This window comes from Triticum urartu, chromosome 6, assembly GCF_003073215.2.
Source record: "Triticum urartu cultivar G1812 chromosome 6, Tu2.1, whole genome shotgun sequence".
In the NCBI taxonomy this organism is placed as follows: Eukaryota; Viridiplantae; Streptophyta; class Magnoliopsida; order Poales; family Poaceae; genus Triticum; species Triticum urartu.
The window spans coordinates 572,290,208-572,362,296 of record NC_053027.1 but is presented as its reverse complement, the minus strand read 5'-3'; the positions used below and the strand labels follow the sequence as shown (position 1 = coordinate 572,362,296).

Genomic DNA, 72,089 nt, shown 5'->3' with positions numbered 1-72,089 from the left:
TGAAAACACATTTCTTGGATATAATTATATTGATTTGGTATTATGGATATTGAGAATTTTTCTCTATAAATTTGGTCTACTTTTATATGGCTTCAGTTTTTCATGTTGGCGAAAGTTTAGACGCTTCATTTCACTTGCAGCCTCTCTTTCATGTTGATGATTCTTGGTGATCAAGTCATAAAGAACAAGAGTACAACGACAGTCAAACAACTGTGGCTGGCCTACCAGGAGAACCAATTTGGAATCGGGTAAAGTTCTGCCATTACTCAAAGATTGTCATGTTATACTTGTTGGAATTATGTGTCCTGCAACTATATTCAAATTACTAGGAATTACTAATATTCGGAATACCTTGTTATGGAATTATACATGTATTTATGCATGGAATTACTTTACATGATTATCATGGAATTATCACTTGTTGGAACGTAATTAAGTTATATGCTTAAGGAAGCTGGTCGATTATCAGTGGAATACAATATGCTATATATATTGGAAAGAGTACCCGGGTACACTGATGATCGGAAGGAGCTAGATCGTATAATTAGATTACAACCCTGATGTTGATCTACATAATTAGAGGAATTTTCACTCTATTATGGCGCTTTGCTCACAAGCACGTGCTCCGGAGACACAACGGGTAGCATCCGTTAACAGACAAATTTGATCGTGGTTGGTAATTTGATCTGGAGTCTATCCTGGAAAACTAGTTGAAAAGACTAGGAATCTTATCTGTATAAGAGATGGACTCTTTGGAAAGACAGTATAAGAAGGTCCCTACCCCCTAGTCTCAGATATGCGAATTGTGAGCGGCACCACGGATAAGCGCAGAGAAATTAGGAGGTAGACCGCAAACCCTAAATTTGTAACATTGGCGTCATGAGCTCAGGTTCGTTCGCATCGTGCAATCGCCGGCGCGATCGCTAATCCGCTTGCTATTCTGTGGACGTGGTCGTCACTCGTAAATCCGTTGCGTACTCTATCGCCGGTCGACTCCGCTGGAAACCACAGTTGTGTTCCGCTGCGCATCCCCAGGTGTGGCACGTCCGCTTACCGCTGGTATTGATTTGTCGCTGGTCGTCTCCATTGGGCTGCTGTGTCTCTCCGACCAAGCTCCCGTTCCGGCCGCGTGTACTACTACTTGGCGTGGGATCTGCTATTAGTACAGATTGTTTTTTCTCTGTCAAATTGCTACGTGCACTGGAGGATCATCAGATTGCTTTCTCTGCACGGGAATCAAAGAAGTACTAGTGCTACGCTTGATCTCCCGATCCGCTGTGCACTACCTGGGCGATGCAGTGCGCTGCACGGATCTACTCAAGTGCGAACTCTTCGGAATCCCACATGCTTCATCACGGAATCTGCAGCGAAACACGCAGCTTCACATGTTAAGCTGCAAACGTGGATCGAGGGCTTGGGCCTGAACGTGGAAATCGAAAAAGAAATTGCTCGGTTGGAAGTTGTCAAACTCAAGAAGGAATTGAGCCTGCCAGTGACTGATTCACTCGAATTGGAATTACTTCGGGCAAGTCCGTATATCGACTCCCTTCACATCACAATCTCTTGGACAGGTCATGGTTGTTTCAAACTATTTGCCAAGGAACCAGTGCTGCTTTTGTAAGTAACGATTTCGTGATCAAATCGGAAGGGTGATTGCTGTCGACGGTCAGCCGCACTCGACGACGTACACCGGAATTTGGTGTTCGCTGCAATGCATACTCTTGCGATGAGGAATACACAGGCTAAATACACACCACCATGTCGGTTGTGTCTGCGCTGCTAGCTGTTCTGCTAGCTTCTTGATTACACATAAATTGATGCCGGAAAACGTTCAAGGAAGAGAAGGAATTAGACACGTTACTTTTGGTACACATGGAAGACATCTTTTTAGGACCATGGTTTTCTTTTCCAGTTTCTTCGTCGGAAGTTGACGTCAGTTGTTTTTGGAGGAAGTGGGAGACACTCCATGAAAAAGGAATTAATACTTTGACTTAACGCAAGGAATACAAATATACTCCTTGGAAGATATTTAGGAGGACTCTAGATCATAAATGTGTTAACGGACTGCACAGAGCAAATGATTATATACTGACTATTGCTATGATGGAAATATTATGCGAAAAATTATGCATACTGGAAAGGGATTTCGGAGAAGTGTTATTGTTGAGCATCACTTGTTTATGGAGGAAGATGGCATTCACTCTGAGGACAAGGAAATTTTCTCTTCATTTGTCGGTATGTCTAATGATAATATTTGCACAATACATTTGTGGGTACTTTTTCAAATAGTTGGATTATGGTGTTTTTTTATATACCTCATATATTGTTGGAATACAATGAGTTGGCATAGAACAATTCCAAAGGAAAATTGATGAACTTGGGAATTAATGCTAATTTTGATGTACTTTGGATTGGAAATTATGCCATCAACAACTCCTTTGTGGAGGAAAACTATTGCTGTTATAGGACATGTTATTTAACTTCAATGAGAAGGGATTTAATTTATTACCCCGTCTTGGAATCTATTGATTATGACATAGTATTTGGAAAAGGAAGAGTGGAAATATTGCTCAGTGTTTAAGTTAGTGCTTTTTTGGATTTTCACACAATGATACATCTTTCTTGATGTCCATTGGAAGTTGGCAAACCAAATTGTTTATGTTTGGCAAAGATAACTCCATACGGAGGAATATCAACAATGGGAACACATGCTTGGAATCTTATTATCTACATCATCAATGACTTGGTCACATATCTTGGAACTGGATCAAGAGGCTTATTGATTCTGGAATTTTAAACTTTAGTGGGAGGACTATGGTACATGTGAAGCATATATGTTTTTTTAATACACCTTGTTTATTAAGGTCGAAGGACATGAAAGGGCTTCACATCAGGTTCTTTTTATATATAGTTATGGTATTTATTCTTCACTCCCACTAGAGGTCTGAATTAATTTTATCGCATTCATTGATGACTGCACTTGATATGGTTATGTTTATACTTTTTCAAAATACAAGTCGGAAGATTTTATTGTGTTGGTCACATGTTATACTGAAGTGGAAAAATCAATTGATTAAATAATATCATATTTTAACAACCGATTGGTGGGGGAAGTACACTTCGGGAATATATCGTTTGTATGTAAAGAGCATGGAACTATTCACCATTGAAATACACCGTACACTCCACAATTGAATGGAGGAATTGAATGTCTTGTATACTCCCTTGTTTCCTTGGAAAGAAGCATTACATACTGTGACTGGAAGGAAATCTTCTACTTTGGCATGAAATTCTCAGTTATTACAAAGCGTACACCGGGAATTTTTTCATGGTTATTCTAGTGATTCAAAGGGTGTTTCCTTAGTTATCTGGAAAAGGAATACTCGTGGAAAGTAGGAACACAATCATTTTTAAGATCAAGGGTGGAATTATTGACAATCATACTATAGTATAACCTTGACCAGAAAGGAAACTACAAGTGAAACTCCCGACACTAACATGCTTAGGATAAGTGGGAGGAATTAACTTGGAATGTCATTTATTGACAATTGTTATGTGTTTTTGGAGGAAGTTGCTCTAAATTTTAGAGGAATCACTAAATTCTCTTAAGAAGGTTTGTTTATTAATGTCAACTATGGGTGGAAGAAATGCGGGAAAGAATAAACTCAATGAGGAATTATATAGTTTGGGAACTTATAATCATACCAAACAACCGCAAGCCCATTGTTTATAAGTGTTTTATTTATTTATTTGTGAGGAAATTTGTCTCATTGGAATATTATAATGTCACTCTTGTTATTCAATTCTTCACATAGAGGGAAATATACTTTGTGGAAACTCTCTCTCTTGGAATTTTGGGAAAGAGGAACTAAAGACATGGTTTGCTAATTGAGTATCTTCATGTATGGTCTTATAACAAGCTTCACATCAATGGAATAGCAGGTCATATGGTTTTCTAAATGAAGCAAGACGGTCATCTACAAATGTAAGTCTAAAGAATTTTGCATTATTATTGTATATGTTAACATTGTTTTGTCGTTTACAATGATAAAGTCACATTGATGGAAGTGAAAGCTTGGTCATCTTTTAAATTTCATATGACAGGAACATTCGAAACATCCTATGTTTTACGAGTGGGAATACATAGAAAATATTTTGAAGTGTTTCTCTATGGAAAATTGCAAATCTATTAAAATACCTTTGATAAAGGGAATCATACTCAGTGAGAAATTATATTTGAACTCCTGAGGGAAAATGGAATAATAAATGGTACTGGAATTGATATGTATCTTCATTATATTATCATACCTTAGCTACCAGAATTTTATGCTGCATTCAAGCAGTGGAAGGAAAGACGAGCAGCTAAGGGAAACTCACACATCATATAAGATTGTGGAAAAGTGCATCACAACCAATCACTTGTTCTGGAATTTATATTAAAGGTAAACACATTGAGGAAGCTATTATTGTATCTACGAGATTAGAAATAAGTCTGGGTATGCATATTCAATTATTATTTTAGTACTAATATGCTGCAGCTTCATTGACCGAAGTCAGGAATTTCTTTCAAAGCATGGTTATTGCTAGAACTTCATTTACTGCTTGGATTTGATATTTATGTGGTTTTGAAAAATTATTCAACACGGTTATCATATATTTTGACTCAATTTGGAATTAATCATATTATTATATATGTGACTGGAAATGATTGATGCGGAATTTCACTTGAGGAAACAAAATACTCAAGGTGCCTATAAAGGTGGAATTACACTCGAGGAAATAATACTCGAGGCGCCGAGGACAGCTATGCTGGAATTATTAGGCGGAAACTGAAGGTCTTTAGAGATCTTAAGTGTCACAACAAGCAAACATATTGAGGGAAGGTATATTTCTTTGGATTTTCTACCTAGTATTAATATGGTTGCTAGTCCCCTGACTAAGCTTCTTACTCAGGAGGTATTTGGTAAGCTTGTTAATACTATGGGCTTACAGATATTTGAATGATCGTTTTGGACAAGTGGGAGATGTTGGAATTATGTGTCCTGCAACTATATTCAAATTACTAGGAATTACTAATATTCGGAATACCTCGTTATGGAATTATACATGTATTTATGCATGGAATTACTTTACATGATTATCATGGAATTATCACTTGTTGGAACGTAATTAAGTTATATGCTTAAGGAAGCTGGTCGATTATCAGTGGAATACAATATGCTATATATATTGGAAAGAGTACCCGGGTACACTGATGATTGGAAGGAGCTAGATCGTATAATTAGATTACAACCTTGATGTTGATCTACATAATTAGAGGAATTTTCACTCTATTATGGCGCGTTGCTCACAAGCACGTGCTCCGGGGACACAACGGGTAGCATCCGTTAACAGACAAATTTGATCGTGGTTGGTAATTTGATCTGGAGTCTATCCCGGAAAACTAGTTGAAAAGACTAGGAATCTTATCTGTATAAGAGATGGACTCTTTGGAAAGACAGTATAAGAAGGTCCCTACCCCCTAGCCTCAGATATGCGAATTGTGAGCGGCACCACGGATAAGCGCAGAGGAATTAGGGGGTAGACCGCAAACCCTAAATTTCTAACAATACTGAGGGTGGGCTTCTTCGGGAAGCGGTCATCCGGTGAGGTCCTCATTCAGCTCACATACAAAGCATATGTTGAGGACGAAGAGGACGAGACGGTGAAGGCCAAGTATGCCACAGGGGTAACAATTCGGATGAGGAAACGTTGTACTTTGTCCAGCTCGACGATGCCAGGTGGGGCGACCTGTTGGCCGTGCTTCTCGTGAGTGAGGAGTTCTAGGGCATAGTGTCGCCGGCTGAGAATAGAAGCTTGAGGAACGGTGGGAAAGGCCGAGGAGGTGAAAGCTGGCGATAACGTCATCGCCGTTGGTGGCGCCTCCGTTGACACGGACTGTGCCCAGTAACTCCGAAGGTGAATACTTATTTTTTCTTTGTGAATCCACTGGGAGCTTACTTGTCTAGAGTTGACTTGGAAGCCCTTCTTCTTTGATATAAGTGTATATTCCGATTTTCTGGAGCCTGACATTTTTGTTGTTATTTTCAAAAAAAAATCTTAACTCATCTCTGTTTCGGAATAGCTCCACACACGACCTTTTATGCACGACATCTGGACGATGGTGGGATCTGATGCTCCTTAGGTATGGAGGGATTTAATCTAACGATTATTAGCCAGTGTCATCCATGCATCGGCAGCAGCAAAAACGAAAAGATCGAAAAAAAATCAAGTAATAGAGATTTTTCTCCTGATTTAAAAATCTTACTCATTTCGAAACAGAGATGAGTTAAGATTTTTTTGTATCAAGTAATAGAGATTTTCTCCTGATTTAAAAATCTTACTCATTTCTTTAAAAAAAAGGGTGTGTCCTTTAAGATCCCGCAACGCAAACCCATCCCAAAACGACCCAGGGGTTCTCCCCTGTCGTCATCCTCCTTCGTCGGTAGATCGCCACCTCCTTCTTCTCTCCGACTCCATTGGTGAGGGTGTGCGGGGAGTCCCTGATCTACTGGTGGGAACAATAGGTTTCCTCTTTTGGGCCTTAGGTAGGTCTCCGTTCGTCGGTGGTGAGATGATGGTGCGGCTGTCTACGTGGAATAAAATCTTCCCACCTTGCCCTTATTTCGGTGATGCTTCTTTGTATCGTGAGGAGGTGTGTTGAAGATTGTGTGTCCTCGAATCTAGTTCTTTGGGGTCCTGCATTCTCTTATGCAGGTTTGTCTCGGTTGCGCTGCCTTGTGGAGTGGAAAACAAACGTGGGTGTACGTGTTGGTCCTCTATCTCCAGTTCCGACAAATGAAGGTTGTTGAAACACGATGATGCGGAGCATCCTATGGACATCACCATGTCAAGAGTCCGTTCGGCGAGTGACACGTGCGACATCTACTTCACATACACAAAGGTGAATCATCTCCTTTACACGTGCTCACTTGACCCCTTCGAGGATGGTATACTACTTGACACTCCACTCATGTGCATGCATAGGTATTGTCGGAACACTACGGACGACGAGGAGGAGTGCAAGCGCCAAGGAACAACTACACCATCCGTAAGAGGAGCATGGAAGAGAATGAGGAAGAAGACCCAGGACGAGCGGTACTACCGCCCACACCAAGCGGTACTACCGCTAGAGGCCCCCAAGCGGCACTACCGCTAAACTTCCGCTCTACTGCCGCTCAACCCGACAAACTCCTGTGCTCGAGCGACCCGGGTCCGGTACTACCGCCCGGTCCAAGCGGCACTACCGCTTGCAAGCGGTACTACCGCCCTCCCAAGCGGTACTACCGCTCTGCCTGTGCGCAGCCGCGGGCCTTTGGCCTTGTATCCCTCTCCCACTTACCCCTTCGTGGCTAAGACTATAAATAGACCACCTCCACCTCCTTTCTAGGGTTAGCAAAGGATTAGCTCATGTTTGTGTGAGAGCTTTGCTCATCCACTTGGTTACCTTCTCCTCGGAGATCGCGCCTCCACCGGAGAAGATCCTTCCAAGCGGATTCAAGACCCCCTCTTGGGTGGCCCCATCAAGACCTCCTCTCGGAGAAGAATCGGTTACCTCTTGTATCGTCCTTTGTTGATCGTGGATCGTGTATCTCTCCTTGTGTTTTTGGATCTAGCGCATGTGTAATCGAATCCTGTTAGTTTGAGTGTTTCTCTTGTGTTTTCCCTCGTTTTCCCCTCGTGTTCTTCGTGTTCCTCGTTGGGATCCGCTCCTTTCGTGAAAGATCGGGCCGTTAGGGTTCTACCCTACATCACACAGCCTCGTTGGGGAGCGTGTGAGGTATGTGTTCTTCGACTTTGTTTAGCCGGAACCGTGGCTTTCTACAAGCCCTCTCTGTCTTTTTTTCTTTGGGCGGCGATCTGCTATGCAGATCATGTCCGCCGTCATCTTTTGGTCTACATTGATGATTTCCTGCTTGCTGCTTTTACAAATTCCTGGGTTTTAAACAAATTTGCTCCATTGAGACAGAGGTTTAGAGGCAGCAGCAAGGTTTCCCCAACCACGCGCCACCGGTGGATGCATGAAGAAGACTTCGACATCCTCAAGGATTTGATTGCAATTTTGGTTGATCGAGTCTCGATCAAACGGCAGCGAGTTTGTTGGTTGGGAGTTCTTTCGTAGCGAACATTCGTCACTTAACATTACCATAAAGTTTTTATTTAGTGGGGAAGGAAAACGATTTTTTTTGCATGACTGGTTTTCAAGCAGGGACCCAAGTGTTCCCGGCATCGTTGAGAATATGAAGTAGCGGCCACGTAAGGAACGTACGACATCCTGTCTCTCGATCAAAAAAGAAACCGTAATAATAAACCCTCAACAAAACCCTAGCCGGCACCTTCTGTGGCCTCTCCCGACGCCTCGTCATCGTCAATGGATCCTTCCGCGGCTGCAGACGTCTCCTCCTCTTCCGCCGCATCGACGGACCCTTCCGCGGCTGCCGACGCCTCCTCCTCCGCCGCCGGCATCGAAGCCGTGGCTGGGATGGCCATGAGCCTGGACGAGCGGTTCGACCTGCTGATGAGCATCGGCGAGGAGTGCATCCAGGAAGACGAGCTCTGGCAGCTGCTGCAGCACAAGCCCGTCCCGGTCTGCTACGACGGATTCGAGCCCTCCGGCCGCATGCACATTGCTCAGGTTCGTTCCACCGCATTCTCTCTTCTCCTCTCATAATTTGTACGGGTGGTGTTAACGTGCATGTACATGTCGATCATGATCGATGTCTACAGCGTTGTACCCCCATACGAGTGTAGCCCCAAATTAATGTAGCACTTATCATGATATATCACATAGCTAGCTGGCTGTTTGTGCTCATGTAGATGTATCCCTAGCTTAATTAGTTTTTTTTTTGCATAAACCAGGCCTAGCCTAATTTTGAGTTTTTGTTACCTCATGTGCTGTATTCATAGGGTATTGTGAAGACAATTAATGTTAACAAGATGGTCAGAGCGGGATGCAAGGTGAAAATCTGGATAGCAGACTGGTTTGCGCAACTAAACAACAAGATGGGCGGCGACCTGGAGAAAATCCGGACCGTCGGGCGCTACATGATCGAAATATGGAAAGCAGCCGGTATGAACCTCGACGGCGTTGAATTCTTATGGTCTTCGGAAGAAATCAATAAGCGTGCAAGTGAATACTGGCCACTTGTAATGGACATTGCCAGGAGAAATAAAGTCAAACGAATAACAAGGTACATCTCCACTTATATATATATCTTGCATATGCATATTCAAATGATTATTGACTCGAAAGCTTGAACTCTATCAAGGATAGGTGAGTTATATCTCATTTTTCCTTAATTGCTGCGCACACAGGTGTTGTACGATTATGGGCCGCGCTGACAGTGAGGACCTAACTGCTGCACAGATCTTCTATCCTTGCATGCAGTGTGCTGACATATTCTTCCTAAAGGTTAGTATATTCATATGGCGAACAACCCTGGGTAAAGTCGAAGTTAGTAGCACTTACATAATGTAAATAAGGTTACTGATATTTTCTGACTTCACCTGATATTGTAGTGTGGTATACTTTTATTCCAGATTTCTGGATTGTAACTCATTGTCTCTTGTCCGTTGCCGTGTGCAGGCAGATATATGCCAGTTGGGCATGGACCAAAGGAAGGTAAACATGTTAGCGAGGGAATACTGCGATGACATCAAAAGGAAGAACAAACCAATTATTCTGTCACATCGTATCCTGATCTGCTGTAAAATGTTTTTTTTTCTACATTGTGTTTTTTTTCTTATTATTATCGCTGATATATGTGTCTCAGTGATTATGGTATTAGAATTCCCAAATAGTGGTTCATTGCTAGGCTGTACAAAAACATTTGTTCCTTAACATAAACCACAGATATGCTCCCCGGTTTCAAACAAGGCCAGGAGAAGATGTCAAAAAGTGATCCAACATCAGCTATCTTTATGGAAGATGATGAGGTTCTCATGTCATTTTCTCTTCACTAACAATCTTTATTTGTTTCCAAAACTTATGACACCTATTTAGTCCATTCAACCTCATATGGGGTGTTTGCATTTTGAAAGATACCTATTTTTTTCATCCCTCGACTAGGAATAGTATTGTAGGGTATGGTCTTTGTCTTCCATCCAACATGGGTTTTCCAGTATTTTAAAAAGGTTCTGCCACTTTAGTCTGGTTTGCATTGTATTTATCATTTTTTTATAGTTTATGTTTGTGGTTCAATTGATCTTTTAGATGGCATATAGTCATCTTTCTATCAATCTGTTTTTAACCTTGGATTTATAGACTAACATTCATTTGTGAAGTTTTGCCCTTTTTCTAAGCTGATATTGTTCGTAACCAAATTTATTGCAGGCTCAGGTAAAATTGAAGATAAATCAAGCTTTCTGCCCTCCTCCTCCTCCTCCCAACACTGTTGACGAAAATTCCAACATTGTTGATGGAAATCCATGCCTAGAGTACATCAAATACATTGTTTTCCCTTGGTTTGACAAGTTTGAGGTGGTTCGGAAAGAAAAAAATGGCGGTAACAAGTAATATTCTTTTCTTGGACCACCAAAAGTTTTAAACTCATATTTTTTTAGAGTAGATTACCAAAGAGAACCATATAATATGATAATATATAGATGTCTATGCCACCATTAACTATGATTGTTGAATAAACACATGGTCATCCCTCTAAGTTATCTAGGTTGAAAATTATGTACTATTGGGTTTTTTTCTGCGGAGTTATAACAATGATTGCTTTTAAACAGGACATTTTTAAGCATGGATGAAGTCATTGTTGATTATACGAGTGGTGCTTTGCATCCCACCGACGTTAAAACTTCTTTGGCTAAAGCAATCAATGAAATATTGAAGGTACAGTTTTTTCACATATTTTTCCAATATTGTGGTGCACTTTTTCACTAGTCATTAACTTACGCACTCTTTAAGCATTACCAGTTTTTTTTACTGTTTTAGTTCACTGAGCACTACGTTTCTCATAATTAATTGTTTAGTCGATTGTACTGTGATTTTGTAATGCTTGAGACAGCTTTTGTTGTTATTTATTCTATCATTGCATCACTGTGTTTCTCAGTTTGTGTCATTCCTTCCTGACAAATAGTACTGATGTATTGCTTTTATTGTTTGGTGTCAATCGTGTGTCCTAGTAAAACAATTTTGAATCAAGAAACCTTTTTATTGTTTTCAGTCAAGTTCATCTTTTATATAGATATAATTTACAATTCCTCGTATTTATTCATGTATATATTTGGTTATGCTAATACGGCTTTGTATTTTTCAGCCTGTTCGTGATCACTTCAACACCAACAGTGAAGCCAAGGTTCTCCTCGACACTGTTATGGTACAATATTTGCACCCACTTCCATAGAATGGATGATTGTAAAAAAGAAACTCTGTTATCTGGCTACATACTCACTCTACACACACAAAGACTGACCAACTCATTTCGTCCTCATGCCGCTCTAAAAATGAACATTCACAACAAGTTAATTACCAGTTGTATTAAAGTGGAATTTTGCAGTGGGGGTATAGCTTAATAATATTACCTTGATTGGGCCGAATGGGATTTTGATTTCTATAGTATCAGTATCTTGAACCACGCACTTTTCATTATAACTATTTACCTTTTGAGCATGCTCTCATTGATATTGATAATGTAGGCATACAAAAACTAAATATATTTTGTTCCATTTGACTCGAGTCACAGTTTTTTTTTTGCCGCTCTTGTGATTATCATGACTACAAACTTTCAGTGTGCTAGATATATCTGTCACTGGCTGTTACCGCCAACATTGTTTGATCGTAAGGACACTAATAGGTACATTTACCCTTTTGTAGGAGTACAGGGCAAGCAGTTGATGAGCAAAGACCTTTCTGACCACTACATGGACAGCCCACCAACATTGGAAGCATGTCCATCTTTTCTTGGGAGCATTTCTTCAGCACACATTTTAGCATACTAATACTTGTCCATTGTAGTTATGCGTCTGAAAAGCAATTTCTGATTATGTTGCTCGGTGTACAGACTCTTTTTTAGCATAGTGTCAGGTTACATTCCTTGGAAGGGTTCAAACGTATGGCCTGACATTATAGCAGAACATTAAACTCAAGATCAAATGGTGTCTTAAGGTCCTTCTGGATTATCTTGAGTGACAGTTTTGGCCCTTCTACCATCGTTCCCACGTCTTCTCAGCAAACTTTTAGCTGGGTAGAAAATGATTGGCCCCCACTCCACCCCTTTAATGACTGAAACATTTGGATCTGGCGTAGTCTCTAGTGTCCTGGATTTTTTCTGGTTGAGACATTGTGCTCAGGTCATAGAAATCTCACGGTCGAGTGGTGCTTCTGTTGAGTATGCGTCTTCTCAAAAGTCAGCGCTTACATAAAGGTAAGAAAAAGGAATAGAACCTTAATTGATCTTCTGTCACAAACCTTGTCAGTGAAGCTTTTAGACACTTCATTACTCTCCCTCCTATCCAAAATAAATGTCGCAGTTTTGAACTAAGGTTAGTTCAACCTTAATAAAAATGATGACATTTATTATGGATCGGAGGGAGTACCTTTTTTTGCATCGAACAAAGGAACCAGCTGTAAGTCGTGATTGGGAAACTGGGCTCAGCCTTGATCCATACACCTCCCATCTGATAAACTGTTTCATTTTTACCATTTTAATTATATTTTGCCGGTCTTTTTTCTGTAGAATATGAGACCGATAATCGACAAGAGGAAAATTTTGTTGGGACTGCGGATGAGCTTCTACTGGAGGCTGATCCATATTCCCAAACTCTATGACAAAAATTGTATCGTAAATGCGTATGTAACGAGTTTCCATTCAGTGTGACAAACTATGAAAATTGGTTGCAACACGTGAGACACGATAGTTTTGGTTTAGAGCGCATAAACAAACGGCTTATGAAAGAAACACATTAAAAATACCAAGGGGCGAACCAATGTTCAGCCGAGTGGGGGCCATGCACCTACTCAATTTCTATAAAACCATTTTAAAACTAGAGACGATACACAAATCTTCAGAATTTATATACCATAAAAATATATCAGTCGGATTCCCCAGTAAAAGATGGTTCTCGGTACGTCCCGCAAAAAAACATCATTGCAAACATCAAGACAGCCTATTTTTTACATTGTCTGAATCCCGGTCTAGATTGGCAATACTATGTAAAATATTATCTTTTATAGAGAATAGAAAATAGTTTCTCGAATGCTCCTCAAAGCACCTACTCGTCACAAAATAGTCTTTTTTTAAGGAGGTCAAAAATGGTCCAATCATCCTTTTGTTGCCGGCTTGTTGCCGTGGAGTTTTTATTTGTGGCTATAGCGATTTTTTTTTTGAAGACTGGACTTGGGCTTGATTATCCTAGTACTGATATCAAAGGGGGTGTAGCTCAAATGGTAGAGCATTTAATAAGCTATTAAAAGGCAGGGGGATCGATACCTCCCATCTCCATTATTATTTATTTTCATTTCTATCTTGGCGTGCGGTTTTTTCTCCTTGCAGAAAATGAGACGTGCAAAAAAAGGACTTTGTTGCTACGCTGTATGGGCTTCTGCCTGGATCTTTAACTGGGCTGAAAAAGGTGGAGCCTGATCTGTCACTGGGCTAGAAGGTGGAGGCTGATTTTATTTCCTATAGTTACATGTATTCTCGTTATGATGGTAGACGTTGTAATTGTTATGAGTATGAACAGAGTTGCATGTATTCTCAAAAAAAATACAATAAATTTCTGCCTGGATCTTTAACTGGGCTGTATGGGCTTCTGCCTGGATCTTTAACTGGGCTGAAAAAGGTGGAGCCTGATCTGTCACTGGGCTAGAAGGTGGAGGCTGATTTTATTTCCTATAGTTACATGTATTCTCGTTATGATGGTAGACGTTGTAATTGTTATGAGTATGAACAGAGTTGCATGTATTCTCAAAAAAAATACAATAAATTTCTGCCTGGATCTTTAACTGGGCTGTATGGGCTTCTGCCTGGATCTTTAACTGGGCTGAAAAAGGTGGAGCCTGATCTGTCACTGGGCTAGAAGGTGGAGGCTGATTTTATTTCCTATAGTTACATGTATTCTCGTTATGATGGTAGACGTTGTAATTGTTATGAGTATGAACAGAGTTGCATGTATTCTCAAAAAAAATACAATAAATTTCTGCCTGGATCTTTAACTGGGCTGTATGGGCTTCTGCCTGGATCTTTAACTGGGCTGAAAAAGGTGGAGCCTGATCTGTCACTGGGCTAGAAGGTGGAGGCTGATTTTATTTCCTATAGTTACATGTATTCTCGTTATGATGGTAGACGTTGTAATTGTTATGAGTATGAACAGAGTTGCATGTATTCTCAAAAAAAATACAATAAATTTCGTTTATGATTTGTGATAAACGTGCTGGCAATTGACTGGTGTGAGGTTGGGACCCAGTTGTCTGCCAACACCAAAGGCCAATGTCCCCGGCTTGGACTTTTATTTATTAGTCATGTTTAGTTAAGAAAAATATTTTTGGATTAGTCTTATTTGCATATAATGGTAGCTCAAACGGTACAGCTCTTTGTTTATAAATAAGTTTGGATTGTCAAGAGGGGATTAGTCTCAAATTTATTTATTTTTACGTCTTTTTATCTTGGCAATAGAGTTTTTTCTGCCAAAAATAACTAAAGGGTAGGACTTTGTTGAGACACTGCATGGACTTCTCGCTGGAACTTTAACTGGACTGAAAGGTGGGGTCTGATGCTTATTTTGGAACATTCTGTAACTTGGCTGGAAGGTTGAGGCGATGCTGGGGACTCGAGAGAAATGTTTTTTACATGCGAGTCATTTCTAGCCACGTGCCATCGGATGTCCAAATTTTAAAATTGTAAAAGCAAAGCAAATTAAGTTGTTTTTTTTTACAAACGTGAAGCAAATTTACTAGTCAACTTCTAAAGGTTAGTAAAATAGTTTTAGAAAAATATTGTTGAACTCAACTTGACAAGTGAAAATAAAATAAAATAAAATGATTATACCTCTGGCCTGCGAATTTGCAGGTGCACACACCAAAGCATCTTTAAATCGTATACATGAAATGGCCAACAAAGGTCAACCCATCACAATAATGGACTAATAAACACCTATGACAAAGTCACCATTGTTATACAGCAAACACTTTCAAGATGTAGTGCACTCATGCGTAGACATCGAATATGGGTATTCAAGGGTAATGACATGAATTTATTTATATTTTCTGTCATTATCTTGTGCTAATTAAGCACAAACACAGAGGAACAATGGAATTCAGCCAAGAACTTTAATTGCATATTGTAGGCGGGAACTGTTTGACAAGGAGGACCGACACACTTTGTGTTCTCCCAATGCAACACAAGGGGGAGCCCTAGCATGGATAACGAAGTTTTCTCATCGAAAACAGTAGGCGTAACCAGGGCAATGGTGGATGGACCGGCCAACCAATACCTTGACTAGACATGTTCCTTGATGTCCGATTTGTAAAAACAAATAACAATCTTTAAGCATTTTTCTGCAATGCTACCAATGCATTTTTAGTGATGCTTCATTATGCATGTTTCACACGGATACAAATTGGAATTCGAGTTTTTGAGAAAGCAATGATTATGTCGACACAGCGAATGAGTTCGAAAATGAAATGTGGTTTGTATAGGCAATCATAGTGACAGACAAAGCTGAGGAAAAGAAAATTTCTGATGGGGCTATCTCGGTGAACCAGGCTCTAGTTGGGACCGGAGTGGTAGCTCGAGACAATCAACGAATCGTTATCTGCGGAAGGATTTACGAAGTATGATTTTATCAGGGCCCGTTGGTGATTGAGACACTGGCTTGCAGGGATGCCATGGCCCTAGCAATCGAAAAGGGTCTCACGCATGTGGTGGTTGAGACACATTGTCAGGCTATTTGTAACCAGTGGATGAACGAAGCCTATCTCCATCTTTTCCAGGGGTTTAAGTTGCAACATGTGAGTAGAGAAGCAAATGGCGTTGCTCACACAAGTGCTAGAGAGGTGCTTACTATGGAAGCGTTTTTGTTTGAGTTTGATGTAACCCCTGTATTTCTGATTGACACTAAATGCGTAATGAAATGGCTCTATTCATGCGTAATCAAATGGCATTTTTCATTGTTGGATTCGATTACGCCTACTAATGAATAGAGCCTTAATGCCGAATTCTCACAAAACAAAAACTGAGGTTGCGACGAGTGCTTCGCATGTGGGCACGCGTGGCATAACCCTGGGAAATTGAACTTGTTATTGATTGTTTTTAGTCACAATAATTAAGTATTAGATTGGATTAGTCTATTAATAGACAACAGTGGGGATGTAGCTTAAATGGTAGAGCATTTAATCAGCTATTAAAAGGTAGGGGGATCGATACCTCCCATCTCCAAATCCTTTTTTCACCTCCCTCTTTTATCTAGGCGATAGTTTTTTTCCCGCATAAATTTTTTTGTTAGCGGTTTCCCGCAGAAAATGAGACCTGCCAAAAGCCGAAAGCACATTGTTCAGACGCTCTATGGGCTTCTCCCTGGATCTAACTGGGCTGGCACATTGTCCACTTTGGATTAATCTGTAACTGGGCTTTCCCAGAAAGAACATCTGTCACTGGGCTCGAATGTTGTGGAGGCTGATTTGTTTTTTCGTGCGCTCCGGAAAACCTCTCCATTGCCGAGTTCTACGTTTTGGCCATTTTTTTATGGCTGACACTCACATAGTCACATTCTTTTTGTTTGCTAAGCTCCTGATAAAAAGTACTCGGTAAACTCCGGGCACTAGGCAAAATTGCCGATTCAAGTAAGGCACTTGTTTTTTTTTTGGAAAAGGAGGATACCTCCGGCCTTTGTATCAGAGTGATGCATGCAACTGTATTATTAAATCAAGTGCGAAAACATGTCTGAAGTGCAAGTCTAGCTCACAAACGGAGCACAACAAAAGTAAATAAAAAGGCGCCACATCCGGCAAAAATAGTAACAGGCTATGATGCCTATACACTTAGCCTATTAGTAGCTCGCCATCCAAATCGATTGAAAATAACCTGTGCTACCGTCTCCCATCGGTTGCATCCAGTAATCAAAAGCTTCCTGAAGTCCGCATGAGTGAGTAACGACCACGTACGGATCCAAGCAGTAGCTCTATAAATAACCTGCAAAAAGTTGATAAAGTTTTTCCGGCTAAAGATCATATCGTTCCTATTATTCCATATAGCCCATAGTAATGCGCATATTCCTATTCAAATATGTCTCGCTATGTTTGATTCCACTCCGTTTAGGCACGTTCCAAACAACATGTTGATGCAAGTTGGAGGGTTGATGTTGAAGACTATATGAATCGTGTGCCGCAATAATTTTGCCAACGGGAAGTCGAAAAAAAGATGTTGAATAGTTTCATCCTGGTCACAATAACAACAACGAGAATTACCTACCTAGTTTCGCTTAACCAAATTATCTTTCATCAAGATCACTCCCTTGTAGACAAACCACATGAAGATTTTAATTCTAAGCGGAATTTTGATCTTCCAGATATGTAGGGATCTCGGAAGTGGCCCAGTGTCAATTAAATCCATGTACATGGACTTCACTGAGAAACTACCACTCGTTGATAATTTCCAATGAATGGTATCTGCCTGGTCAGAGAGTTGAACCTCCATCAATCTACGGACCAAGTGCAACCACGAAGTGCATCGTTCCCCCACCAAGACCTCCTGGATTGGATATTAAGGGGGACCGAATGTAATACTGTAGCAACATAATCTTCCTTATGTTGTACAATATGATATAGAGTGGGATATTGCAGGGCCAAGGGTGTCTCCCCTAACCATGCATCTTCCTAGAATATGGTCGAGCTACCATTACCAACATTGAATTTTACCCTATGAAAAAAGGAGATCATCCTCATCAAACCTTTCCAGAAAGATGAATCATTAGGCCTAGCAGTGAACTGGGCCAGAGTCTTAGATTGAAGGTATTTATTACGCAAAATTTGTATCCTCGTACTCTCTGTCTCGGTAGATAGTCGGAATAGCCATTTGAAGAGAAGGCATTTGTTCTTAACTTCTAAATTCTCGATCCCTAGCCCACCTTGGTCTCTGGATCTGCAAATAATACCTCATCTGGCCAACCAGTATTTCTTCTTAACTTCATCAGATTGCCAGAAAACCGAGATCGATAGAAGTCTAATCTTTTCCATACCCCTACCGGTACTTCAAAGAATGAGAGGAGGAACATCGGCAAACTCGTCAACACCGAGTTTATCAGCACGAGTCGACCTCCATAGGACATAAGCTTGCCCTTCCAGCAGCTTAGCCTTTTTTCGAATCGATGTTCAATGCACTTCCACTCCTTATTTGTCAGTCGGCGATGATGAATGGGAATCCCTAGGTAGCTAAATGGTAGTGGACCCATTTCACAACCGAACAGTTGTTTATATGCGTCTTATTCCTTTTTGGCTCTACCAAAACAAAACAATTCGCTTGTGTTAAAATTAATTTGAAGTCCCGACAGCTATTCAAATAGGCAAAGCACTAAGGGCATCTCCAGCCGTTGGCCCCCCCAGGACGCATAAAAATCGCCCCCTGGGGGCGAGCCGGCGATACACTCGGCGCTGGGGGCAGTTTTGCGCCCAGTCGTCGCCCCCAGCTCGCCCCCAGGCGCCGAAATTGGCCCACTTTGCAGCCCAATTTCGGCGAATAAACGGCCCATATGGGCAAGAATAGGCCCATATTCGGCGTGGTTTCGCCGTGTCTCGGCATTCAATTATCAACACAATTATTTCTTATCACATATTTCATCACAGAAAAATCAAATACTTCAACAAAATACTACAGCAACAAATAGTTCAATACAAATTATATAGTTCAACAAATAAAAACTCGTATTTCATCACGCGGCGTCCCCCTTGAGCCTCCATAGGTGTTCAATCAGATCTTTCTGCAGTTGATGATGCACCTGTGGGTCTCGGATCTCCTGACGCATACTGAGATAGGCAGTCCAAGTTGCCGGTAGCTGGTGATCAACTTCGGCTAGAGGACCCTGCCTGTAGTATGGTTCAGTGTCAAACACTGGGTCTTCTTGCTCGCTCTCGATGATCATGTTGTGCAAGATGACACAGCAAGTCATGATCTCCCACATTTGATCTTTCGACCAGGTCTGAGCGGGGTACCGAACAACAGCGAATCGAGATTGGAGCACACCAAATGCCCGCTCGACATCCTTCCTGTAAGCCTCCTGAAGCTTCGCAAACCAGGCGTTCTTGCCTCCTGCCACAGGGTTTGAGATCGTCTTCACAAATGTCGACCATCTCGGATAGATGCCGTCAGCTAGATAGTACCCCTTGTTGTATTGGTGCCCATTGATCTCGAAGTTCACCGGAGGAGAATGGCCCTCAACGAGCTTGGCAAAAACAGGAGAGCACTGCAGCACGTTGATGTCATTGTGAGTTCCTGGCATACCAAAGAAGGAGCGCCAAATCCAGAGGTCCTGTGTGGCTACCGCCTCAAGCACCACACTGCAACCGCCTTTGGCGCCTTTGTACATCCCCTGCCAACCAAATGGGCAGTTCTTCCATTTCCAATGCATGCAGTCGATGCTTCCAAGCATTCCAGGAAATCCTCTTGCTGCATTCTGGGCTAGGATCCGAGCAGTGTCTTCCGCATTGGGTGTTCTCAAGTATTGTGGCCCAAACACTGCCACCACTGCCCGACAGAACTTGTAGAAACACTCTATGCTGGTGGACTCGGCCATGCGCCCATAGTCGTCGAGTGAATCACTGGGAGCTCCATATGCAAGCATCCTCATCGCTGTCGTGCACTTCTGGATGGAGGTGAATCCAAGAGCGCCAGTGCAATCCATCTTGCACTTAAAGTAGTTGTCGAACTCCCGGATGGAATTCACAATCCTGAGGAAGAGCTTTCGGCTCATCCGATAACGGTGCCGAAATGTTCTCTCGCCATGAAGTGGAGCATCGGCGAAGTAGTCGGAGTAGAGCATGCAGTAGCCTTGCAGACGATGCCGGTTCTTTGCTTTCACCCGCCCCGGCGCCGAGCCACCTCGACGCGGCTTTTCATTGCTCGCCAGCAGCTGGGCGAGGGCGGCGAGCACCATCAGATGCTCTTCCTCCTGGACGTCGGCCGCGGCTTCCTGCTCCAGCAGTGCGGCGAGCTTTTCCTCCTCATCGGAGTGCGGCGAGCTTTTCATCCTCATCGGAGTCCATCACCGAGACAGGCAAAACGTCGAACACCTTGCGCTCGGTGGGCGTGTACCCGCCGTTAAACCGCGCATCCGCGGCCGGAAACGGCGGCCGGAAACGCCCAGCTGCTGTGGGAGGGGCCGCGGCGAAGCGCTGCTATTTTCCGGCGGGGAATGGCTATCTAGCGGAGTAGGGCGGCGGCTGTCGCCGGGATATAGCTAGTGCTGGCCGAGGGCGCGGGGGGTGCGAGGCGAGTCGGGGGAAGAAAACCTTGACTTTTCCCCTGTCGGTGTGGGCCAGGCGTGCTTTTCCCTAGCGCCGGAGCCCCCAACGGCTCCCCAGCGCGCCGGGTTCGGCCTGTGACCGCCGGGCGGAAAAAAGGTCCGAACCGGCGATTTTCGGCGTCCTGGGGGCGTGACTGGGCCGTTTTTTTGGCGTCGGCGCCGAAAAAGTGGCCGGGGGGGCCTGTTGGGGGCGCGGCTGGAGATGCCCTAACTTCATATTTCTAGCTTTAGCAATATCATGTTTCATGAATAGAATCGTGTCATCAGCGTATTGTAATATGGAACTAGCCCATTAACTTGGCCATTCTCTTTAGCCCGACCGATAAGGACTGTCAACATATCCGCTACTATATTGAACAGAACAGGAGACATCGAGTCACCCTGTCTTAATTCTTTATGTGTGTGAAATAATGATTTGTGTCATCATTCATCTTAACCCAACACTACATTTCTGAATAAAGGAATCCATCTGTTTCTTTCAGGCTTCATTAAACCCCTTCATATGTAGGGCTTGTTGAAGAAACGGCCATTTGACCTTGTCATGCGCTTTCTCAAAATCTACTTTGAAGTAAGGCACTTGGTAAATTCCGTTTGCAATTTTAGCGAACATAACAAAAGGAGGTGACTGTTAATTAGCGAAGAGTAGTTTTTTGCTGTTACGAAAAAAGAACAGTTTACTTATTCATCGAGGACACTACATTACATTTGAACACTACATCAAAGGCACCACACACACACACATGAGCTACAAATAAGCAAGAGAACACTACAATAAGGCTCCACCGGCCGGCGGCGGGCGGCAGAGTCATCAGTCATGCATCTGACCAGGTGATGCCGTACTCGCCGACCTCCTCACCGGTGATGCCGAGCGCGTCCCACACCGCCTGGGACGCGTCGACGACGTTGTTGCGGCAGGGCGGCTGGAAGGCGTGCTCGCGGTCGCACCCGTTCACGGAGTCGCACTCGTCGACGACCTTGGCGAGCACGGACCTGCCGTTGGCTCGGATCCGTATGCGGTCGCCGCAGCGTGAGCCCCCGGCGTACCACCCCGTGGACAGCGCCACCACGCGCTCCGAGTTGCGGTGGAAGACTTCATCGCACGCCGACGGGTCCCCGCCGTCGCCGCCCTCGTCGAAGTCGTTGAGCGTCATGATGGCCCTGGTGGCGCCTGCGACGACCGGCGGCGAGCACCGGTACGTCGGGTACGCCTTCCCTGCCTCGCAGCAGTCCTCGCACGAGTGGCCCTTGCCCGGCCGGAGCGTGCCGCTTCGCCTGCACTCCTGCGCCTCCACGGTGGTCGCCAGCAGCAGTGCCAGCACGACGAGGCAGCTCATGGTCATCTTGCGAGCGTTTGATGGAGACATCAATCGGGTTGTGTTGGCTCGTCGATCGTGAGAGAAAGATTGCACCAATGGCTAGCATTATATAGCTATAGGATGCGTGTGTTCGTGTTCTTGCTTGTTTGGGGTTGCCATGCGAACATAAAATACAGCAAAGTCAAACTGACATCATGATGGGGAGAGGACACCACACTGATGTGGATGTGAGGTCCCAAAAATTAGTCTACTAGACTAGGCGTGTTGTTACGCCACGGGCTAATTCAATGTGACGACGTACTCCCTCCGGTCCTTTTTACTCTGCACATTGGATTTGCCGAAAGTCAAACTTAACTAAGTTTGACCAAATTTATATTAGAAATTATTAGCATCTATAATATCTAATAAATATAATATGAAAATATATTCCGAGATGAATCTAATGATATTGGTGTTGTTATGTAAATGTCAATAATTTTTTATATAAACTTGGTCAAAGTTGGATGAGATTGACTTTAGAAAAACCTAATATGCAGAGTAAAAAGGACCGGAGGGAGTATGAGATAATTCTATAATTTTTTGGATACTCATTGAATTTGAACTGTAGATGTTTGGTTCGTCAAGGGCGAACAAATATGAACTTGCTTGTATGTTGGGGCAGCACATGTAAAATTGGGATTCCTATAAAATTATGTAGCGGATAGCATTCCTTTGTGCTAGTTGACTTCTAAATTTTATTTTAGTTTTGTTATTGTTATGCCACATCACTCGCTAATTATGTAATACTCCTATGCGGTAAAGATTTGCCCTAGCTACCTCCATCTTTGTTTTTTGAAGACACCAAAAGGCATCTTAGATGTGATAGTTATCAAGAAAAAACAATAGCTGGTACAATGAAAGGACAACTGGAATAGAACTGTCGGTTAAAGAATAAAGATGCATTAAAAATCATGCTAGGTCACGCCCATAACGGGATAATTTAATCGATAGTTCATGAAGGATGCATCTCCCTCCTCCCACCCACGCTTTCCCCTCCACCGCGCGCTCGTCCATGCGCCGGCCGTCCTCGCCGGCCACCCAACACTCCTCCCGCCATGCCATCTCTCGCCTACCCACTCCCTCGTTTCCGGCGACAAAACTCACATCCAATCTAGGCGACCGCCTGGTGCATGCATGGGATTTCATCCGTTTTCAGCTGCTCCTCGACGAAGCAGACGGCCTCGACTTCCAAAGCTCAGTCTGGTCCTCTCTTCGGTCGCGGGTCTCCCCTGCGGGCAACGACCGCTCCTCGGCCTGCTTGCTCTTCGCCCGCTTTCGGCCCTCCTTGCTATGCCTAGATGCTCCACTCGTCGCCACGTTCCTCCAATTCCGCCTCGGTGGCGTCACCGCTGAGTTCGCCGTCGAGCTCGTCTCCGAATGCTGCTTCTCCTTCTTCGTTGCCAACGCCAGCGTCGCCAAACTCGTCCTCTCCTGCTCGCCAATCAGCAGCGACCACTACTATGCCTACATCTCTGCTCCGCCGCCGCCATGCACGGATAAGCTGTCGTCCTCCCTTCACCACCGTGCCTTTACTCCTGCAAATGCTACCCCGCGTTCGTCGTCAGCTCCAGTCGGGCCGATTGCTCTGAGCTCGCTGCTTCCTCCGCGGTCTTCCAGGGACGGGGGTGAGGGCCCGTCTAAGGCACTCGCTGCCGGTGCGTCCTCCTCATCGACATCTCGGCAATGGCTTCGTCGGAAACCGCAGGTTAGGCCTTTCCGCCCAGGTGTAGCCTTCAGTAAATTCATTTTTCATGATTATAGATGCCAGGTCACCTCTCCGTTACCCACACCAGATAAACCAAATACTACCACCTTTTGGATTGTTGGAGTTTCCGACTCTGTAATCCCCTCCCCTACCCTCGTCAACGGCGCACTTGACCACAGATTTGCGTCCCAAAACGTGTTTAGCTCTGTTAAGATATCCACCTGCCTTTTCCGGGCACAAGCCTTCTCTGCATCAGTTCGAAATGAGCTAGTTTGCCGCTCACCGGTGCCCTTCTCAAGTTTCAAACTCCTATTGTTCGCTTGCCCTGTGCGCGCGCAGGCCGCGGCCGTGTCTGCCGATGCCACTTGCGACGTGATCGCCGCGGCACAGGCACCTCACCTGCCCCCCTCAATTCTCGGGTGCTACCACCCGGTCGACCAAACCAAAGCCAACTACACTGCTCCCACATCCGACTCCAACGACACCCATGCCCATGCGAATCCAAACCCGCCCATACTAGACGCTGCTGACTATACCGATGACCGCCCAGCCACTTCTCACACGGACGCCTCGCGCCCCCTCCTGCGCCCCCTACCTTCTCCCTCCTTCTCTATCGGCGCCAGATACGAGACACGGACCCACGATCACGGGTCGCTTACAATCGCTCCTCCCTCTGCTGACCCGAATGCGCACGCGGCTGGGCAGCTCGCCATCGTGGGCGCGGTCAACCATGCTTCGGTCGCTGCGAACGGGACCCACAGCCCGCTCCACTCGCCTCGGTTAGCCTCCCCGCTCGCCCATCACTCCATGTCCCAACCGCAGCCGCCGCCTATTCACCCGTCACCACCATCACCCTCTCTCTCCCATGCCGCGCTCGACATGTCCTCTCCCACGCTCATGTCTCACTCCTCCGGCTGCAAAGCTGCGGCTCATACCAGCTCCCCGACGATAAACTGATCAAGCTCTGCCACGGCAGTGTCACCATGTCGCTCATACAGGGACGTGCTCATATCTCCTCCTCCAACAACTCCGATGCAATCCCCAGCCTATATCAACACCAGGCCGCGCCCGCACACTCACTCATCTCACCCCCCTCCCAGCCTCAAGCCCACTGCCCGCTGCTTCCGTTGCCTCGCCGGTGACCACCTCGTGGACGTCTGCCGAGACCCCGTCCGGTGTTCTCGCTGTTGGCGCTCCGGTCACCGCTCGTTCAGGTGCAAAGATGTCCGACTCCACCCCTTCTTTCCATCCCTCCCATCCAAACCTACGTCTAACCCTGCATTTCTACCCAGCGGCGTCATGGCGCACACGACGGGCACTCACACTGCCTCCGGCTCCTCCGCAGATTCCAGCGACGACGGCGTTCGTCCGCTGTGGTTCGGGTTGCACTGCGTCTTCGTCAACCCCCGCGCACCACCGTCTCTCCCAGCGGTCTACGACGCGACGACCACGCAGGCATCGCCCATTCCCCGTGTGTCGATCGTCTCCGGACCCCCGCTCTTCATGCCCCCTGCTGCGGCTCCTGCCTCCAACCGGCACTACACCACAACACTGCATCCCTAACAAACAAGTTGGTTGGGAAAACAGCTTCCACCAACAGACAGTCGATCGGGAATGACTATTGCCGACTGACCCTGTCTGCTGGAGAAAGTCCAGACGGGAAAGCCCTTTCCCGACCGACATATGTTTGCCGACCGACAAGCCGACGGCTATTTCAAGCATTGCCGACCGACTTTCCAACGGCACTGTCATGGACCTTTCCCGACAGATGGTCTGATGGTAAACCTTTCCCGACCAACGGCCTGATGGTGTTTCTTTGCCGACCAACAATCTGTTAGTAGTGCATGTTTCTTTGCCGACCAACAATCAGACGACATTACATTTTGCCGACCAACGGATTGTCAGCATTTTCTTTAGCTAACCAAAACAATAATTACCCTCCCACGTTTGCCTTACTGACAGAATGTCAATAAAGTCACATAAAATATCTCATTACAATAATATCCAACAAAATATCAATCAAGATACAATAATAGATGCATGTCATTGATTTTGTACAAAATATCCAGTTGACAATACAACATAAAGGCTTACAAAATGATAGCCAAACGGTGCATTATTTTGCACCTTACACAAACTATCTAGTTGACGCAAACTATCTCCATAGTTCCTTCCTGGTCTTTTATGTCTTTCCTACAAAGGGTAAACAATCATTCAGTAAATTCATGCATTCATAGTCAATGGCAGAAACAAAACAAAGCATCAGCTCAGTCTGCACAACGAAATACATCAGCACAATAATTTAGCTAAACTCACTACAGAAGAAAGCGAGCTGGCAATCAATCATTAAGCATCTACTAGTTGCTACTTAAGGTCGTAAATTTGCACAATTCAGGTCATCTGTAATGCCCACCCTACTTGTACAGGCGTGAATGCAAAACTATTACCTCCCAGGGAAACCATGTATGTTATATGTTAGTAGGATTAGAAACTCGATTGTATTCTCAGTTCAGAGATACGCAAGTGATCCTGTTCAGTCCATCAAAGCACGTATTAACAAAATGCGTCCTAAGATGAAGGTTTTGCATTTCTTACAAGTTGCTATGTAACACAGCTTGAACCTGACCCTAACTCTATTGGATGATCTAAACCTAGTTGTATATATGACAATTATTACTCTATGGGAAACTACACATGTAGTTTTTGCTATATGATTTGAGAGTAGCATCGTTCTGTTCATCTCTAAAGTTTTCATATAATTAATACAAGCATGCAAATCTGATATTCATATACTACAGCAATGCTATAAGGCTGAAGCATAAAATCTAAAAGTGGGTAACTGTACTTCTCTTTCGCTTGCTGAAAATTACATAAGTCGGACATTATCACTAAAAATGATTTTATTAGTTCTTGTCTCCCCCACCAAAAAAATAAAAAGGCTATTGTTGAGTGAATATTTTGCATGGACCTTTGGACATTGTCGCTACCATATATTTATCAAAGTGAATCCAGACATATTAATCATTTTAGCGGTACGTTCTAATTTCTTCAATCAATAGATGAATGTAAGCAAACAGTTCTAGCTAAGTGACAGAAATTACCTAAGTGGCGGGATGAGGAAGACGTCCCTGTTCAGATAAGATTCACCTGCTATGTTGTTCCCCACACACAGAATTCATTTTGCCTTTCAGATTGATTGTAACCAGATCTTACTTCTGGGAAATAATAGAACATGATGTTACGATATGATTTAACAAGGGAACATTATGAAGTATACATGTATTCCTTTTGTATCACAAAAATAATAGGAAAACTGAAGATTGTTTTGGTGAACTACATGTAGTCATGTATGCCAGTCAGAAGTAAATAGCAAGGTCACTTAATATTGCTTGTTCTCTCAAGTTGCACTAGGACATAAAAATGAACAACAAAGCTAAATAGGTTCCATTTTACTTTGCCATTAGACTTTTTGGCAACAACTTCTGCAGCTAAAAAATCAGGTCAACATATTTATTAATCCCAGGCTGTTTGTAGAACTACATATTTATTAATGAACTTGGTAGCTGTTAATGTATGCAGGAGTCAATTAAGATTAACTGAAATTTCAGCAAGAATATCAATACAGGTGATTCACACTGAAAAACACGAGCACAAATTGTAACTGTGCAAAGCTAACACCCGGTGTGGACTCTGTTTAATACCTGTAGTAGATTCTTCTTCAGTTAATCCACTTTCTAGGAATATATTTGGAGTGCGTGCCATTCTTTTCATCATTAAAAGTGCACCATCCCATACCAGAGTACAGAGACATCAAGTAATGTTTCCAGAGCCTGAAAGCACCACCCATCAGTTAATGTGTTACTCCTACATGGTCAGGATGGATAGCTCACTTGTTACAGAAACATGTTTAACAACTAAACGTTTTATGCTCCAGTGCAAGATTCTAGCCTCAGCCAAAAATAGTATTTGTTGGGCTCACTTCTATAGATGAGTGGAGAAGAGGAAGACACCGATCATGGGAGTCAGGTGTTGAGGGCTGACCTGCATGAACTGCCTAGTCGTCTACTGCCACAAGTAAGAAGCTCTGTTTCCACATACCTCCCACCCCATTTCTGTCATCTCTTTTATTTTATGAAATCCAAGAACGATAAAAGCTCCCCATGCTCTATGGAGAAGTAATGAAGCAACATCAGCACGCTGCCTATGGGAAAAAGAACAACTCACTGTAGCTATGAATGGGAGTGAGATATATGACTAAGAAACTCAAAAGGAGAAGCTCGGCAAAGAGAAAATGAAAGAGAATAGCTAGATCAAAGAAACTAAAAAATTTAATAAAAATAAACCGAAGTGCTAGACAAATTAAAAGACTTAATAAAACTGAATACCGATAAAGTAAAATTATAGCCCATATAAACTAGAAAATTGAAAACTTAGGGAAAATTAGCAGAGATGATGAGCAATCACCTTTAGTTACCATTAGTCATAGCATTATAAAATGACACTTAATATGAATCTTAGTCCTCAAACACATTAGGGGCAGCATGGATCAAAATATGAATCTTCAATCAATGAAGCAAGCAATCAACCATGACCATAGACCATCTACTGACTAATGAGGTACTCAATCATCTACTGCTGTACAAAACATTAGAGGATGGTACACAAGACTTATGAGGTACTACATCAAGAAACAATATACTAAAAGAAAAATAAACACTGGACACTCCACACACCTTATGCACTACAGTGGCATAGCAAATATTCTGCTACTTCTCTTTGTCAGCTCAGCGTTACCAGCATCTGTCCTCTGTTCTACCTGTAGAAAAAATGAGAGATAAAAGTCAGGTCACATGTACAAAGAGAACAGCGAGTCGTGTGCTACATTCTATTTCAATCCATTGTTTGGCCCTTAGTTATAAAAGTAAGTTTGAGCCACCAGTTATATTACCCCACCTCATGGATGACATCTTGCCGCTGTTTAGTCAGGTCAAATGCATCGTTTCAATAGCAGCAGTGATTATTATACCATAAATGTTTCCTCACAATATTTGAACTTGGCATTGAAGGAAATTTGACATGGTGAAGATTTCAGTAAGAAAAAGTTAAGCAAGTATTTGGGCAGTTGGATGGCAGTATGCTTACGCGCCATTCTCATGAACTCAGCCAATAAATGTGATCAGCTGGAGCAACACAGACACTAGAAACACATCCATTGGTGCTGCAAAGAAGCTTCTTTTCAAGAGAACCTAGTTATTTTCACAATTTTTGACAAAGAAGCTGTAGGATGCCAACATAACTCAGTATTGTAATAAAAAATAAATCTAACATAAATCTATTTCCATCTAACATAACTCGGTACTGTAATAAAAATTGAATCTACATAAGCAGTGTCTACCAACAGAGTACTGACGGGGCAAATAACAGAGTCTTCGACCCAAAAACCACGGCGAACTCCTTCACTCCAAGTTCATCTCTTAACAAACTTTGTACAAAAAAAATTGATGCGGCAAGGAAGGAGTTGTACCTCAGCCGCATCGATGCCCTTGCCCAGCCAAAGACAGAGAGGGATGTCCTTGCCCAGCCACACGCGGCCCAGATCCAAATCTTCGCCGCCACCGCCACTGCGTGTGTCTTCATGAGCTGGACGATGGAGATGGGGGGTTGGGCCAGGGAGGTTGGAGAGAGGCGGTTAAACGGAGAGAGAGCCCGAGGGTGTGGAGCCGACGGTGGAGAGGCATGTCGGAATTGGGCGGGGCTGTGGGGACGGGGCATCGTGTGGGGCGGTGCTACAGAGGAAGGGCGGCGTGGGATGGTGATGCAGAGGCAGGGCGGCATGGGGCGACAGTGGGATAGACCGGCGGTAGCCCCCGACGACATGGGGCGGCGGTGGGAGGCATGGGGATTGGCCGGCGTGGGGCGGCGGCATGCGTGGGGAACAACAGGAAAGCTAGGGATTTTGTGGGTGGGGAACGAAGGGCGGCAACATCCTTTTCTGAGGGTGGAAAATTCGCGGGTTGGGCCGGTTTGGCGCTACTTTTTTTAGCTATTCGCGGGCGATGCCCATTTAGCATCCGAAAGTTGGTGGGGGTGATTTACCGACCAACATTCCATAGGCCATAACAGAATTCCCGACCGATCGTTAGATGGTATATGCTACAGTATTCCCGACCGACTACAGGTCGGTGTATGCAGGTTTCCCGACCCACGGTCCGTTAGAAAATTTCCTGCCAGACTGTGGGTCGGCAATAGTGATTCTCTTCCAACAGACGTCGGTAGGGAATTCTGGTGCGTGGTGTAGTGTGGGGACCGCCCACATTCGCTCCGTCTCAGGCCTCGTGCCCACTCTCACCAGCGCCCACGCACGACTACATGCTGCCCCCTGCAGCCGCCGAACTCCCGCTTCTAGCTCCACCACCCTGTCTCATACTTGAAGTAGACCACCTATGCTTTGTCCACCTCACGTCGCCCATGCACAACCCCTTCTCTTTCATCAAGCGGGCGCTCGCTGCTCGCCGCAACAACCCATCCGTCGGGGTCTCCTCCTCCTCTCGTGGCGCGGCGTTGCTGTCCTTTCCAAACCGGGACATCCGTTGGAACATCACCGCCCACGGCGACATCCACTTTGAGGGAAACACGCTCTCGTTCGAGTGGGTCGAGCACACCGACAATCGCGCCATGGCAAACTTCGACGACCTCATGGAGATTGAGGCCAACGACTTCCCTCATGAACTGTGGCATGAGGACGGCGTGAAGTACTTCTTCGCGCACCTCGGCTCGGTTTGCGCCCTCGACCAGTACTGCGTCGGCGCCGGCGACTTCGTCAGTGTGCGTGCCATGGTCATGGTCACCCGTGGCATGCGGCTGCCGCCGGGCATGGTCGTCCTACTGCCCGGCCGTGAGCTCATCACGGTCTCCCTCTCGCAGCTCGCCTACCATGCGCACGGGATCGGCCCCGAGGACCCGTCCCCCTTCTCCTCGGGCGAGGACTCCGACCAAGACTCCTACGACTACCACGCCTCCGCCGTCCGCGAGGCTACGCTGTAGGAGTTTGCCCAGCGGGCCAGTGGCCGTGGGCTGCCCCTCTCTCGCCCCGACTCTCTGTGGAGCCGCCGTGAAGCTGCCAAGGGGAAGGCCTCCGTCGATGTCGCTCCCTCCATCGTCGTCCTACAGCCGGGAGACGCCCTGCCCGCTCTCCTTGTCCCTGCCGAGCCTGCTCTCCATGCAACTGTGGCGGCGACGACGGCATGCAACCTCGACCCTCACGTGCCTTCTCTGCCCCAGCAAAGTGACCACGCCCTGGTGGCTCCTCTACTTGCGCCTTCTACCGTTCCAGGGGCGACCAACGACTCTTGCTGCTCTGCCGCTCAGACGGGAGCCTCTGCTCATGCGAACCCCTCGAGGGAAAATACCTCATCATTTGCTGCTATATCCGACCTCGCCGTCCACGACAACGTCATACGCAAGCGTGTGGTGCGCTCTCGGCGGGTGGTCTCCCGGCCAAGCTGCGTCGCAGCGCGCGCATTGCCGACAGAGAGACTCCTTTCTACTCCATGATGGCTCAAAAAGCTTCCCGCCTGAAGGCTGCTCGCTTCGACCTCCTCGCGGCCTCGGACGACCTAGCGGTGGCGGTCCAGGGTTCCTCCATTTGCAACTCCGACGCTGACGCTTCAGACGCAGATGACGCGGCCGAGAAGCTCGCCCAGATCGCCCTGGTTTGTGGCGCCGACGATGACGAGGCAGACGCTGTTCGCGCTGCCGGTGCCCTCCCTTCGCCATGATCAGTTACGTAGTTTCAGTCAGGAGAGCTCACCCGGGTGTGGGGTGCTTTTGTATCGTTGCGCCTGTAGCCGCGCCCTTTTCTCTTCTCCGTCGTAGTCGTCATAGGTTTAGACTGTTCCTGGCCATCCATAGGTTTTTAGTTAGATGCGCCACATCTTCCCCTTGTATTCCCTTGCTGCTATGCTCTCTGACTGATGGTGATATAAAGTTTGCATTATGAATCAATCTTCTTTTTCTATTCTCTCGTGGAATGTCCGCGGCCTCGGTGACACTGATAAGTGCAAGGACATCCTCTCTGAAATCTTAGCAATTAAACCATCCATTACACTTCTGCAAGAAACAAAACTAGACTCCATCCCCGTCCCTAAGTTAAACTCATTCCTACCACGCACGCTAGACCAGGTTGTCTCCCTTCCTGCTATCGGTTCCGCCGGAGGTATCTTTTCCGCGACCAACTCTCACATTTTGACACTCCAAAGCCACTCTCATGGCAGGTTTTCTACGACTCTCAACCTCTCTTTCCCGGTTTCAGGTGTTAGCCTCACTGTCTCTAACATTTATGCCCCGTCCCAACGACCGTTAAAAGCGGACTTCCTGCAAGAGCTCAGAGACATCGCCCCCGCAGACTCCACCCCTTGGCTTCTTATCGGTGATTTTAACCTAATCCGTTTCGCCTGCGAGAAAAATAACAGCAACTTCCACACATCTGAGGCTGATATGTTTAACACAGCCATCTCGGACCTACAGCTTATCGAGATACCGCTTCTAGATAGAACCTTTACCTGGTCCAACAATCGCCAAACCCCAACTTTAGAACGCCTTGACATCGCCTTCTTTAACCTTGCTTGGGAAGACAGCTTCCCAAACTCAACTTTGTCCTCCCTCACACGTTTCTCTTCCGACCATGTTCCTCTCGTCGTCAACATCTCTTCGCTTATCCCTCGATCCCGTGTATTCCGTTTTGAATCTTTCTGGGCCCTTTACCCGGCATGCAAGCGTATCATTTCTCACGCTTGGCCCACTAACCAACGTCATACTCCTTCGGACCTAGCCCTTGCCACTGCCATTAAACGTACCAGAGCGGACCTCAAAAATTGGTCTAAAACTCTAAGGCCTGTTCACCAACGAGAAATTGACTGCAAGCTTATCATTGATAGGATTGACAGGCTTGAAGAAAAACGCTCCCTCTCCCGACCCGAGTCCTCTCTCAGGCTGGTAGTCATAACCTCCCTTCAACGTGCCATCCGTCAAAAGGTCCTCTTCTGGAAGCAAAGGGGGAAAGTAAAGGCCATCATCGATGGGGACGAAAACTCAAAATACTTTCACGTCTCTGCCTCCCAAAGGTTCCGCAAAAACAACATCGCCGTTCTGGAGGACAATGGGGTCGAATTCTCTGCCCATGACACCAAAGCTGCCATTCTCCATAACTTCTTCCACCAACTGCTCGGCACTCCAAAAACCTCGACTTGGCTTTTCACCCTCCAAGACCTCTACCCGACGCATGTCCCCCAACTTCGCCACTTGGACTCCCCTTTCTCATCTCAAGAAATCCAAGATGCCTTCCTACAAATGAATATTAATGCTAGTCCTGGTCCTGACGGACTCGGGCCAGGTTTCTACCAGAAGTTTTGGCACAACATTAAACATATGATCCTCCCCTTCTTCGACGACTTCGCAAACCTCCGTGTGGATGTCGAACACTTCAACAGGGCTCACATGATTCTCCTCCCAAAAAAAGACTCCGCCAGATCCCCTAATGACTTTTGCCCTATTTCCCTGCAAAATTGCCCCCCAAAGGCAATTGCTTAGGTTATTACCAACCGGATAAAACCCCTTATCCCTCTTCTGGTCCATGGTGACCAAACCGGCTTCATCTCCAGTAGATGTATTGCTGAGAACTTCATCTACGCTGCAGACATCCTCAGCGCTTGCCACATCCGGAAGGCGCCCACTATGGTTTTCAAACTTGATTTCTGTAACATCCCAAATTTTCAATTTGGAATGTTATACATTAGATCATCATGCATATCATATTTTCTTGCATTTTGGTTGATCCTAGAAATTTCACGCAACTCAAGGACCCTCGGAGAGAGTTGGAGATTTCGTTATTTTCATATTTGAGTTTTCTCAAATTTTGAAAAGAGGATCATTTGATTTATTTATTTCATCTTCAATTATTTTTCCAATATCAAAATATGAGAGAGGGAAATAATATGACCTTTCCCAAATTTAGGAAAAATGAAGATTTAATGAATAAATCAAATTTGGATTTTTCCGGAGTTTATTTGCATTTTATTTGGATAGGGAAAAATGCGTGTTTTCAAAAATTGCATTTTAGGCCCGGAGAAAAGTTCATTTTGTTCGACTCATTTTTAGGAGTCGGGGAAAATTTACTTTAGAAATTTTGGTGCTCGTTTAGTTTCTTTTCTTTGTTTTTCTGCGCATGGAACTATTTAAAAAAAAAAAGAGCGCAGTGCCCGCCTGGGCCAAGGGCCCAGCCGGCCGGCCCAGCCGCCCCGTCGCCTCGCGCCCCGCGCGCCAGCTCGCCCCGCCGCTAGGCCGAGTCCTAGCAGGACTCCAGGCCGCCGCCCCTTCCCCTTTTTCCTTGCCCCCTCCCCCGAGCAATCCCCCCTCCTATATATACCCCAACACCCCCCCTCTCCTCCCAAGCCGCAGCCGCCCCCACCCCGCGCCTCCAAGCCGCCGCAGCCCCGCCGCCCTAGCGCCGCCGCCTCCTAGCTGCCGCCGCCGCCTAGCTGCCGCCGCCGCCTAGCCGCCGCCGCCTAGCGCCGCCGCCGCCTAGCCCCGCCGGAGCCCCTCGCCTCCCCTCGCCGAGGTAGCCGCGCCGCACCACCCCTCCCCTCGTTCTGTTTTTTTAAAGAAAACCGTTCCGGTTCTTTTTCTTTCGTTTGTTTCGGTTTTTTTTCGAAACCCTAGATCGGTTTTTTTTCGTTCTCTTTCGGTTTAGTTGTTTAGCGAGCGTTCGCCAGACCGTTCGTCTTAACGAACGTGATCACCAGTTATTCCCGGTTAACGAACGTCCGTTCGTTTAACCATTCGTCTTTTCTTTTCGTCGGATTTATTCCGCGATCGCGATCTCAGATCCGATCTTCGTTCTAGTTTATCTTCTCGCTCGTTTATCGGAATCAGGTGATTCAAGCGCCTGGAGTTTCGTTTCGAAACCGCCGTTCCGTCTAATCAACTTAAACAAGTTTTTGCTACGGTAAAATTTGACCTAGTTTCAATTTGCTAGAACCGAGTTGTTTTCTTCCGCCGTTTGTTTTCCGTCGTTTTGTTCGGTTCGTTCTTTCTTTGCAACCGGAGTTCTTAAGTTGGACTTTCTGGTTCGTTCTCTTGTTCGAGTTTTACCTGTGCATTAGATGAGTACTTATTGTATGCTTGTTGTTTGTCTGCGATAGATTACCCAGATTGCGTCGCCTGTTTCTTCGAATCCCTAGGTCTCGCGGATCATCAGCAAGGCAAGTAACACTTTGATCATACCTTTTCTACAATCCAGTTTTATTGCATTAGATCAATCCTCACACCTTGCATGATTAGGATCTAATTAAATTGTGGGATGGGAAGTAGATGAGGTAGTACCTATTACCTGTATTATTATGAAACCTTTGGGAGTTACTTCTATGTTTCCTTATTACGCCATGCTATGCTAGTAGACGTGGATTGGGTGAGTGATATCCATGACAGATGTGAGTATTGTTAATTAATGGTTTATCTAAGGTGGCAACTTAAACACACATCTGGGTGGATTGAGGCACCTGGTTTCTATCAGGACTTGCCTGTTTTATTTTGGACCGCCACCCAGGCTCAAAGGGATCATAAGATCATTCATGCTAGTAACTTCCGTGTGCAGCCACATGCCAATATGGGCTCTGGCATAGTTGATTAAGTCGTGCGAACTCTTACAGTGGTAGACTAGCAGATGTAGGGGAATAGGAGGTACGGTCTACCCGATCGTAAGGTGCTAGTGCTTCTGAAAGACTATGTCTCGGTCATCCGTCTTCTCAAACACCATGTAGTGCGAGAAACCAAACGGAGGCGATCGAGTCTTGTGGGGAAAAGTGCGCAAACCTCTGCAGAGTGTAACAAACTAATCATGATTAGCCGTGTCCCCGGTTATGGATAACTTGAGTATCTAGTACTTGAATATCATGTGAATCTCATCATGTTACTTCTAATTAATATTGTTGGGTTTTAATTGTTCACTTAATTGGGATCGGAATGCTGTCAACCATTCTCGATGTTCAACTACCATGATAGTTAAATAAATTTATTCCTTTGCAGTAGGGAAAAATTGGCTTTACGCAAAACTGTAACCATAGAGCTTTCCACCAGCCATACATGCATATAGTATAGTTCATTTATGTTCATTACTCTCTATGTGTTACCTTGCCAGCATATTCCATGTGCTGACCCGTTTTCGGGCTGCAACTTTCATCTTGCAGACTTTTCAGACGATGAGTAAGGTGTTTTAGGTCGTGGTTCTATACTCAGTGATGCCATTGGAGTTGATGGACCCATTTATCTTCCAAGTCTTCCGCTGTTATCGACATTAGATGGCCTTAAGCCATTTTTATTGTAATAAGTTCTCTTTGAGACATCGATGTAATAAGTGTGTGATTGCCACTCTGCTATAATTCCTTCAAAGTACTGTGTGGTGTCAGCATTACTGATCCAGGGATGACACCGGGGCACAGAGACTTGATCCATTCGGGTCGGGTCGCTACAATTTCCGTAAAGCCTTCGACTCTATTTCTTGGGACTCACTCCTTCTCATTCTCCTCTCTAGAGGTTTCCCGACTACCACCGTTACCTGGATCCGAACTTTGCTTGTCTCTAGTAAGACGGCAGTGATGCTCAATGGGATGCAGGGCCATTGGATCAACTGTAAGAATGGTCTGCGTCAGGGTGACCCGCTATCAGCATACCTCTTCATCATTGTAGCCGACCTGCTTCAGCGTTTAATCATTCAGGCCTTCTCGCCCGACCATCTATGTGAAGGAAATATGCCCTAGAGGCAATAATAAAGTTATTATTTATTTCCTTACATCATGATAAATGTTTATTATTCATGCTAGAATTGTATTAACCGGAAACATAATACATGTGTGAATACATAGACAAACAGAGTGTCACTAGTATGCCTCTACTTGACTAGCTCGTTAATCAAAGATGGTTATATTTCCTAACCATAAACAAAAGAGTTGTTATTTGATTAACGAGATCACATCATTAGGTGAATGATCTGATTGACATGACCCATTCCATTAGCTTAGCACCCGATCGTTTAGTATGTTGCTATTGCTTTCTTCATGACTTATACATGTTCCTATGACTATGAGATTATGCAACTCCCGTTTACCAGAGGAACACTTTGTGTGCTACCAAACGTCACAACGTAAATGGGTGATTATAAAGGAGCTCTACAGGTGTCTCCAAAGGTACATGTTGGGTTGGCGTATTTCGAGATTAGAATTTGTCACTCCGATTGTCGGAGAGGTATCTCTGGGCCCTCTCGGTAATGCACATCACATAAGCCTTGCAAGCATTGCAACTAATGAGTTAGTTGCGAGATGATACATTACAGAACAAGTAAAGAGACTTGCCGGTAACGAGATTGAACTAGGTATTGGATACCGATGATCGAATCTCGGGCAAGTAACATACCGATGGCAAAGGGAACAACGTATGTTGTTATGCGGTCTGACCGATAAAGATCTTCGTAGAATATGTAGGAGCCAATATGGGCATCCAGGTCCTGCTATTGGTTATTGACCGGAGATTTGTCTCAGTCGTGTCTACATTGTTCTCGAACCGTAGGGTCCGCACGCTTAACGTTACGATGACAGTTATTATGAGTTTATGCATTTTGATGTACCGAAGTTAGTTCGGAGTCCCGGATGTGATCACGGACATGACGAGGAGTCTCGAAATGGTCGAGACATAAATATTGATATATTGGACGACTATATTCGGACACCGGAAGTGTTCCGGGTGATTTCGGATCAAACCGGAGTGCCGGAGGGGTTACCGGAACCCCACCCCCGGGGAAGTAATGGGCCTTATTGGGCCTGAGGGGAGAGAGAGGGCAGCAGCCCAGGAGGTGGCGCCCCCCCATGGGGAGTCCGAATTGGACTAGGGAGGGGGGTCGCGGCCCCTCTTTCCCTCTCCCTCTCCCTCTCTTTCCTTCCCCCTCTTGTTTCCTAGTTGGACTAGGAAAGGGGAGTCCTACTCCCACTAGGAGGAGGACTCCTCCTCCCCTTGGCCCGCCCCATAGGGCCGGCCGGCCTCCCCCTTGCTCCTTTATATACAGGGGCAGGGGGGCACCCTAGAACACACAAGTTGATCCTCGTGATCGTTCCTTAGCCGTGTGCGGTGCCCCCCTCCACCATATTCCACCTCGGTCATATTGTTGTAGTGCTTAGGCGAAGCCCTGCGACGGTAGAACATCAAGATCGTCACCACGCCGTCGTGCTGACGGAACTCCTCCCCGACGCTTTGCTGGATCGGAGCCCGGGGATCGTCATCGAGCTGAACGTGTGCCAAGAACTCGGAGGTGCCGGAGTAACGGTGCTTGGATCGGTCGGATCGGGAAAATGTACGACTACTTCCTCTACGTTGCGTCAACGCTTCCGCTTCGGTCTACAAGGGTACGTAGACAACACTCTCCCATCTCGTTGCTATGCATCACCATGATCTTGCGTGTGCGTAGGAAATTTTTTGAAATTACTACGTTCCCCTACAGTGGCATCAGATCCTAGGTTTTATGGTTTGATGTTATATGCACGAGTAGAACACAAGTGAGTTGTGGGCGATATAAGTCATACTGCCTACCAGCATGTCATACTTTGGTTCGGCGGTATTGTTGGATGAAGCGGCCCGGACCGACATTACGCGTACGCTTACGCGAGACCGGTTCTCCCGACGTGCTTTGCACAAAGGTGGCTTGCGGGTGACTGTTTCTCCAACTTTAGTTGAACTGAGTGTGGCTACGCCCGGTCCTTGCGAAGGTTAAAACGGCATCAACTTGACAAACTATCGTTGTGGTTTTAATGCGTAGGTAAGATTGGTTCTTGCTTAAGCCCGTAGCAGCCACGTAAAACTTGCAACAAACAAAGTAGAGGACGTCTAACTTGTTTTTGCATGGCATGTTGTGATGTGATATGGTCAAGACATGATGCTAAATTTTATTGTATGAGATGATCATGTTTTGTAACTGAGTTATCGGCAACTGGCAGGAGCCATATGGTTGTCGCTTTATTGTATGCAATGCAATCGCGCTGTAATGCTTTACTTTATCACTAAGCGGTAGCGATAGTCGTGGAAGCATAAGATTGGCGAGACGACAACGATGCTACGATGGAGATCAAGGTGTCGCGCCGGTGACGATGGTGATCATGACGATGCTTCGGAGATGGAGATCACAAGCACAAGATGATGATGGCCATATCATATCACTTATATTGATTGCATGTAATGTTATTCTTTTATGCATCCTATCTTGCTTTGATTGACGGTAGCATTATAAGATGATCTCTCACTAAATTATCAAGAAGTGTTCTCCCTGAGTATGCACCGTTGCCAAAGTTCGTCGTGTCCAGACACCACGTGATGATCGGGTGTGATAAGCTCTACGTCCATCTACAACGGGTGCAAGCCAGTTTTGCACACGCAGAATACTCAGGTTAAACTTGACGAGCCTAGCATATGCAGATATGGCCTCGGAACACGGAGACCGAAAGGTCGAGCGTGAATCATATAGTAGATATGATCAACATAATGATGTCCACCATTGAAAACTAATCCATTTCACGTGATGATCGGTTATGGTTTAGTTGATTTGGATCACGTGATCACTTAGAGGATTAGAGGGATGTCTATCTAAGTGGGAGTTCTTTAAGTAATTTGATTAATTGAACTTAAATTTATCATGAACTTAGTACCTGATAGTATCTTGCTTATGTATGTTTGATTGTAGATAGATGGCCCGTGCTGTTGTTCCGTTGAATTTTAATGCGTTACTTGAGAAAGCAAAGTTGAAAGATGATGGTAGCAATTACACGGACTGGGTCCGTAACTTGAGGATTATCCTCATTGCTGCACAGAAGAATTACGTCCTGGAAGCACCGCTGGGTGCCAGGCCTGCTGCTGGAGCAACACCAAATGTTATGAACGTCTGGCAGAGCAAAGCTGATGACTACTAGATAGTTCAGTGTGCCATGATTTACGGCTTAGAATCGGGACTTCAACGACGTTTTGAACGTCATGGAGCATACGAGATGTTCCAGGAGTTGAAGTTAATATTTCAAGCAAATGCCCGGATTGAGAGATATGAAGTCTCCAATAAGTTCTATAGCTGCAAGATGGAGGAGAACAGTTCTGTCAGTGAGCATATACTCAAAATGTCTGGGATAATAACCACTTGATTCAGATGGGAGTTAATCTTCCAGATGATTGCGTCATTGACAGAATTCTCCAATCACTGCCACCAAGCTACAAGAGCTTCGTGATGAACTATAATATGCAAGGGATGAATAAGACTATTCCCGAGCTCTTCGCAATGCTGAAAGCTGCGGAGGTAGAAATCAAGAAGGAGCATCAAGTGTTGATGGTCAACAAGACCACTAGTTTCAAGAAAAAGGGCAAAGGGAAGAAGAAGGGGAACTTCAAGAAGAACGGCAAGCTAGTTGCTGCTCAGGAGAAGAAACCCAAGTCTGGACCTAAGCCTGAAACTGAGTGCTTCTACTGCAAGCAGACTGGTCACTGGAAGCGGAACTGCCCCAAGTATTTGGCGGATAAGAAGGATGGCAAGGTGAACAAAGGTATATGTGATATACATGTTATTGATGTGTACCTTACTAGAGCTCGCAGTAGCACCTGGGTATTTGATACTGGTTCTGTTGCTAATATTTGCAACTCGAAACAGTGACTACGGATTAAGCGAACACTGGCAAAGGACGAGGTGACGATGCGCGTGGGAAATGGTTCCAAAGTCGATGTGATCGCGGTCGGCACGCTACCTCTACATCTACCTTCGGGATTAGTATTAGACCTAAATAATTGTTATTTGGTGCCAGCGTTAAGCATGAACATTATATCTGGATCTTGTTTGATGCGAGACGGTTATTCATTTAAATCAGAGAATAATGGTTGTTCTATTTATATGAGTAATATCTTTTATGGTCATGCACCCTTGAAGAGTGGTCTATTTCTGATGAATCTCGATAGTAGTGATACACATATTCATAATGTTGAAACCAAAAGATGCAGAGTTGATAATGATAGTGCAACTTATTTGTGGCACTGCCATTTAGGTCATATCGGTATAAAACGCATGAAGAAACTCCATACTGATGGACTTTTGGAACCACTTGATTATGAATCACTTGGTACTTGCGAACCGTGCCTCATGGGCAAGATGACTAAAACACCATTCTCCGGTACTATGGAGAGAGCAACAGATTTATTGGAAATCATACATACCGATGTATGTGGTCAGATGAATATTGAGGCTCGTGGCGGATATCGTTATTTTCTCACCTTCACAGATGACTTAAGCAGATATGGGTATATCTACTTAATGAAACACAAGTCTGAAACATTTGAAAAGTTCAAAGAATTTCAGAGTGAAGTTGAAAATCATCGTAACAAGAAAATAAAGTTTCTACGATCTGATCGTGGAGGAGAATATTTGAGTTACGAGTTTGGTGTACATTTGAAACAATGCGGAATAGTTTTGCAACTCACGCCACCCGGAACACCACAGCGTAATGGTGTGTCCGAACGTCGTAATCGTACTTTACTAGATATGGTGCGATCTATGATGTCTCTTACTGATTTACCGCTATCATTTTGGGGATTATGCTTTAGAGACGGCCGTATTCACGTTAAATAGGGCACCATCAAAATCCGTTGAGACGACGCCTTATGAACTATGGTTTGGCAAGAAACCAAAGTTGTCGTTTCTTAAAGTTTGGGGCTGCGATGCTTATGTGAAAAAGCTTCAACCTGATAAGCTCGAACCCAAATCGGAGAAATGTGTCTTCATAGGATACCCAAAGGAGACTGTTGGGTACACCTTCTATCACAGATCCGAAGGCAAGACATTCGTTGCTAAGAATGGATCCTTTCTAGAGAAGGAGTTTCTCTCGAAAGAAGTGAGTGGGAGGAAAGTGGAACTTGACGAGGTAACTGTACCTGCTCCCTTATTAGAAAGTAGTACATCACAGAAACCTGTTTCTGCGACACCTACACCAATTAGTGAGGAAGCTAATGATAATGATCATGAAACTTCAGAACAAGATACTACTGAACCTCGTAGATCAACCAGAGTAAGATCCGCACCAGAGTGGTACGGTAATCCTTTTCTAGAAGTCATGCTACTAGATCATGATGAACCTACGAACTATGAAGAAGCGATGGTGAGCCCAGATTCCGCAAAATGGCTTGAAGCCATGAAATCTGAGATGGGATCCATGTATGAGAACAAAGTCTGGACTTTGGTTGACTTGCCCGATGGTCGGCAAGCAATTGAGAATAAATGGATCTTCAAGAAGAAGACTGACGCTGACGGTAATGTTACTGTCTACAAAGCTCGACTTGTCGCAAAAGGTTTTCGACAAGTTCAAGGGATTGACTACGATGAGACCTTCTCACCCGTAGCGATGCTTAAGTCTGTCCGAATCATGTTAGCAATTGCCACATTTTATGATTATGAAATTTGGCAGATGGATGTCAAAACTGCATTCCTGAATGGATTTCTGGAAGAAGAGTTGTATATGATGCAACCGGAAGGTTTTGTCGATCCAAAGGGAGCTAACAAAGTGTGCAAGCTCCAGCGATCCATTTATGGACTGGTGCAAGCCTCTCGGAGTTGGAATAAATGCTTTCATAGTGTGATCAAAGCATTTGGTTTTATACAGACTTTCGGAGAAGCCTGTATTTACAAGAAAGTGAGTGGGAGCTCTGTAGCATTTCTGATATTATATGTGGATGACATATTACTGATTGGAAATGATATAGAATTTCTGGATAGCATAAAGGGATACTTGAATAGGAGTTTTTCAATGAAAGACCTCGGTGAAGCTGCTTACATATTAAACATAAAGATTTATAGAGATAGATCAAGACGCTTAATTGGACTTTCACAAAGCACATACCTTGACAAGATTTTGAAAAAGTTCAAAATGGATCAAGCAAAGAAAGGGTTCTTGCCTGTGTTACAAGGTGTGAAGTTGAGTCAGACTCAATGCCCGACCACTGCAGAAGATAGAGAGAAAATGAAAGATGTTCCCTATGCTTCAGCCATAGGCTCTATCATGTATGCAATGCTGTGTACCAGACCTGATGTGTGCCTTGCTATAAGTTTCGCAGGGAGGTACCAAAGTAATCCAGGAGTGGATCACTGGACAGCGGTCAAGAACATCCTGAAATACCTGAAAAGGACTAAGGATATGTTTCTCGTATATGGAGGTGACAAAGAGCTCATCGTAAACGGTTACGTTGATGCAAGCTTTGACACTGATCCGGACGATTCTAAATCGCAAACCGGATACGTGTTTACATTAAACGGTGGAGCTGTCAGTTGGTGCAGTTCTAAACAAAGCGTTGTGGCGGGATCTACATGTGAAGCGGAGTACATAGCTGCTTCGGAAGCAGCAAACGAAGGAGTCTGGATGAAGGAGTTCATATCCGACCTAGGTGTCATACCTAGTGCATCGGGTCCAATGAAAATCTTTTGTGACAATACTGGTGCAATTGCCTTAGCAAAGGAATCCAGATTTCACAAGAGAACCAAGCACATCAAGAGACGCTTCAATTCCATCCGGGATCTAGTCCAGGTGGGAGACATAGAGATTTGCAAGATACATATGGATCTGAATGAGTTAGTTGCGAGATGATACATTACAGAACGAGTAAAGAGACTTGCCGGTAACGAGATTGAACTAGGTATTGGATACCGACGATCGAATCTCGGGCAAGTAACATACCGATGGCAAAGGGAACAACGTATGTTGTTATGCGGTCTGACCGATAAAGATCTTCGTAGAATATGTAGGAGCCAATATGGGCATCCAGGTCCCGCTATTGGTTATTGACCGGAGATTTGTCTCAGTCATGTCTACATTGTTCTCGAACCGTAGGGTCCGCACGCTTAACGTTACGATGACAGTTATTATGAGTTTATGCATTTTGATGTACCGAAGTTAGTTCGGAGTCTCGGATGTGATCACGGACATGACGAGGAGTCTCGAAATGGTTGAGACATAAAGATTGATATATTGGACGACTATATTCGGACACCGGAAGTGTTCCGGGTGATTTCGGATAAAACCGGAGTGCCGGAGGGGTTACCGGAACCCCCCGGGGAAGTAATGGGCCTTATTGGGCCTGAGGGGAGAGAGAGGGCAGCAGCCCAGGAGGTGGCGCCCCCCCCATGGGGAGTCCGAATTGGACTAGGGAGGGGGGGCGCGGCCCCTCTTTCCCTCTTCCTCTCCCTCTCTTTCCTTCCCCCTCTTGTTTCCTAGTTGGACTAGGAAAGGGGAGTCCTACTCCCACTAGGAGGAGGACTCCCCCTCCCCTTGGCGCGCCCCATAGGGCCGGCCGGCCTCCCCCTTGCTCCTTTATATACAGGGGTAGGGGGGCACCCTAGAACACACAAGTTGATCCTCGTGATCGTTCCTTAGCCATGTGCGGTGCCCCCCTCCACCATATTCCACCTCGGTCATATTGTTGCAGTGCTTAGGCGAAGCCCTGCGATGGTAGAACATCAAGATCGTCACCACGCCGTCGTGCTGACGGAACTCCTCCCCGACGCTTTGCTGGATCGGAGCCCGGGGATCGTCATCGAGCTGAACGTGTGCCAAGAACTCGGAGGTGCCGGAGTAACGGTGCTTGGATCGGTCGGATCGGGAAAATGTACGACTACCTCCTCTACGTTGCGTCAACGCTTCCGCTTCGGTCTACAAGGGTACGTAGACAACACTCTCCCATCTCGTTGCTATGCATCACCATGATCTTGCGTGTGCGTAGGAAATTTTTTGAAATTACTACGTTCCCCTACACTATGCCACCCGATCTACAATGACAGACCACCGACTGTGCTCCAGTATGCTGACGACACCCTAATCATTGCCCGCGCCTCTAGCCATGCTGCGACCACGCTTAAAGACATCCTTGACAAGTTCACCCTCGCTACCGGCCTCTCTATTAACTTTCACAAGACTACTTTCGTGCCCCTCAACACGGACCACACAACCAGCCTTAACATCGCACAAACTTTCGGATGTGACCTATCCTCCTTCCCCCGGATCTATCTAGGTCTCCCACTCTCTCACATTAGACTCCTGTCATCGGCCTTTGAACCCATCATTCAGCGCTTTCTAAAATACCTCTCCGGGTGGGCAGCCAAACTTCTCTCCGGCGGAGCCAGACTAACCCTCATCTCCTCCACCCTAGACGCCCTTGCCACTCACTTTATGTCTATCTTCAGGCTGCCCAAGAAGACTATCCAAAGACTAGACTCCATCCGTAGATCCTTCTTTTGGGCCGCAGATGAAAATTGCTCCGGGGCAAAATGCCTTATCGCTTGGAAAAATGTTTGCACCCCCAAGATGGCTGGCGGGCTTGGTATAAAAAATTTGGCTCTCCAGAACAACTGCCTTCTCATGAAATTCGCCTTCAAACTTCTTCAAAAACCTGACCTACCTTGGGCTTCAAAAACCTGACCTACCTTGGGTCAACTGGTTCTTTCAACACTACTCTCTTGACTTCACATCTAGGCCACCAAACCCCCCTACCTCTGGAAAATCGTTAACCAACAACTATACCACCTTCGTAAAATTTCTTTCGTCCTTACTAACAATGGCACTTCCACTTTCTTCTAGCTCGACACTTGGCTCTTGCCGACTCCGCTTGCAGAAAAATACCCCCACCTTTTCTCTCACTCCACTACTCCCTCTGTCTTGGTATCTCATGTCATGCATAATGGTTTACTCGCTACTCTGCGGAACCGCCTAACCAATGTGGCTTCTGCCGAGCTTGCGTCTGTTTTGTCTTTGTTGCAGGATGTTACCACAAGCAATGCGCCCGACGACAGGTTCCTCATCCACGGCTCCTTGTTCACCTCGAGGTGCGCCTACTCTTTGCTCTCCTCCGACCATGAGCTTGACCTCAACGCTGGGCACATTTGGGGATCCAAGGCACCAATCAAGGTGAGGATCTTCGGCTGGCTCCTCTGCCGTGACAGGCTAAGCACGATGGCGAACTTACATCGCAAGATCATTACCTTAGGATCGTCTTGCCCTCGATGTGACTTGTCTTCTGAGGATGCGGCGCACCTCGCTCTACTCTGCCCATGCACGGGCCAGGTCTGGTCCATACTGGGACTCCAGGCCCCTAACCGCATCGACCTCATCTGGGATACTCTCTCGCCCCCTCACCCCCGCGTCGCCCTCGTATGGCGACACGGGGGTTCCAGAAACGCTCGTGTGTTCCGTAACGAGATACACTCCCCCCTAGATACTATTCGGAACATTATCTCCGATTTCACGCTTTGGTCCTTCAGATTTAAGGACCACGTTAGTAGGGAGGCTGCCGTGTCTTGGCGCCTGTACCTCTCCTCTCGCTGTAATCTATAATGTATTCTGCAATTTGCCCTCGGGCACCTTTGAGTAATATATTCAGGTGGGGATCCTCTCCCCCCCGGTGAGTGGGGATCCTCTCCCCCCCGGTGATTGTTCAAAAAAAAAATCATGCTAGTCATCCTCTTCTTTCTTCGATTGTATGCCGCCCATCAGAGATTAAAAATTACCCTAAACCAACAGTAAGGAAAAAAATGATACATGTGAATGCCATCACCATGTCATGCTTTATACTAGACCACAATAGCCACGTGTGGCTTGAGACGATATCTAGAAATCATTGAAGAAACATCGGTTAGAGTATTAACCCACGCGGTACAAGCTTGTAATCCATCACACCACCGCTTTAGAGAGTTGGAGAAACCAGACCATACCGTAGAACAACACAGAATAAGGCATCAAAGTCGCCACACTGATAGCCAATCTATTGCTCTCCTTGATAGACACACCAACTGCCAAGATCCAAAGAGAGACAACAAATATGACGTCAAAACTCTCACAAGCCCTTCGTCTACATCGGATTGCACGTTGTCGAGGTATGTAGAAGTCATAAAGACCTTATTCCAACACGCCATCACAGCCGCCACCTCATTGATGCCACTAAGGACATAAAACATAAGAAAAATAAAAATGAAATGGTGGGCCCCCACTCCTCTACCTAGATGTGGCCTTGAGGGGAAAGGAGTGGGACCGAGGTGGGGTTGGGATGAGGACTTACCTGTCCTGCGTGGCCTCATCGCTTCTGGCTTTTCTCTTGCCTTGCTCCATCTTGGGTGGCTTAGGCATGGAGGCGGTGCATGGCAGCAGGTAACGGCCGAGATTGATCATGGTGGTGTGACATTGTAGAGTGGTACGTTGCGGCAGTGCCGACGATGTTGGTCAGCGGCCCAGGGTCCGGATGAGTTTGTGGCGGCAAATCGCGGCCATGGAGTTGTAGTGAAGACTAGCTAGTGGTGTATTGTCCGGGGCCGATGGCCATGACTAGAATTACCATCGATGTACACTTAGTGATGGACGTGTGGTATCGCCAGAGCGTCTCCAATGTGAGATTTTAGCGGTACAATCCTCTCTTGCCGGTGCTCTGTGACTTGTGTCACACATATGTCGGCAAATGTTCTTGGCTACGCATACTAACTCTTTGGCAGACACCAACTTGTAATGCCCCGGACACACCCGTCGACTGGCCCCACAGATCAATACTAGTCTTTTCTGCGCACTTTGTCCTCACTCGTGCGCAACCAGGAGCAATTTCCTGGTCGGTCACCCATCCTGAAATTACTCCACGCTGAGCACGCTTAACTTTGGAGTTCTTTCCAAATGGGCTCCCAGGAAAGAAGGAATTCCTTATAGATATGAGTAGTCTATCGTCCCTATTGAGCCAGACTATCACATACACCCCCACTCAGAGGAACCGACATCCTCGTCGGGCCACAGGAACATTCCCTCTTGGCACATACGTCTTGGGGTGTGCACGGTTTTCAGTAGGGTGGTTGTGTCCACGTATGGATGATGCACATTTGCATCATCTGAGTTTGGTTAGGGTCTGCTCGATGTAGATCACAGTTACTCTATTTCCTTCTTTTGGACTTTGCAATAAATGACTTTTCTATTATTACTGATAAAAAATACCTTATTAAATCTCACTTATTAGTCCCATTTGATAAATAACATGACTGTGAACTGAGACCCATTTGTCAGCAAACAACAATGGCCAAGCAAGGGTGCACATTTTAGTCCCATTCGTCCTCTGTGAACTTTGGTCTTAAACCAACGCACGGCCGACATCTCTATTTTCTTCACTCACTTTTAATCCCAACACACTCTACCGGGTGGCAAGGGCGGTCAGCTATCTTAATACCTACAATTAAAAAAGGGACCAGTTTAACAAAACACATTCGGTACAACCTTTTGTAAAACCAACTTTGTTAATAATTACGTTAAAGATAATTATGCATATAATATCGCATGGATGGGAATGGTAAACACGTACGTAAAAGATGCACCAAACCGGTTTACTGAGAAACCTTAAATTATTATTTTTCCACAAGCTCGGTTTCCGAGCTTTACAATTTAAGTTCTCTTTATTTTCTATGCTAATCAAATACATTTTTTGTTAGTTACAACAATAAACACATAGGCAAAACCGACTTAATAAAATCGTCATATTCAAACAGTCCCTTAATATTGTCTCCAGGTCCTAGTCTAGATTGCCAATACCAGGTAAAATATTGTCTTTTTTCTAGAGAATAGAAAATATCATCTCAAATCACAAGTTGTCCCAAAACAGTCTAATCCTCTATTTAGTGTTTCGGTGGCGTTTTTTAGCACTTGCCTCAATTTTTTTTTCTAGTTATAGCGATTTATTTAGAAAAAGGGGAGGCTGTCACAACCAGCCGTCCCGTGCATTAGAGCCACGGTTTTCACACAAAGAAACGAAATGCAAATATTGGAAAGGAAAATTCTAACTGGGGATTGATTATTTTTAGTCAAAAGTAATTAATTGATATTAATATTAGCTTGGATTAGTATAATAGACATCAATGGGGATGTAGCTCAAATGGTAGAGCATTTATACGGCTTATAAAAGGCAGGGGGATCGATACCTCCCATCTCCAAATCCTATTTTTCACCTCCATTTTATCTTGGCGATAATCCTATTTTCGCAGAGAATTTCTGTTACCGGTTTCCCGCAGAAATCCGATAGCATTTTTGTTCAGACGCTCTATGGGCTTCTCCACTTTAACTGGGCTGGGAGGTGGACACTGGTCCAGCACTTTTGGAATAATCACTAATTGGGCTTTCCATGAAGAACATCTGTCGCTGGGCTCGAATGTTGTGTAGGCTGATTTTATATTTCTGTAATTACAATAAATTTCGTTTATGTTTTGAGAGGAAATACACATATCTTCTGTATATTAAAATGATCAAAACAAATAATTCCAGCATAAACAATTGAAGACTACTTGCCTGGTTTAATATTGCCAACATAAACATTTTTTCTTCTTTTTTTTTGCAAGAACAAAAATATGTCTTCTTATATTGTTCCTCAAAGCACAAAATCATCCCAAGATAGTAGACTTTTCTATTTTGTAACACGGTGTACCTTTTAGCATTATTATTCTATATACATGCAAAAGACTCTTTTTAACATAACATAATAAACATATTTTCTAACCTGAAAGTCTTGCTTGAATGTTTCCAATACAGAAGGCGTACATATTTTATCGTAGGATCATTTTTTTTAACCTGACAAAATGTATAGAAAATATATTTGTAACTCCAATACCAAACAAACAATACAGTGGTACTGCTATGGTATGAGAGGTTTGCTCACGGCACGTCGCCGGTGGGTGCAGGAAGAAGAAGATTTCGACGCCCCAAATATATGGCTTCCATCCTTTAGAAAAAAAAGAGATCCTTATACGCTTTATATTTGGGAAGGATGGAATATTTGGTTATAACTCTTTTTGACCCTTACATAGTAAACATTTTTTTAACTTACCGGCTGCTGGCAGTTTTTTTTTTTTTGAGGTTTGGCTGCTGGCAGCTGACTCATGTGCAGTGGGACCCACCTGTCAGCCAACAACGGAGGCCAAAGCCCGCCGGACCGAGAACTGGCGGGAAGCGAGGTGGATTTCCCGCGCATTTCCCCCCGAATCTCCCGCGCTCGCCCCTCTTATTCCCGGCCTCCTCCGATCCCCTCCCCGCCAGACGCCACCACCACCGCCGCCGCCGCCGCCAGAAGAGATCCATCCGTCCGGCCAAGCCGAGAGCAGAGCGGAGCAGGGGAAGGAAACCGGAGAGAGGGCCAGCAGCCATGATGTTCTCGAGCCAGGTCGACGCCTTCTCGCCGTCGCAGTTCACCGCGTCGCAGAACGCCGCCGCCGACTCCACCCCCAACAAGGTCGGCCCTCCTCCCCTCCTCCGTCCCCGCTTTCTTGCGAGCCGGATCCTTGCCGGTTTCCTGATGTAGATCTCTCGGTTGTGCGTCGCAGTTCCGGGGCGCGTCGGGCACGATGCCGCTGACGGTGAAGCAGATCGCGGACGCGCAGCTGGCCGGCACCGGCGAGAAGGGCGCGCCCTTCGTCGTCGACGGCGTCGAGACGGCCAACGTGAGGGCCCACCCGCCTTGCGCTTCTCCTCGGTTGCTTGTTCGTCGGGACTGACGTGGCCTGGGCTGGGGGATCTGCAGGTCAGGCTCGTGGGGATGGTGAGCGGCAAGGCGGAGCGGAACACGGACGTCTCCTTCACCCTCGACGACGGCACCGGCCGCATCGACTTCATCAGATGGTGAGCGCATCTCGGCAAATCTCCAACTTTTAATTCAGTTCCAGATGCATCTTTTGTTTGGATTCCATTGCTGGATGTTGGCTGTGGGATTTGTCTAATGCTGCGACTTCAATCTTCACTAATAGATAGAAATACTGTTGGCTGTTGGTACGACAGGGCAAGATTAATTCAGTAATTGAGTTCCAGATGTGGTTTAGGACACAGGTTTAGACCTTTGTGCTCCTGTGGCCATTGCTGGATGTTGGCTGTGGGAAAAGTGCAATTGCTTTACCATCTCTCACTAATTAACCATTTGAGGGAGGGACATTAGTGGAATATATTACTGTGAAATGCTTGATTTATTTTCGAGTCAGTATAATGTTGACTATTGCAACTTTGCAAGTTCATAGACACCATATTTGACTAACTAACTACTGTATTTTGGTGATATGTTACTCTGAAACACTTGATTTTTTTTGTCAGCGCAGCTGGCTTAACATGCTAAATTAGTAAACTTATTTGGTATCTCTGGTTATTTGAGGGATCGCAGGGGGATAAATTACTGTAAACGCTTAAAATTTGCAGTCTGTAGCACCTGACAAGCATAATCTACCAATATACATCACTAAAATACTTTGGCTTTCATCACAATGCAAGCAATTCAATAGTGGGGATCTGCAATTACTTTACCATCTCTGACAAATCAACCATTTGAAAGGCATTGCTTATTAGGGGGGGGGGGGTGTATATTGCTGTGAAACACTTCAATTCTTACCCCTGGCTAAGCATAATATATTTGTACTATTGAGATTCATGTACTAATGAGATATTATTATAGTTTCTGCTGCCTTTGAGAATATAAAAGATCTCATGTGCTTCAGTTGTCATTGCTGGCTGTTGTTTGATTTGTCAAACCGTAGGTTCAGTTTTCACTAGGAATATAGTTGCTCTTATCAGTGTGCAAGCAGTCCAATAATGGAAATATGCAAATATCTTACCATCCCTGACTAATCACCCATTTAACATATGGTAGATAGATCACTGTAAAATGCTTACATTTTCAGTCCTTAACTTTGGCTAAGATTAATATATAAGTATACATTTCTTTTGCTAGTTAATGATATATTAGCAAAGAAAATGTGGCTGTTGGGAATAGTATAAAATATCTGACATGCTGTCATTAGGCTCATTATGGTAGCAGCCTAACATTGGCCTGTTTTGTGAAGGCCTTTGTGGTTAAGTATAGTTTATGCCATCATTAACTTTTAGTACTTTTACAAGCTCATGATTTGTAATACTATTTTAGGATTTAGAAAAGAGCTTCGAGGCTGATCATACTTGATAGCATCTGCTGTCTGCAATAGGTATCAGTTTAACATCTTTGTCAATTTCGATATGTTTTACAGGGTGAATGATTCTGCAGATTCTGCTGAAACTGCTGCTATTCAGTACGTATTACTTGTAACCTTCATTTTTTGCTTGTCCTGCATACACAATCACTATTTGTTGAGGAAAGTTACTGCCTTCCTCTCTGAAGGATCACCACCCTTTTCTAATACTTCTTTTGTTAATAAAGGAATGGTATGTACGTTGCTGTCATCGGTAGCCTCAAGGGAGTTCAGGACAAGAAGCGTGCTACGGCTTTTGCAGTCAGGTATTTATTTGCAAAAATATTATGGTCTTGTTCCACTGATCTGATGTATTGAAGCTTGCTAACTGGATATAACTTTTCCATCTCAGGCCTATAACTGATTACAACGAGGTCACGCTGCATTTCATTCAGTGTGTACGGATGCACATAGAGAACACAAAATCAAAGGTATGCTCCTGATCATTGTAGTACCAATGTTCGATGCGGATACTCCCATGAGAACTATGTGTTTGTCCTCTGTTAGAAGAATACCTGGTTTAAATGGTTGTTATAATCATGGTTAATTGTAGGTTGGCAGTCCTGCGCACACCAATTCTTCTGTGGGAACTCCATTCTCCAACAGATTGAGCGAAGCGGCCACTCCACCCTCTGTGAAATCCAACCTGGTAAGCTGTGATTGCAATGCTTGAATGGATGAAACAATACAACTCTCCTGGTGTCAGTTATCATTTATTTCAATCATTCCTGCAGGCACCAGTGACCAGTGGAACAAACGGATCAGAGACAGATTTCTACACGCAGGTGCTGAATGTCTTCCGTGAACCGGCAAACATGTGAGTTGTGCATCCACCATTCCTTCCTTTCCTTGCCTTGTAGGATGCTTGTCTTTCTGCTTGGCATCTATGCCACCAAAGCCTGGTCCATTGCCTGTCCTAACTCTGCATATTGTTTCATTTTTACATCACTGATGATTTATTTTTCATCCTTTCTAAACACCCTGGTTAATTTTACAGCGAGAGTGACCATGGCGTTCATGTGGATGACATTGCCAAGCGGTTCAGGCTACCAGTACTCAAGATCAAGTAAGCCCATCTCTCTACCTCTCTTGAACCCGGACACACGATGATGTATTGCTGCTGGCTAATAAAGCTTAACCTCTGATATGCAGGGAGGCTATCGACTACCACGTCGATGTCGGGCACATCTACTCGACCATCGACGATTTCCACTACAAGTCAGCGTTCGTCGACTAAGCCTGTAACCAGGTGCCCCACTACAAGTCAGCGTTCGTCGACTGAGTCTGTAACCGAGTGCCGCCATCGCTCGCTAGCACCCGTCCTTAGATGTGCTGTTTAGGTAGCCCCCTGAAGGAGCCATCTCAGTGCTGGAGTTTGAGAGAGGCATGACGCACCCTTAGCCTGAATGTAGCGAGGACGCTCCAGGGGCATGTATTACTTTAAATTCCTGTCAATTAGAAATCGTATGAGCCTTGATGTGCTTGTCTAGTGAAATCATGGTTAGCGTCTCTCATGTGCTGCTCTAGGTGTGATATGGTTGGATGAATTTACATTTTACAGTCAAATTTTAACAGTTGCATTGCTCTTTATCTGAAATAACTGGCATGCGTTCTTTTGAGACAAAATGCAGAGTTGCATGCATTTACATAGTGGGCGACGCTAACTCTCCCCGCCAGTAGTGTTTAAGTACACAAGGGATTATTACACTGGCTGCGTAAACCTCATCATTTACACTGCAGTGAACACTCCTAATTGGCTAAGGCAAGTGCACTTCACTCTGAAGATGAAGACTACTCTGAAGTGCACAAGGGATTACACTGGTCGGCAGGTGTTTATCTTCAGAGTATTCTCTTTTTCCCTGAACTATCTTCAGAGCATTCATTATTTTCCTTTTTGCGAGAATAGTCATTCTGTGAATCTGTGAGATGTGCAATATCGGCGCTGCTATCTGTTGTCATGGCATTTAGTTAGATATCCAGCGTGCTTATGAATGAGAGTCGTGTTGGGCTGTCGGGTCATCGCAACGATATACGATGGGAATTGGTTGTATGGAAACAAAAGAGACAAAAGATGATCCTTGGGATCTAGTATTTGTTGAGACAAGCATTTCATATGAGATTTTGTCCTGTCGTGTCTGTTCAGCACCTGGTGGGTTTTGCTTCTCAGTAAATCAAATAAATAATGTATCACTTGATTGTCTATTTTTAGAGATAATCCTGGATGTCTCACAGCGGTCATGCTAGCAGAGACCTCCTATATGGCGCGTCGGGTGCTGGGAGGAGCGGTAGCGCGCACCCGTCCGCTCCCCGGCGGCCCATGCCCGAGCGCTCTATTTTTTTCGTTTTTCTTTTCTCTTTCAGGTTTTAGGTTTTCTATCTGAATAATTCGCGATTAAAAAAGTTCCAAAATTTTAAAAATGTGCACTTTTAACAAAGAAATTCAGAATATCATAAAATTGAACGAATTTAAAAAATGTTCACGATTTCAAAAACATTTTCTCAAATTAAAAAGTGTTCATGAATTTAAGATGTGTTCATCAAATTTGAAAAATGTTCATGGTTTTAAAAAACTTTTGAAAATGCAGAAAAAATGTTCACGGTTGAAAGAATGTCCACGTATTTGAAAAAATTTCACTATTTCAAAAAATCCTTCATGAATTTTAAAATTGTTCATCAAATTAAAAATGTTCATGCTTTCAAAAAAACTTTTGCTGATTCAAAAAATGTTCACAGTTGAAGGAATGTTCACGAATTTGATTGTTTTTCACTATATCAATTTTTTTATGAATTTCATAAAATTTTCATGATTTACTTATTTTATTAACTTGTAAAAAATATTTTCGTGATTTTCAGAAAATATTCATGAATTTGAAAATTGTTCATGATTTCAAAAAAGTTCAAATTTTAAAACATGTTCACGAATTTACAAGATTTTCGCAATTTGAAAAAATTAAAAAGAAAAAAATGAAAACCGAAAAGGAACGTAGAAAAACTGGGGGGCCTCGTACCCCAAATGGGCCGCTGGACGGGATGGGCCTGTTGCTCAGACATCAAGTCCACGTACGGAAGCCCAGAGAAGGGAACGGTGGTGGGTTGCTACGAGGAGAGCATATCAATTTTTTTTAATAAAGCTTGGTTTAACCCCTAAAAAATATTTTTGTTTTCTAAAGAGAATCAAATAATTTATTTTTAAAACAAGGATGCTTAGATGTTGTCGCAGGTCGGTCCAAAATTTCATAGGGAAATGACAACTCAGGAGCTCTAGACAAAACAAACAACATCGACTCTCCAAGAAAGCTTCAAAAATAGACATTTTGGTCCACTTTTTTTCCAGAGCTCTTCGGATGTCAAGTTTCTCGAAGAAATATTGCACCCCCTAGAACACTCAAGAATTTTTCATGCCAAGAAATTTCAGATTTCGTACTTTTTTAATCAAATTTACTGTTGATGCGAAATGCGGAATCAGCATGGACTTGATGTGAAATGCCATACTCTTTTGAAACAAGGTCCCTACATTAATTTTTGATTTAGTTGCTTTTACAGACAACTAGTTCCTCCGTTCGAGTTTGGCAAACTTGGACCATCAGTATGACTACCAAAATATAAGCGTATGCCACAAAAAGATACTATTGAATTTTTATTTGGAAGGGATTTCTCACGGTATAAATTTTTGTGATATAGCACCTTTTATTTATTAAAAAATTTATGGTCAAACTAACGCGTTGGCGGCTCATTCTGGCGGTGCCAATGGTAGTTTGATGGTCCATATACTTCGATGTAATTATTAATATGTTTCAGTGCATTGTACTTCTGATAAACCAATATAATGGATTTGAATTATTGTTGCAAAATAAGTACCGAATTGCTAATTCATAGTCAACTAAACTCCTTTGGGCTTCATTCGGTTTTTTCAATAGCTGGATCGCGTGTTGATATTCATTTACTGATTTTCAATAACCTTCATTGGTAATTTTAGTTATCCTAATCTATAGTTTCAAAGAGTACAACGAATTGTATTTCTTTGTTCTTTTACCGTGGTGGTGGTGTTCTCACTTCTTAATTCCTTTGCATTTTTTACTTTTTTATTGTGATTGTACTTTGCCCTTTTGCGTTCTCAAGTTTTACTTTTTTGTTAAATAAAAAATGTTTGCACCTAGGTTTCTAAGGATTTTTTGTAATTGTCTTGTGTAGTTTTTGCTCCTTTTCTCATTATAAGGTTAGTAAGTGAAAAAAAGTTGTTGTTGTTGTTGTGTTTTATGCTGCCAGTGAACATATTTTTTAAACATTTGGTACTTCTGAAATTTCATGCAGTAATTGATCATCATTTTCTGTGCTTCTGTTTAACATAATTAATATTGTTTTTGTTGATTTTCATTTCAAACAATTTGAGCTATCATCCTCAGAATTTTTATTACTCATTTTTTTGTTGTCAATGTAGGCCTAAGACTTGTTGTCCTATGTATGTTTGGTTTTCTTAGATGACCTTTCTGGGTACAAACCAGAAACACTTTAGGACACTTCGGTTGCACTTGTATAGACCGTAGTCAACCAGAGTCTAGTCTACCCGTCAAGAAATATATTATTTTGAGTTGTAAGTGACTGTAAGAGAATACCCTACAGTCTTATATATTAGAGAAGATAAAAGTGTATGCTGCAGTTTACATCAAATTACAAGTGGTAGGGACTTTGGCCCATCCCAAGGGTGGCAGAATACATATGTTTTACACTAGGTTGTTTATTGGGCTAAGGAGGAACTATATTTCTCCAGGTCAAGTCTGACTCTATACTTAAGTAGCTCAAAGTCCTTTTTGAATCTACCAACCCATGAACCGTGTGTGTGTGTGGGGGGGGGGGGGTTCTTTTGAGAATGAATTTATTTCTTTCCATATAGACCATGCTGCAACTATGAACACATACATGAATGTGGGTCTGGTCCAAGCATGTTTGGAACGTGGGGGGGGGGGGGGATTTTTGGGATAAGAGTAATATATCCGATATTAATGCTTTCGATATTAAGAGTGTGATCGTAGAAATTATGACAAACCTGGTAGGTCTCCTCTTTAATTATGTGCCAACACATTTTAATGAAGAGACTCGAGAAATCATGAGGGACTGGTGCCCCGTCTGACGACATTGTTTTGACTACCTCGTCAATTTCATTGCTGGTGAATGGGACAAATAAACTTTCATGACCATCAATTCGGTGTATAATAGACTTGAGATCAGTTTTTTTGGTTTAGAGGAGATGAGGTTCCAAGTTTATCTTTAAAATAATTCTGGAGAATTCCTTCTTTGTGAGCATGATCATTAATTTTTGCACCATCAGGCAGTGCTAAGTTTGCAATGAAACTATTTCAGTATTCTCTTTCCCGAGTCGAATGAACCTGACATTGCATCTTTTCTTCTTGTACTGCTTTTGATAATTAATCAAACAGTTTCAAGACATGTTGTTTGTGAATTTTTCTAAAATTTGCTGGAAGGGTAATAGGGCCCTAAGGTTCTCAATATTATCCGGTCCATTAATAACACACTATTAGTTTTGAATGAGAATTTTAAACGAGAAAGGCCCGTGCTCCAAGTTTTAAGCACATATCTCAATCTTTTCAATTTTAACAAAATCGAGTTACACTGTTAGGAAGACTAGGTTTACAATCTGTTAAGTATTCTTCTGATAAATTTTGACGTCCATATAGTTGAAACATTGATATACATGGTAAAACAAATACATACTTTTTTGATTTGTTATTAGCTCATAAAAGTTGAATGAAAACTAATTGAAATTCCGTCATCTGTCAAGTATATAGTTCTAGATAAAATAAGAGATCAATAACATTACAAAATTCACAATTGTTTATATAAACTATATTACTTTTATAACTTACTTAATCTGCGGCAAATTATATGTTATTTGATTACTAGTACACTTTTTAGTATGATATATTTCTAAATTTGTGTTTATATTTTCCAATTTGCTATATTTGTATGTCAATGCTAAAAAGTGTCAAATGTGAGCATCAAGATTTTTGCAAGTACAAAATAATAAAAATCATTATCATTAAATATGTTATTTTTTGTGCTAAACCGAAGACCTATTTCTGAATGATTATTTTAGTTTGGGACATTGAACAAATATCCTAAATGTTCACAAATCTGTCAGAATACGTTCACTGATAAATTAAGGCGTGGTACTTAGTGTATTATGATGTATTTATATATTTAGTGTCATGCAAATATCTAAATGTCTTTCGAAGTATCAGGGTTTTGGACGAAAACTCATCTGTTACATAGAGATTTCATCTTTTTGGACTTATTTTAACTTTAGACTTTTTGTGTCTTCAAAATGCACCATTCAAAGCCACATCATCAATTTTCAACCCTTTCTGACTTCATTTGGTATTTTTCATGCATTACTGATTTTTTAGCTAAATGACCCTGAAATTGAAAAGCATACAAATGAACTCTAAAAATGTTGAAAGTTGGTATGGTATCATCATTTCACCCACATAGCATGTGCTAAAAATTTGAGAGGATTCCGACAAAAGCTGGATGCACTTCGTGTACAAAATGCACAATCTTTTTCGAAGTATCAGGGTTTCAGACGAAAACTCATCTGTTACAAAGAGATTTCATTTTTTTGAACTTATTTTAACTCCAAACTTTTTATGTGTTCAAAATGCATCATTCAGAGCCACGTCATCAATTTTAAACCCTTTCAGACTTCATCTGATATTTTTCATGCATTTACTTTTTATAGCTAAATGACCCTAAAATTGAAAAGCACTACAAATGAACTCTGAAAAGGTTGAAAGTTGGCATGGTATCATCATTTCACCCACATAGCATGTGCTAAAAAGTTGAGAGAGTTACGACAAAAACTGGATGCACTTCGTGTACAAAATGGACAATCTCTTTCGAAGTAACAAGGTTTCAGATGAAAAATCATCTGTTACAAAGGGATTTCATTTTTTTTGAACTTATTTTAACTCCAGACTTTTTGTGTGTTCAAAATGCACCATTCAAAGCCACAACATCAATTTTCAACCCTTTCCGAGTTCATTTGGTATTTTTCATGCATTTACTGATTGTTTTTAGGTAAATGAGCCTAAAATTGAAAAGCGCTACAAATGAACTCTGAAAAGGTTGAAAGTTGGAATGGTATCATCATTTCACCCACATAGCATGTGCTAAAAAGTTGAGAGGGTTACGACAAAAACTGGATGCACTTCATGTACAAAATGGACAATCTCTTTCGAAGTATCAGGGTTTCACATGAAAACTCATCTGTTACAAAAGGGCATTTCATTTCTTGACATGTAACTGCAGTGATATTCTAGATCAAAGCAATCATCAGAATAGTTTTGCAGAGAAATTCATCACTTTTTCTTCATGTGTGTCCCTCGCTTATTGCGCCGTAATCATGGATAGTGTTCATCGTTTAACAGGGTGCTTGGGTCAGCTTTGACTTTGAAGGGAGGAATTTCATGAAACTTTTCATAATCTTCAGACATGTCTGTCTTGCCCTCCACACCCACGATGTCTCTTTTCCCTGAAAGAACTATGTGGCGCTTTGGCTCATCATATGATGTATTCGCTTTCTTATCTTATCTTTTTCTCGGTTTGGTAGACATGTCCTTCACATAGAAAACGTCTGCCGCATCATTGGCTAGGACGAATGGTTCGGCTGTGTACCCAAGATTGTTCAGATCCACTATTGTCATTCCGTACTGTGGGTCTACCTGTACCCCGCTTCCTGACAGATTGATCCATTTGCACCGAAACAAAGGGACCTTAAAATCATGTCCATAGTCAAGTTCCCATATATGTCATATATGTAACCATAATATATGTCATTTCCCCTGTTGGTTGCTGCATAAAAGCGGACACCACTGTTTTGGTAGCTGCTCTTTTGATCTTGGGCGATCGTGTAAAATGTATTCCCATTTATCTCGTATGCTTTGTAAGTCAATACAGTCGAAGATGGTCCACTGGCCAACGAGTACAACTCATCTGCAACAGTGGTGTTTCCCATGAGATGTGTTTGCAACCAACTGCCGAAAGTCCTGATGTGTTCACATGTAATCCAGTCATCACACTGCTCCGGGTGTTTGGATCGCATAATATTCTTGTGTTCATTGACATACGGGGTCACTAAGGTTGAATTCTGTAGAACTATGTAGTGTACTTGAGACCAAGAATGCCTGTCCTACATATTATTGAGTCCGCTTCTAGCGTGCCTTTTCCAGTCAGTCTCCCCTCATACCGTGATTGAGGGATACCAATCGGCTTAAGGCCAGGAATGAAGTCAACACAAAACCCAATGACCTCCTCTGTTTGATGGCCCGTGGAGATGCTTCCTTCTGGCCTAGCACGGTTACAAACATATTTCTTTAAGACTCCCATGAACCTCTCAAAGGGAAACATATTGTGTAGAAATACAGGGCCCAGAATGGCAATCTCGTCGACTAGATGAACTAGGACGTGCGTCATGATGTTGAAGAAGGATGGTGGAAGCACCAGCTCGAAACTGATAAGACATTGCACCAAATCATTCTTTAACCTTCGTAGGATTTCTGGATCAGTTACCTTCTGAGAGATTGCATCGAGGAATGCACATAGCTTCACAATGACTAATCGAATATTTTTTGGTAGAAGCCCCCTCAATGCAACCAGAAGCAGTTACGTCATAATCACGTGGCAGTCATGAGACTTTAGGTTCTAGGACTTTTTCTCTGCCATATTTATTATTCCCTTTATATTCGATGAGAAGCCAGACATGACCTTCATACTGAGCAGGCATTAAAAGAAGATTTCCTTCTCTTCTTTGGTAAGAGCGTAGCTGGCAGGACCTTCATACTGCTTTGGATGCATGCCGTCTTTTTCGTGCACATATTGCTGGTTCTCCCGTGCCTCCGGTGTATCTTTTGTCTTCCCATACATGCCCAAGAAGCGTAGCAGGTTCACGCAAAAATTCTTCGTCACGTGCATCACGTAGATTGCAGAGCAGACCTCTAGGTCTTTCCAATAGGGTAGGTCCCAAAATATAGATTGCTTCTTTCACATGGGTGTGCGTACCTCAGCGTCATTCGAAACAGATAGTCCTCCAGGACCCTTTCCAAAGGCTACTTGAACCGTTGACCATATCAAGTATGTGATCACCAGTACGGAGGGCCTGCTTCTTCCGATGATCTGCCTCACCTTTAAAATGCTTGCCTTTCTTTCGACATTGATGGTTGGTCAGAAGAAATCGACGATGCCCCAGGTACACATTCTTCCTACATTTGTCCAAATATATACTTTCGGTGTCACCTAACAGTGTGTGCATGTGTACTATCCCTTATTTGTCTGTCCTGAAAGGTTACTGAGAGCAGGCCAATCATTGATGGTTACAAACAACAACGCATGTAGGTCAAATTCCTCCTGGTTGTGCTCATCCCACACACGTACACCTTTTCCATTCCACAGCTGTAAAATTTCTTCAACTAATGGCCTTAGGTACACATCAATGTCGTTGTCGGGTTTCTTAGGACCTTGGATGAGCAATGGCATCATAATGAACTTCCTCTTCATGCACAACCAAGGAGGAAGGTTATAGATACATAGAGTCATGGGCCAGGTGCTATGGTTGCTGCTCTACTCCCCAAAAGGATTAATGCCATCCGCGCTTAAACCAAACCATACGTTCCTTGCGTCACCTGCAAAGTCCCCCCGCCTTCTCTCGATTTTTCTCCACTGCGACCCATCAGCGGGTGCTCTCAACTTCCTATCTTTCTTATGGTCCTCTTTGTGCCATCACATCAATTTGGCATGCTCTTTGTTTCTGAACAGACGTTTCAACCGTGGTATTATAGGAGTATACCACATCACATTGGCAGGAACCCTCTTCCTGGGGCGCTCGCCCTCAACATCACCAGGGTCATCTCGCCTAATCTTATACCACAATGCACAGCATACTGGGCATGCGTTCAAATCCCCGTACGCACCATGGTAGAGGATGTAGTCATTAGGGCATGCATGTATCTTCTACACCTCCAATCCTAGAGGGCATAGAACCTTCTTTGCTTCGTACGTATTGTCGGGCAATTCGTTATCCTTTGGAAGCGTCTTCTTCATTATTTTTAGTGGCTTCCCAAATTCATTGTCAGGTACACCATTGTCTGCCTTCCATTACAGCAATTCCAGTGTGGTACGGAGCTTTGTGTTGTCATCTTCCACTACAAGAAACCTGTTAATCCACGACGGATTTTTGATGACATTTTCAGATACTGTCCTGGATGGCGTGGTACAGCCCCGCAAGCCCGCCCAAGCCCGCATAACCTTTACATATATAAAAAGCTAACCCTAACCCTCATCCTCACTTCCTTCCCCGCAGCCCCTCCCGATTCCCCATCACCCCCGCACAGTGCCGCCGCAACCCACCTCCTCGCTTCCCTCCAACAGCTCGTCGACGGTCCTATCCTCCTCACCTTGGGCAGCTTCCAGATCTGCAGCATTCTCCACCCACCCATCCATCTCACAAACAATCTCTCTCTCTCTCTCTCTCTCTCTCTCGTATGAACCCACACAACGCAGCCAACGTCCGCTGATTCCGGCGACGTCCACCATGGCGCAGCACACACAAGAGCTGGTCTCCAACCACTCTCTCCTCCAGGCCGGCAGGATCCGCAGCTCCCGGTCTTTGGCGCTCGCCCCGCGACCCCTCTCCAGTGGCTAGGGTTTCTACTATGGCTTCACTTCCATCGTCGGCGCGTCTCCGGTGGCTCTGCTCTGTCGCGCACTACGCCCCATCGCGCCCTCTACACCTCCTGGATGGCTCTGCCTAGCTCGGTGCGCTCACTCGCGTTGGGCTGCACGGCGGCGACCACAACCTCCTCTGTCGCGTCTCCGGATATGTAGCCCGTGGCAACCTCCTCTACCGCATTTGAACCACTGGAGGCCCACTCTTGCCCAGGTGAACACCCCAAATCCCATCTCCCTCTCCCCCTGCCATCTTATTTTCTTGGTAGAATGTGCGTTGACTGACTGAAGCGTGTTCATCTGTATATACCTGAACAAGTTCCTGTACAGTGAGGGAAATTGAAGGAAGTATTTTGTAGTTAGTAATTTTCTGGGTTAATATGCACATCACTTATACATATATATTTCACTTCTTTTGCCGAGGTAGTTTTCTTGGTTAATATGCACATTGTAGCCTGTTTCACATAGTAATATTGTAGTTTTTGATTTGATAGGGAATAGCGGAGAAGTGGATGTACGACGGTGATGTCGATTGTTGGCTGCTGGTGTCAACCAACAAATATGTGGAGACAAGTGACCAGTTAATGGAAGCGTCCAAGTCGAGCTAGCTCAACAACTCATGAATCTAAACACCCCTATTTCATTAGCACACTCTGAATGATGTTGGCGGCCTGAAACTGAAGGCCAATTAAGCTAATACCTTTAATAATGCATGCTCACTAGCAAGGGAATAATGGTATGCACTCATTAACTGATACTTTATTCCAACATTTTTGAGTTTTGATTGATACATACATCTGTTGACCAAGATATCATATAGCCACGATCCTATTGTAGCAGTACTACATGGGTTAGCATAGTTAATTCATAGAAGAAAATGTGGTGTACATTCATTTGATATTAAGTTATATCAGCTTCCCAAAATTGTTGCAATCATCTTTCGTGTAGAGTATATAATATATTTTTAGATCTGGTGGTCATGTTTACAACATGGTTGATTGTACACAATTATTGTGATTTATCATCAATATTTCTACATACAATTTCTATATTTTTTGTTGTTCCAACGTGCATACAACGTGCATAGTCTTCGCATCTATTCAAGCTGAACCTGACTACAAGCATGGAAGCCCTCTTTCTTTAACTAGGACCTGACTACAAGCATAGAAGATATGCATCACTTCCTTAAATGCAACAACTAATAAGAATTTCATTCATACATATATTCTACTCTTCTGCATCTATTCAAGCTGAACCTGACTACAAGAATGCAAGTCCTCTGTCTGTAACTAGGACGTTATTTGCTTTGCTGGGTATGACTGAAGAATACATGGAAACTATTGATTGGTTTGTATTTCACGTGATTCTGACCTACTTGCATTAGATTAGTATAAGCATGGAAGGAAAGTATTTTAGTTCCCTACAAGACTAGGAAAAATTGTAAGCCATCTACAAATATCTAATGTTTGTTATAATTTTGGACAGATCATGTTATTATTCCCAGTTGGTGCTTCCTATCACATCTTATCCAGGCTAAATCTTTTTTCAACACATCAAGTCATACACTCAGATATATGGATATAGTGTAGTCGAGTTATCCTTAGTATTTAATTGTTGATCAATTCTGTATAATTTTAGCACCTGCCAAAGCATTTTAGTCATCTAATAAACTGAACTATGTGCAGTTGGAATCAGGTGAAAAAGAATGGGCGAAAGTAACAAACTGGAACTGTTTTCAAACTGATAAGTTCAGATATTCATGGCACCTATTTACTATTTTGACTAGTCGTAAGTTGTAACCACACCATAAACAATGGAGATCCATGGCCATTCTGTACTCTATACTTTGTTGCTTATTCTTCTTGCTCAGTTGTTCTCTACACATGTTGGACTTGTTCAAACCTAATCGCTAGGAATGCATGCCCATGCATTTGTTTCAAAAAGTTAAATTGAACTGTCCATTATGTTACGAGAACACCATGATGTTGTGTATGGACCTCTTCTGCAGCAGTGTATATGTTGCTTTGTATCAGGTCTAAAAGGCTATCTCCCCTTCATGTGTTGTGGCGTGTGCTAGATTTTTTGTATTTGTTTTGAACATTGAATGAGTGTACGAGAATTCCTACAGTCTTTTATATTAGAAAGTCATACAAGAATTACTAGATTTTTGTCTTCACCGGCTTTACATGAATGTGTTTGTTTGTATCATATAAATTTGTTTCTTGATTGTACATATTTGTGGATATTTTTGCAGGTAGTAGAATATCTTCTAGTTTCAGAAAAGGCAGCAAACTTTATAAAGGAAAAACTCTATGATACAAGCTCAAAAAGGTTGCATCATAGTTATCCCAATGGTCCAGCAAATGCACCACGATTTTTGCATGATTATGCCTTTTTAATCAATGGCTTGTTGGATCTCTATCAATATGGTGGTAAGAAGAGTGGCTTATGTATGCACTTATTTATCTAGTTAACATTTTTGTGCACTACATTACAGTAGTAGTCAGGTTTGATTCCATAAGAGGTTTACATTTTATGGTTAGGCCTTTTCTATATAGATTTGCTATGCACATAGTAGTTTTGTATATATATTTTAGAATAATGTGAAATTAGAATGATGGTTGCTACGTCTTGAGCTTGCGTTGGTATTCCCCGAAGAGGAATGGATGATGCAGTAGAGTAGCGTAAGTATTTCCCTCAGTTTTTGAGAACCAAGGTATCAATCCAATAGGAGCCCACGCTCAAGTCCCTCGTACCTGCACAAAGCGATAGCTACTCGCAACCAACGCGATTAGGGGTTGTCAAGCCCTTCACGGTCACTTACGAGAGTGAGATCTGATAGATATAATATTTTTGGTATTTTTGATATAAAGATGCAAAGTAAAAAAGTAAAGGCAAAGTAAATAGCAAAACAATATAAAAGTGATGGAGATTGATATGACGAGAATAGACCCGGGGGCCATAGGTTTCACTAGTGGCTTCTCTCAAGAGCATAAGTATTCTACGGTGGGTGAACAAATTACTGTTGAGCAAATGACAGAATTGTGCATAATTATGAGAATATCTAGGCATGATCATGTATATAGGCATCACGTCCATGACAAGTAGATTGAAACGATTCTGCATCTACTACTATTACTCCACTCATCGACCGCTATCCAGCATGCATCTAGAGTATTAAGTTAAAAACAGAGTAACGCCTTAAGCAAGATGACATGATGTAGAGAGATAAATTCATGCAATATGAAATAAACCCCACCTTGTTATCCTCGATGGCAACGATACAATATGTGCCTTGTTGCCCCTTCTGTCACTGGGTAAGGACACCGCAAGATCGAACCCAAAGCTAAGCACTTCTCCCATGGCAAGAACTACCAATCTAGTTGGCCAAACCAAACGGATAATTCGAAGAGACTTGCAAAGATAACCAATCATGCATAAAAGAATTCAGAGAAGATTCAAATATTATTCATAGATAGACTTGATCATAAACCCACAATTCATCGGTCTCAACAAACACACCGCAAAAACAAGATTACATCGAATAGATCTTCACGAGAGAGGGGGAGAACTTTGTATTGAGATTCAAAGAGAGAGAAGAAGCCATCTAGCTACTAACTATGGACCCGAAGGTCTGAGGTAAACTACTCACACTTCATCGGAGGGGCTAGGATGATGTAGAAGCCCTCCGTGATGACGGCCATCTTTCGGCGGAGCTCCGGAACAGGCCCCAAGATGGGATCTCGTGGATACAGAAAGTTGCGGCGGTGGAATTAGGTTTTTGGCTCCTCTTCTGATCGTTTGGGGGTACGTGTGTATATATAGGAGGAAGGAGTATGTCGGTGGAGCACCGAGGGGCCCACGAGGCAGGGGGCACGCCCTGGGGGGGGGGCGCCCCCACCCTCGTGACCACCTCTTTGATCCCTTACAGTAGGGTCCAAGTCTCCTGGATCACGTTCGGTGAGAAAATCACGTTTCCGAAGATTTTATTCTGTTTGGACTCCGTTTGATATTCTGTTTATCCGAAACACTGAAATAGGCAAAAAAAACAGCAATTCTGGGCTGGGCCTCCGGTTAATAGGTTAGTCCCAAAAATAATATAAAAGTGGAAAATAAAGCCCAATATAGTCCAAAACAGTAGATAATATAGCATGGAGCAATCAAAGATTATAGATACGTTGGAGACGTATCAATGGTTCAGATGATAATAACTACTGTTGCTATTGTTGTAATCAACTTGCTATTTTGTAACAGAATCTAAGTTTGTTATACAGGTTTCCTTGGTCAGGGCTACAAAGAAAGTTTGAGTAGCAGAGGTGAACTTGATGATTAAGAGGGTCTGCACAATGTTGTATACTTCTTGTGTAATGACATGTAATTTGTAAGAGGGGCGTGTGAACAGATGTTGGATGTAAATGACCTTTACTTGGTGAAATTATTGAATGAAAATTTATGAAATGGGTCAAATTATGGCCCTGTTCAATGGAAATTAATTGGGTTGTGAAAACTCGTTCGAATATGTGTAATGGGTTGTGTTGTAGCTCGTTGGATGAATATCATGGATTGTATTGAATTAAATGAGATAATGGGCCTGGTTAGATAGAAATAATTAGGCCAATGGCTATGCAAGATGCCACATCAGGTCCACGTAGATGCCATGTCAGATCCATGTTGGTACAACGTTATGTCAATCCATGATGGATTAGTCTGTCATAGAGGACCGGGCCGGGCCTATGGATTGTTCGGTGATGGCCAAAATCCGTCATGGTAGTGCAGTTGTCCAATTATAACGCGATATACATGACAGATTCCAAATCCGTCATGGACCGCCCTCCTTGACGGTTTTGCATTGTTCTGTGATGGGACAAATCCGTCATGGATTAACAAGATTCTTGTAGTGTTCGCAATTTGGGTACAACTCTTTTTTGTGATCCTCTAACATACGATCGAACTTCAACTTCTCCCTTTCACTTTGGTATTGTCTCTTTGCATCAACAATGACCCAGCGAAGATCATCATCGGGCACATCGTCTGGTTCCTCTTGATCTTTAACTTCCCCCATTGCAGCATCACCGTATTCAGGGGGGGGATAGTTGTCATCATCCTCTTCTTCTTCGTTGTGTTCCATCATAACCCCTCTTTCTCCGTGCTTGGTCCAAACATTATAGTGTAGCATGAAACCCTTCTCAAGCAGGTGGACATGATGGGTTTTCGAGTCAAAGTAATCCTTCGTATTCTCACAGATAGGGCATGGACAATACATAAAACCTTTATGTTTGTTTGCCTCAGCCACTTCGAGAAAATTATGTAGGCCCTTAATGTACTCGGAGGTGCGTGTGTCACCATACATCCATTGCCGGTTCATCTGCGTGCATTATATAATTAAGTGTATCAAAAACTATTACAGAACATCATGAATAGAGAAGTGACCAAATTAATAGAAGTTCATCATCACATTAAAACCAAAGTATAGTAATGATCAAATGTTATTACTGAAAAAATAAATACATAAAATTCATACATAGTTCTCATTGAACAACATATAGCTCTAGAGCATCTAACTAAAACATACATTGAAACTATGTAAAACATTTAAATGCAACAACAAATGCGATCAAAATCGCAACTAAGGTAACAATTGATCCAACGGCATAATGATACCAAGCCTCAGTATGAATGGCATATTTTCTAATCTTTCTAATCTTCAAGCGCATTGCATCCATCTTGATCTTGTGATCATCGACGACAACGGCAACATGCAACTCCAATTCCATCTTCTCATCCTCAGTTCTTTTCAAGTTTTTCTTCAAGTAATTGTTTTCTTTATCAACTAACCTCTCGACAAGTGGGTCGGTTGGAATTTCCGGTTCACATACCTCCTAGATAAAAACATCTATGTCACGTTGGTCGGCATAATTGTCATAAACACTAAATGAAACAAATAGTTATAAAAGATAATATACCACATCCGAATCATAGACAGGACGAGGGCCGACGGGGGCGGATACCAAAACCATGGCACTATATAATAATAAACAATAATAAAAGTAAGAAAATTATACAAATATCTATCTAAATCATACAAGTAAGAATCTTTTTCTTTTAGAAAGAACATAAGAGTAAGAGGCTCACCACGGTGGTGCCGGCGACGAGATCGGCGCGGGCGATCAACAGCGGTGAGGACGGGGACAGGACAGGACGGACCGCCAAACTTAGACAAATTTTGAGGGAAATGGAGCTTGGAGAGGAGAAAGCTTAAGTGTGGCTCGGGCATTTCATCGAAAACCTCATGTACATAGGAGGTGAGAGCTAGAGCAACACACACCTGCACACGCCGGCCGGCCAAAAAACAAAGCAGTGAGCGGGCAGGGGCGGGGATATTTATAGGCTTATCTTTAGTCCCGGTTGGTGGCTAGAACCGGGACAGAAGACTGACCTTTGATCCCGGTTCCAGCCACCAACCGGGACTAAAGGTGTTGGGCCAAGAGTGAGGCCCATTGATCCCCGTTCGTGTCTGGAACCGGGACCAAAGGTGTCAAACGATTCGGGACCAATGGGCCCCGATGCGCGGCCGGCGCCCTGACTGTGACGCCCGGATATTTAAGCTACAGTAAACCTCTGCTAATGGTGCCATGTCACCTCGGTTACTATTGATAAACTCGAGTTAGTTCAAAAACGATTCAAATTTAAAATATAAAATATAGGCAAACAATAAAAGTTTTCAAAAATTAAAACTAAATGTTCGGGTGGATTCAAATAAATCATGGATAATTATGATGGAGAAACCACACTTATATAAAAAATTTAAATACTCTAGAATGAATAAAACAGTAGTCAAAACAATTATTGAAATGCCTTTTATAATTAATAAAATGTTAAACTATTCTATTTAGGTGTTAAACTTTTTATTGCAGTGGGTTTAGTGGTAGTACTAAGTTAGGGATCATTCTTGTACTTTAACAAACTAAAATAAAATGAGGAATAAGATAAAACAGAAAAGATATAAGATAAATAAAAAGGAAAAACAAAAACAGAAAACTAATAAAGGGAGAGAGAGCAACCCCCCTGGCCCAATGGGGCCAATCGGCCCAGCTGGCCTCCCGAACCAGGACGGCCCACCTCTCCCTGCTTCCCCCATAACCCCCACTACCCAACCGAAACCCTAGCGAGCCACCCACTTCCCCACTCCCCCACATCGCCCACTCCCCCCTCTCTCGTTGGATCTGGATCGGGAGGGCCCGATCCCGTCCCCGACGCCGGCGCCCGGAGCTCGCCGCCCCCCCCCACGCTAGGACGCCGCCGCCTCGCAGGACCGCCTCCCCGTCGGCCTGCTTCCGTGTCGACCCCGTCGTCCTCTCCGTCGACGCCTCGTCCCCGTCGCCCTCCTCACGCCCGCTGCCTAGTCCCTACGACCCGCCGTGAGCCCCGCTTCCTCTCCTCTTCCCCCCACAACGCGCCCACCGGCACCGTCCGGCTTCCGCGCCCGTGGTCACCCCCGACGCTGCACGCCCGTTGGCCGTCCACCGCGCACATGCGCACCACCTGGGCGCCTGCAACGTCCCGGCCCGCACCACCCATCGCCCGCGCCCTCGAGCACGCGTGGTTGTGCCCTTCTCCTGCACCTCGCCGACTCGTCGACGCCACTGCATCGCCAGCCGCGCTCCTCTGCTGTGCCCACTGCTCAAATTGCTTGCAGGCCATGGCCGCGCCCCGACCTGCAGCCACCCGCTCCTGCTGGCTGCACTACTGCCTGCAGCCGCGCCCCCCCTCGCTGCCTCACCTCCTCTCGCAGCCCTCCGCCGTTCGCTGCCCCCACCGCGGCTGCGCTCTGCCTCGCCGGCGCCGCGCCGCTGGCCGTGCCCGAGGCCAGCTCCCGAGGTTCCCCCGATCGGGCGCCCGCAGCGCCCAGCGCCCCTGCCCGTTCGGGTTGCGCCCGTAACCTGCACACCCGCAAAGGCCCTCTGGGCCTTTGACATGTGGGGCCGCCCCAGAACGTTTAATAAAAAAAATATTAAAAAATAATAAATACATAATAAAATTAATTAATTAATTAATTAACTAATTAATTAACCTAATCAACTATTGTTAATTAGTTAATTAACTAGTATGACAGTGGGGCCCACCCCCTTAATTAATTTTGATTAGTTTAATTAATCTGTTTAATTAAAATGTGTCACTGACCAGTGCGACCCACTGGTCAGGTTGACCAGTCAACTCTGTTGACTGCTGACGTCAGCATGACATCATGCTGATGTCATTAATTCATTTTCGGATTAATTAAATAATTAATTAGATTCCAGAAATTAATAAAATCTTTAGAAAATCATATCTTTTAATCCGTAACTCGGATTAAAATATTTTCAACATGAAAGTTGCTCAGAACGATGAGACGAACCCGGATACGCAGCCCGTTCATCCGCCACACCCCCCTAACATATCAAACTCGCAACTTTCCCCCTCCGGCTCCCCTGCCCGAAAACGCGAAACACCGGGGATACTTTCCCGGATGTTATCCCCCTTCACCGGTATCACCTAATACCGCGTTAGGGCACCCCTCGCGCTGATACTTGTCATGTCATGCATCGCTATGCACCTGCTTGCTTAAATATTTATTGTTTCTTCCCCCTCTTCTCTCGCTAGACACCGAGACCGACGTGAAGGAAATATGCCCTAGAGGCAATAATAAAGTTATTATTTATATCCTTATATCATGATAAATGTTTATTATTCATGCTAGAATTGTATTAACCGGAAACATAATACATGTGTGAATACATAGACAAACAGAGTGTCACTAGTATGCCTCTACTTGACTAGCTCGTTAATCAAAGATGGTTATGTTTCCTAACCATGGACAAAGAGTTGTTATTTGATTAACGGGATCACATCATTAGTTGAATGATCTGATTGACATGACCCATTCCGTTAGCTTAGCACTTGATCGTTTAGTATGTTGCTATTGCTTTCTTCATGACTTATACATGTTCCTATGACTATGAGATTATGCAACTCCCGTTTACCGGAGGAACACTTTGTGTGCTATCAAACGTCACAACGTAACTGGGTGATTATAAAGGTGCTCTGCAGGTGTCTCCGAAGGTACATGTTGGGTTGGCGTATTTCGAGATTAGGATTTGTCACTCCGATTGTCGGAGAGGTATCTCTAGGCCCACTCGGTAATGCACATCACTATAAGCCTTGCAAGCATTGCAACTAATGAGTTAGTTGCGGGATGATGTATTACGGAACAAGTAAAGAGACTTGCCGGTAACGAGATTGAACTAGGTATTGAGATACCGACGATCGAATCTCGGGCAAGTAACATACCGATGACAAAGGGAACAACGTATGTTGTTATGCGGTCTGACCGATAAAGATCTTCGTAGAATATGTAGGAGCCAATATGGGCATCCAGGTCCCGCTATTGGTTATTGACAAGAGATGTGTCTCGGTCATGTCTACATAGTTCTCGAACCCGTAGGGTCCGCACGCTTAAACGTTCGTTGACGATATAGTACTATGTGAGTTATGTATGTTGGTGACCGAATGTTGTTCGGAGTCCGAGATGAGATCACGGACATGACGAGGAACTCCGGAATGGTCCGGAGATAAAGTTTGATATATATGATAATAGTGTTTGGTCACCGGAAGGGTTCCGGAAATCACCGGAAGGGGTTCCGGATGTTTCCCGAAAGGT

General features: G+C 44.0%; 3 protein-coding genes and 1 long non-coding RNA gene across 4 annotated transcripts; 2 read left to right on the top strand and 2 right to left on the bottom strand.

Annotated features, from left to right (window-relative positions):
* Positions 1–8,443: 8,443 nt before the first annotated feature.
* On the top strand, positions 8,444–11,825 carry LOC125517087 (tyrosine--tRNA ligase 1, cytoplasmic-like). The gene is made up of 9 exons (XM_048682290.1): positions 8,444–8,674; positions 8,947–9,230; positions 9,355–9,451; positions 9,626–9,731; positions 9,893–9,975; positions 10,373–10,551; positions 10,774–10,879; positions 11,307–11,366; positions 11,787–11,825. The coding sequence occupies exons 1-9, from the start codon at positions 8,522–8,524 to the stop codon at positions 11,823–11,825; spliced, it is 1,107 nt and encodes a 368-aa protein (XP_048538247.1). The 5' UTR covers positions 8,444–8,521.
* Positions 11,826–21,158: 9,333 nt separating this feature from the next.
* LOC125513142 (putative ripening-related protein 1) lies at positions 21,159–21,912 on the bottom strand. Its single transcript, XM_048678180.1, has one exon. The coding sequence runs from the start codon at positions 21,864–21,866 to the stop codon at positions 21,315–21,317; it is 552 nt and encodes a 183-aa protein (XP_048534137.1). The 5' UTR covers positions 21,867–21,912; the 3' UTR covers positions 21,159–21,314.
* Positions 21,913–25,587: 3,675 nt separating this feature from the next.
* Positions 25,588–29,546, bottom strand: LOC125513143. The gene is made up of 6 exons (XR_007285702.1): positions 29,087–29,546; positions 28,296–28,378; positions 27,604–27,727; positions 27,264–27,392; positions 26,664–26,777; positions 25,588–25,755 (listed from the first exon to the last, which is right to left on the bottom strand). It is a non-coding gene; the product is annotated as an uncharacterized LOC125513143 (long non-coding RNA).
* A 20,116-nt stretch (positions 29,547–49,662) lies between these two features.
* LOC125515619 (replication protein A 32 kDa subunit A-like) lies at positions 49,663–53,255 on the top strand. The gene is made up of 10 exons (XM_048681129.1): positions 49,663–49,905; positions 49,997–50,113; positions 50,194–50,291; positions 51,677–51,718; positions 51,847–51,924; positions 52,011–52,089; positions 52,212–52,307; positions 52,393–52,475; positions 52,656–52,724; positions 52,811–53,255. The coding sequence occupies exons 1-10, from the start codon at positions 49,819–49,821 to the stop codon at positions 52,893–52,895; spliced, it is 834 nt and encodes a 277-aa protein (XP_048537086.1). The 5' UTR covers positions 49,663–49,818; the 3' UTR covers positions 52,896–53,255.
* Positions 53,256–72,089: the final 18,834 nt, after the last annotated feature.

What these genes read in the sequence shown, in the direction of transcription:
- LOC125513142 (XM_048678180.1), bottom strand. Translation starts at nt 21,866, where the DNA reads ATGTCTCCATCAAACGCTCGCAAGATGACCATGAGCTGCCTCGTCGTG.
- LOC125517087 (XM_048682290.1), top strand. Translation starts at nt 8,522, where the DNA reads ATGGCCATGAGCCTGGACGAGCGGTTCGACCTGCTGATGAGCATCGGC. An exon ending in TCTTTATGGAAGATGATGAG is followed by an intron (nt 9,976 to 10,372) that starts GTTCTCATGTCA and finishes AATTTATTGCAG; the next exon opens with GCTCAGGTAAAATTGAAGAT. An exon ending in CAATCAATGAAATATTGAAG is followed by an intron (nt 10,880 to 11,306) that starts GTACAGTTTTTT and finishes TGTATTTTTCAG; the next exon opens with CCTGTTCGTGATCACTTCAA.
- LOC125515619 (XM_048681129.1), top strand. Translation starts at nt 49,819, where the DNA reads ATGATGTTCTCGAGCCAGGTCGACGCCTTCTCGCCGTCGCAGTTCACC. An exon ending in CCGACTCCACCCCCAACAAG is followed by an intron (nt 49,906 to 49,996) that starts GTCGGCCCTCCT and finishes TGTGCGTCGCAG; the next exon opens with TTCCGGGGCGCGTCGGGCAC. An exon ending in CGCATCGACTTCATCAGATG is followed by an intron (nt 50,292 to 51,676) that starts GTGAGCGCATCT and finishes TATGTTTTACAG; the next exon opens with GGTGAATGATTCTGCAGATT.